This window comes from Dermacentor silvarum, chromosome 3 (assembly GCF_013339745.2).
Source record: "Dermacentor silvarum isolate Dsil-2018 chromosome 3, BIME_Dsil_1.4, whole genome shotgun sequence".
Lineage (NCBI taxonomy): Eukaryota > Metazoa > Arthropoda > Arachnida > Ixodida > Ixodidae > Dermacentor > Dermacentor silvarum.
In genome coordinates this window covers 53,099,517-53,171,134 of record NC_051156.1, presented here as the reverse complement: position 1 = coordinate 53,171,134, position 71,618 = coordinate 53,099,517, and the positions used below count along the sequence as shown (strand labels likewise).

The following is a 71,618-nucleotide window of genomic DNA, read 5'->3' as shown; positions in this document are numbered from 1 at the left end:
TTTCGGCCTATCGCGATGACCGCCATTTCGTGAATGCACGACGTAAGAGGTTTCCCCGCAGGGGCGTCTGCGCAAGCAGGCGTTTGGTGAGTTGCGCCACCACGTACCTGAGCACACGGGGGTTGGACCCTCCCACGTGTATCCGTGCGTTGCTTAGCTGTGTCTGGGGAAAGGGGGATCCTGGAAGTTGAGCTAATGCCGGGTGTTTGGACCTTTAAGGCCCCCCGGCGGAGGCAACACACTCTTTGGCCTCTTCTTCACATAGACGGCACTCCCGGACTGACCCACCCGGAGGAAATCGGTGGTTGCCTTTTCCTGTCCCCCTCTCCGATCTTTTTTTCTTCTCTATTTTTCTGTCTTCGCTGTCCTGTCACCTCCTATCTTCTGTAACTTCCTCACTTTTCATAGGCGGCTTGGGTTAACCTTGTGTAGGTTCCCTCTCTTGGGTTTATATATAAGGTTATAGCGGCAATGTACGGCTGGCGCCTGCAGCCTTACACGTTAAGTGCTGCAGCGTCCCCTTGTTGGACTCCGTGGTGGGTGGCTGCCATTGCTGCCGAAACACACCAAATTGTTATGGGAACGCCCGATTTTCCTCGGCTTCTTGATCGTCTCCCTCAGAAGAGGGGATGCACCGATGAGATTTTGAATTTGCTCACCCGACCTAAAGACATTTTTCCACGATATCAAGTATTACATAGTGAAAGAACTGAAAAACTAGCGAGAACCATATCCCCATTTGTAGTTGCGAAAACCTTGACCAACACGCTAGGCCCTGGCTACAAAGTCACCAAAATGCCAAGCGGGGATCTTCTGCTTGAGCTACGTGATAAGGAGCAACACAACAGACTCGGCAAGCTTGTTACTTTTGGTGATGTCCCAGTTACCGTTTCACCGCATCGCTCCATGAACACAGTACGGGGGGTAGTATCTGAAGCAGACCTCATCGACCTATCTGAAACCGAGTTGTTGGAAGGATGGAAGGGGCAGAACGTCACGAATGTGCAGCGCATCTTTATGAGACGGGACAACAAAGAAATTCCCACGAAACACCTGATACTTACCTTCGAATTGAGCATTTTGCCACAAAGCATTGAAACAGGCTACACAAAGATAGCCATAAGACCGAACATCCCAAATCCCAGGCGATGCTACCAATGCCAAAGATTCGGCCATGGCTTGCAGAGCTGCCGTGGTCGACTCACCTGTGCTAAGTGTGGAATACAAGGTCATGCCTCAGACAATTGTGAGGCCACACCTCATTGCGTTAATTGCGATGGTGACCATCCAGCATATTCCCGGTCCTGTCCAAGCTGGAAAAAAGAAAACGAAATTCTAACACTGAAAGTCCGTGAAAACATATCGTTCAGGGAAGCGCGCAAAAGGTGCTCACCATTTTACACAACCACTTATGCTGGTGCGGCGCGTCAAGGGGCAGCCGCCAGCGTCGCAGCGGCTACTGCCACCTGCCCAGCCCGCGCGCAGCGAGCTGTCGCTTGTGGCTCCTGCCCCCAGAGTGGAAAGAGCTAAGTCTACTCCACCCAACCAGCAAACAGGCCCGGTTGCCCTAGGGTTGCCGGCACCACAACGGTCCTCAGTGGCAGCCTGCGCTACGCGTAGCGAACCCGCAGGCCCGCCAGCAGCTCCCACGGTGGGTGCAGTCAAGGCTGCCACACCCTCACCGGCCCCTGCTGGTGCTGGCAACAGCCGGCGCAGCTCAGGCCCTAAGGCAGCCCCATCGACCCCCGGGCTGGCGGAAGCAAATGTCGCGTCCTTCGCGACAAGACTTTCCCGCGAAACTCCTCGCTCGCAAGAGCGCGTGTCCGACGCCTCACAAGAGGCAATGGACACTACACGCAGCCCGACGGCGCACCAAGCGCCTAAGGAGCGGCGAGGCTCCCTCGACCGCTTCAGAAAGGACAAATATCGAGTTACGGGGCCTGGAAAGGGCTCTGTAATCTAAAGCAATACTTCCTTATTTAGTACACACAGCACCAATTTACTTTCATTATGGATACACAAATCATACAATGGAACGTCAGAGGCCTTCTTAGGAACCTTGATGATGTGCAAGAACTTCTTCACGAACACAATCCAAAGGTGCTGTGTGTACAGGAAACTCGTTTAAAATCGACACATACAAACTTTCTCCGACAGTATGTTACGTTTCGTAAAGATCTCGATGATGCTCTCGCATCATCAGGCGGTGTTGCCATTGTAATTCACAAAAGCATAGCATGTCAACGTTTGCAGCTACAAACGCCCCTCGAAGCAGTGGCAGTTCGACTTGTTCTCCTAAACAGACTCATCACGATTTGCTCGCTTTACATACCCCCATATTACCAATTACACAAACATGAATTTCAGTCATTTATGGACGAATTGCCAGAACCTTATGTTGTTCTTGGCGATTTCAATGCGCACAGCAGTCTGTGGGGTGACTCTCGCATCAATGCGCGAGGCCGTCTAATTCAAGGCTTTCTTTTCTCATCCGGTGTGTGTCTGCAAAACAAAAACAAAAAACCTACATATTATTGTCTTGCAAACAAAACTTTTTCCTCTATAGATCTCAGCATAGCTTCTCCATCCATATTTAATGAACTTGAATGGGAAGTTATAAAAACCCTTACGGGAGCGACCATTTCCCAATACTGCTGAGAGCAACAAGACAATACGAATCTCCACCACACGCTCCCCGGTGGAAGGTTGATGCAGCGGACTGGGAGAAATTCTGAACACTTACCAGTAAGCTCTCGTGGGCTGACATTTCATCGCTCCGAATTGACGGTGCCGTAGAATATTTTACTAATTTCATAATTGATGCTTAGGCAGGGGTGCCCTTAGTCACCTTTGTTGTTTATGCTGTACTTACAAGGATTAGAGAAAAAAATAGACAAGAGCGGACATGACTTTAACCTTTCCTTTTTCAAGCAATCAGGATGGATTATACAGTCATTGCCAGTGGATGACATTGTACTTCTGGCTGACAACAAGGAAGAGTTGCAGGTATAATGGACATCTGTAGTAAAGAGGGAGATAGCTTAGTATTGAAGTTTAGTAAAGAAAAATCGACAGCCATGATTTTTAATGTCAATCAGGGCAGCGAGCATAGGATACAGGAGGTTACGCTGGAGGTAGTGCATAAGTGCAAATATCTTGGAGTGTGGATAAATAATGGGGCTTAGTACCTAACGGAACGTGAAAAATATGTCACGACTAAAGGTAGCTGAAATGCAGCTGTGATGAAAAATAGGGCACTGTGGAATTACAATAGGTACGAAGTGGTGAAAGGGATTTGGAAAGGGATGAAGGTTCCTAGTTTGAGTTTCGGCAATGCGGTCCTGTGCATGAGATCAGAGGTTCGAGCAAGGTTGGAAATTAGGCAGCGATATGTAGGCAGGCTTGCTTTGGGAGCGCACGGAAATACACCAAAACAGGGGGAACATGGTGACATGGGATGGACGTCATTCAAGGGCAGGGAAGCTAGCAGCAAGATAGAAGTTGAGGAGCGATTGAGAGAAATAGCAGAAAGGCGGTGGGCAAGGAGAGTTTTCGCTTATTTGTACATGAAGAATGTTGACACAAAATGGAGGAAGCTGACCATAAAATTGTAAGTCAAATATTTGGACTGCAGGAGAGGTGCAAACCAAGAAACATCGGTTAAGAAAAAGGTTAAAGAAACAGAGCGATCTGTGGAAAACAGGGATGCAGACGAAATCAGCACTGGGAACATACAGAACGGTCAAGCAAGAAATTGCAAAGAAAATATCTATGATAATTCTAGGCGAAGCTCTTTGTTGTTTGAAGGCAAGACGAGAGTATTGCGGACTAAGATGTACCAAATCAAGTACCAAGTTGTGCGGTGCGTGTGGAGAGGGAGAGGAAACGGCTGAACACCTGATACTTTTCTGTACAGAGCTTAACCCTACAGTGCCAAGCAACGGGACTGATTTTTTTCAAAGCATTGGAGTTTAGGGACATTGGAGGCAATATAGACTTTAAGCGGGTAGAAATAACCAAACGTAGGTTATCTGATTGGTGGCTAAAATCAAGGCAAGTGTGAAATTTCATCCTCACAAAGTACAAAATTAATAGTCAGGGCCAGGTGGCGTGTGCCACCGCCCGATTTAAAGGGTTCAGCATTATCCATCCATCCATGAAGCTCATCACTTTACAGGGTGGCATGGGATGGACATCAATTGATGGCAGGGAAGCTAGCAGCAAGATATATAGGCTTTGTTCCAATACTCGCCTAAGACAGCAAAGTAGACGGCTAAACGGACAGCAGCCATGTTAAGTCTCGTTTCATTTCTCACGAAGGCGTCAAAGTAGACAGCTTCGCGAAGACAGCATCGAAGTCAGAAACGATGCATGCTACTTTCCTGTCCAAACAAGATGGTGGCTGAGCAGGATGCTTGGAAAGCCGACAGGAAGGTCGTCTGCGCACAAGAAAACGTAGAAATGCTTTCCTACGCCCCGAATATAAGTCGCATCGTGTTTTTCATAGGTGCGCAGGCGCAAGGACTTAAAATACAGAAATAATGTTGCCGCCGCGAGGTGGCGTATCGTCACATACGCGTCTTCCATACGTCATCCAGACGGTTCGAAACGCGTTTATTACATGGGCTCGAAGCTGTCTCGGCTGTCCCCTTAGCTGTCTACGCAGACAGTCTTTGATGCTGGCCAGAAATGGAACACACCCATTTTAACGCGATAGCGTTAAAGGCCCCGTGTCGCAGAAAATCCGGCGTCGGCGTCCGTGGCGGCAAAAATCATCCCCAACAAACCCGATCACACAGGCCCTCCACGTGATGGAAGACTTTGGTGAACAAAAATTTAATTTCTCACAGTTAAATCCGCCAGAAAAATGCTAAAATACGACTTTACCATTCGGGGTCGTATTCGGCATCGGACTGTTTACCATTCTGCGTCGGATTGTAATTTGAATGTACGAGAAAACATAATTCTGTTACAAGGAACCTCAAACACAAGCCCCTTTTCCAGTATGTTTACCAGACCTACAACCGTGCGCTCGGGTAGTTAACTTGCGAAGATGATATCCAGATGGCGCTTGCATCCTCGGCAGGTCAAATGAAACAGAGCGGTGAAAATTACTGATGAAACCTTGATGAACTTTGAATACCTCGTTCAGAATATAAATTGGCATAACATATATGACATAGGTGACATAAATGAGGCGTATTCAGATTTTATTAGCAAGTTTTTAGACGCTTATAATAATGCTTTCCCCCTAATCCAACTAAAATTAAACAGAAAGAAATTCAGGAAGCCCTGGATAGGCAAATAGTTGCACGAAAAAACCCGCACAAAGAACAAGATGTACTACTCTTTTGTCGATAGTCGGGGCCCTATTGTGTTCAAGGAATATAAAAAGTACAGAAATAAACTGAATAAAGAATTAAAAGCTGCAAAAACTAACTACTTTATCGAGCGCTTTACACGAATCCAAAATGACAGTAGTAAAGTATGGCGGGAAGTTACAAATCTAACCAAACGAAAAGATAACAACACCGTGAACGAGATCGATACGCCAGATGGAAACTTTTCAGGTTTTAAACTTTCCTGTGCTTTTAATAAATACTTCGTCAGTGTTGGTAAACCACTCAGTGATGTACATGAAGCCGACACTGCATTTGATAACCTTATCACTTCTCTATCAAAGTGTGTGTTTTTATCGCCGACATCCGCTCAAGAAATAGCCATTTTAATCAACAACTTAAAAAATGATGTGTCTGCAGAACATGATGACATCAGATCTGTTCCCATCAAACATGCTGCAGCTTATATATCTGAAGTTTTGTCTTACCTTGCTAACCTGATGTTTACAACTGGCGTGTTTCCCGATGACTTAAACATTAGATTAGGTCCACTCACATCCGCCGCTTTTGCACTCCCAAATAGGGGCACACCTCAGGGAGCAGTCATATCACCACTATTATTTAACGTAGCCATGGCCCCACTTGCCAGAGAGCTCACAGGTATACCTAAATTGCACCACGCGTTCTACGCTGATGATATGACCCTATGGGTGTCACAAGGCTCCATTGGGGAGGCCCAAGATGTGCTCCAAACAGCTATCAACGTCATCGAACAGCATATTAGCATAATGGGACTCTTTTGCTCACCAGAAAAGTCGGAATTGCTCATGATTAAACCCTACACGTCCGACCCAGGCATAGACCTGTTCGTACACGGTCAACCAGTACCTAAGGTTGATAAAATCAGGATCCTGGGTCTGCACATCCAATCTAACCTAGACGCACGTTTTACACTGAACCTCCTCGATAAGCAAATAAAGCAAATCTCAGGACTGGTTCGCCGGATTACGTCACGCAATCACGGTCTCTCTGAAAAGGACACCATGCAAATGATTGAAGCTTTGGTGGTCAGTCGCCTCGCCTACCACCTCCCGTATCATCATCTCACTGAAAAACAGCAGGATCAGGCTAATAGACTAATCAGGCGGGCGGTTAAGACCGCACTGAGGCTACCGGTGCGCACTAGCACTACCCGCCTTCTGCAAACTGGTGTCTATAATACCGTCCAAGAAATCATAGAGGCACAGAGAAGTAATCAACTCCTGCGCCTCTCCAGAACACCCACGGGGCGAAACCTACTCCGAACTCTGGGGTGCGAGCCAAGCGGCACGATCCCGAATGAAGAGCCGTGGTGCCCCATTCCTGTAAGACTCGCGGCTCACATGCACCTCAAACCGTTGCCACGAAACATGAATGTTCAACGCTTACCGGGCCGACGCAAGGCGCGGGCCGATTACTACGCCCGGCGTTATCAAAATCGCGAAGACGTCCTCTACGTCGACGCCGCGGTCGGTCCGCTCGAAGGAACGGCCACGGTTGCTGCCATGACGGAGGACGGACGCATTAACATCTCGGCCTCGGTTAAAACAGCGCGCACCGACGTTGCTGAGGGGGTCGCATCAGCCCTAGCAGTGGCGCATGCGGCAGCGGATTCTATCATTACAGAAATCTGCACCGATTCCCAAAGTGCATATCGTTACTTCCTTCAAGGCATAGCGCCTAAGACAGTCACACATATTTTACAAAACATCCCTCCGCTTCCACATCCGGTGACCATCACGTGGGTGCCTGGGCATGAGTGTGTCCCCGGGAACGAGCGCGTTAATGCGCAAGTCCGAGGTCTTTCCCTCCGGACTCTGGACGGCCACTCACCCAAGCCCACGGAAAAACCAGGAGATGGGATCTACACCTACCACCAGATTACCACGTATTACAGGAAAGGTAGACGAGAATTACCTGCCCCTCACCATTTCCTTACCCCCCATGAGTGTTCAATCTGGCGCCAGATCCAGACCAAGGCACTTATTTCCCCATATCTGGCACATTTATTTTACCCTGGTCTCAATAATCCACAGTGTACCAGCTGCCAAGCGCCCTGGGCAGATCTTTTCCACTGTTTGTGGAGCTGCCCCAAGCCCATGGCGGTACAGCCTATTCCCAACCCTTCCTTTTCCACGTGGGAGGCCGCTCTTCGGGACACTTGCTCGGATGACCAGCTCTGGCTGGTGGACCGGGCCTGCCTAGAGATGTCGGCCAGGGGGCTCCCGGACATATAGGGGCCCAACCACATTTAAATAGATGAAATAAAGTTTTTATCCATCCATCCATCCATCCTAAAAATAGCCAGAGTATGTCCAATATACAAAGGTGGTAATCGAAAAGAAATGTCAAACTACCGACCAATTTCCGTGTTGCCAATATTTTCTAAAGTGTTCGAGGGTGTCATTAATTGCAGGCTTGAATGTTTCTTCACTAAAAACAACCTCATATCTGCTTGCCAGTTTGGCTTCCTGAAGAAAATATCTACAGAGCAAGCGCTACTTGTTATTAAGGATCAAATTATTCAAAACATCGAAGACAAGCAATACACTCTTGGATTATTTTTAGATTTTTGGAAGGCGTTCGACTGCGTACAGCATGACACTCTCTTACACAAGTTAAATAATTATGGCATATGTGGTGTTACACGAAACCTACTACAGAATTATTTATGTAATCGGACGCAATATGTGCGGGTGAATGATGTCTCTTCTAACCGACTGCCAATCACTTCTGGAGTTCCTCAGGGATCCATATTGGGACCGATATTGTTTTTAATGCACATTAATGACATTACCAATCTACCCGGTGCTCATGACATGATTATGTATGCTGATGATACAAACATATTTTACTGCCAAATCTCTAAAGCAAGCAGAGGGTATGGTAAATAGGTACTTACATAACTTACAATCCTGGCTACAACGCAATAAGTTTTCCTTAAATTTATCTAAAACATGTTACATTATATTTAGACCAATTAATACTGCTGATTTATATAAAATCAGCATTGAGTTCGGTAACGTAACAATAAATGAGGTTGACTGTATTAAATTTCTTGGCGTGTGGTTCCACCAAAACCTTTCCTGGAACACACATATACCCAAATTGACATCTGAAATAAGTAAAAGTGTTGGCTGTCTCTACAAAGTAGCTAATCTGGTACCTGTGTGGCTAAGACTGCAGATCTATTATGCACTTATATACTCTAAGTTAACCTACTGTGTTCTAGTATGGGGAACCACTACTTCTACTAACTATCAGAAACTACTAATAGTTCAGAAGAGAGCCCTGCGGTACATCCATGGTTACTATGGCAGACCAAAAGATTTGTCCACGTTGCCGTTATTTTGCAGGTATGATCTGCTTAAAGCGAATCAGGTCTACCCTTTTCGTCTGCTGCAATATATCAAAAATAGTAAATTACACATACAAAACTATCCTATGTCTAGTGACGCATACTATTTTCGTACACAAAACCACAAGGTTCCTAAAACACGTACTAACTATGGCAAACAAAAATTAAATTTTCAGGTAATTTCAACCCTTAATAAGGTGTCAACAAATGTTAATTTTGGTGTTTCTTTGAGCGTATTTAAAAAACAAACCAAACAATATTTAATTGATTCTGACTTGTGTTTTGTATAGCGCCACTTTATTGATGTCTGCTTGTTATTTGCTTCTTTTTAATAACTGTATGTTCATCTGAGATTCTGTGTTTACATTGTTACATTTTCAATTATGCGTTATATGAAGTCAAACTGCACAGCGGAGCCGAGGCCTTCGTCAGGCCTTAACAGCCTTTAGCCCCGGCTTCCTCCTTTGTAAGAAGGAAAAATAAACTTCACTTCACAAATTGGTTGCCCCGACATGCACGCGTGTCCAAAGCGCATTAGGTAGGCGAAGTCCCAGGAAGGAGGAAATAAACTATATTTCCTCCTTCCTGGGACTATGCCTACCTAATGCGTTTTGGACGCGGGTGCTCGTCGGGGCAACAGCAAACAATTAATAAAATAATAAAGAAAGGTGCTAGGGCCTTCACATTTTAATCTAAGGCCACTTATGTTGCCCCGGGAGAAACGTCTTCCCAGCAATGCGTTTCTGTGCAAAAGTGAAGCCAACTTTAACGAGATCGGTGTAAGCTGGCTTTCCCATGTTTTGTGTTGCAGTGAAGCCCACTGAAATAAAAATGCGATGCGAACGGGGCCCAATAATGCTATCGCGTTCCACTCTTAAAGGTGACGCTGAAGCGTGCTCCAATTTTTGATGAGCGATTGAGAGAAATGGCGCAAAAGCGGTGGGCTAGGAAAGCTTCCAGGTACTTGTACAGGTGGAATGTTCACACAAAATGGATGAAGCGAACCAGAAAGTTTTTGTCAAGGAAATATTTGGAGTGCAGCGGAGGGGGTGGTGAACCAAGAGTTATCGGGTAAAAAAAAGTTTCGCGAAACAGAGAGGGGTCCGTGGAACATGGGGATGCCAACAACATCAGCATGAAATAGAATAAATATATTGTTCACAGTCATTTGTTGTGTCACCTGTCTGACCTGCTGCACCTGAAGTAAGGAAATGATCATTGAATTTATCCGCTAGACTGGTTTTAGTGAACTCAACGCCGTCAATGGTTAGTGTCGTAGGAAGGCCATCATTTGATTTCCCTATTAGCAGACGGGCCGAGTTCCAGGCTTTCCTGGGATTCCAGAGACCTCAGCAAATCTAGCCTGATAATACCGAATACGGGCTCTCTTCAAATCCGAGTTTAATTTGTTGCGAACATTTTTTTATTCATGTAGTAGAGATATGTCTCTTAGTCTATTCAAGTTATGGTATAGTTTATCTCGTTCTCTAATTCTGTTGTGAAGGTCTCTGTGAATCCAGGGTTTCCTAGCCTTGCTGTGTCTTTTATAATATTGGAGTGGGAAGGCAGCATTATAGGAACTCTTTACATGTTGCAGGAACAATTCATACGATAAACTAGGGTTTTGCTCACTGTACACGTCACTCAAGTCAATACTCTCAACACTAGCATGAAATATGATAGTGTTGAGAGTATTGCATAGCATGAAGCATGAAGGAGTGATATGCAACAGGATCATCGTTATCATTTTTTTTTCTTTCTTTGCCGCAGGGAAAAAACAAAATACTGATAAGTGATCGCTCAGATCAATTGTTAGCACACCAGCGTTTACGTCACTTCTATCATGGTTAGTTATGCATAAGTCCAGTAGTGTTTCACTTGCTGTTGTTATTCTAGTGGGCGACTATTAAGTTTGTGCACGAGAATGACTCGATTACATCTAGAAATTGTCGACTTTGTGGGCTGTGCAATAGCAGATCAATATTAAAATCACCAACAAGGACAATAGGCAAACTCCTTAAGGATGCATATTCAAAAACCGTAGCTATAAATCCAAAAACTTCTTGCGTATCCCCTGATGGGGGGGCGATAAACTGAGACAATCAGAGATGTTACGCATTTAATGGCAATAGACTCATAACGTGCGCAAAACGGAACAAAATTCGGGAAGCACTTCATATAAGACATCTTCTTTGATATATAATGACACTCCACCACCCCTACGATTCGGTGTATATACACCTTCATGTTTATATCCTTCCAAAAATACTAAATCGAATGCACATGAGTACCAAGTCTCAGTGAAGGCCAAGAAATGAAACGAATGATCTAATGAATCAAGCAGCTAGTACATCAGTTTGTTTGTTTCTCAGACTGCGTACATATAAATGAAAAATGGACATTCTGTCCTGCTTCTTAAAAGAAGGGCACTGCACAAAAGATTTAAAAGATTCAGCATCATGATATATGGCTTCATGGAAGATAGCCATGATAGCCATTCCAGTAAATTATGCAAGCAAGTGATCTGGAGCTTTCTGACTGTGTCTTACGAACAAAGCATAATTTATCCCGCTGATTAGGAGGACTGTGAACTCAACTGATATCAAATCTACAGAAATTTGAGGGGGCAGGGGGGGGGGATTATTAAGGAGGTAGTACACCATGATAAACATTATGGCGTAGTAACATGTGTATTAATGAATTAATGGCTCATTAAACATTTCCAAAAAGAAGTGCTCCAAAGCATTACATGCAAGCCAGGTTTCTAACAGAAAAGTCATATACAGGCAACTTCTTAAACAATGTGATATTACAGGAAACTGAAATTTTCATTCGAACTGTTCGACAGAAACAGCTTCGCTGGAAATTTGGTTGTAATTCTGCAAGGCTGCACTTATCTGATGTCTTTTTTTTCTTGCGAATATTGCAATTCATTTATGTTAATTGTACTTCATTGTCTATAACATCGACAATACTTTTGCCTTAACTAGCGATACATTTGGGCTGTAGACCTAAACAGCAAGTACAATTCCTTGTTTAATTAGTAAAATTGTCTGTAACAAATGTGCATTTTCTTAGGTGCCCTGCAGTGCTACTGGGTCGGATCAGGAGCCTCTGGATGGTTGCTGCCTTTTGTTCCTGCATCATCTTGATATTCTATATAGTTGCAAGAAATAAATGTAAATTTAAATAATATTTTTATAGTATTAAATTTAATAATAGTATGATTTATAGATATATTGTTACGGGGAGAAAATATACGTATTTACAATATATACAGAGGGTTGTAGCTCTGTGGCCAGGGTGACACCATCTACCGAGCTCCGAGACACTTCAGCCTCTTCTTCCCCAACCAACGTCATTTTGTCCACAGCGGTACAAACTCGTACGTGACATGAACCCCCCGGCGGCAGAAGCATCGTCTCGATGCTTCTTAGGGTGTCGAATCAGCGTGCGAGTTATAGGGCTTTAGTCGCGAAACGTGCACGATATCAGTTCCTGGGGTGGTAGAAGACTTTGAATTCACAGGTGAGATCTCATATGTGAGGCTGGTGACTTGGCGAAGAACTCGGTATGGCCCGACGTATCGTGGCAGCAGTTTTTCGCAAAGGCCGACGCGACGGGAGGGTACCCAAAGCAGAACAAGGGACCCAGGGCTGAAATGAGCGTCCCGACGATGACTGTCGTAACGGTGCTTCTGGATAGTCTGAGATGCCAGTCGAAGGTAGCAGGGGCATTACACAGTCCAAAAGGCATCACTTTAAATTGGTAGAGACCATCTGGGGTGACGAAGGCGGTCTTTTCGCGATCTCGTTCATCCACTGCGATTTGCCAGTAGCCGGAGCGCAAATCAATCGATGAAAAATAACTGGCACCGTGTAAGCAGTCCAGCGCGTCATCAATACGCGGAAGCAGATACACGTCCTTTTTCGTAATCTTATTCAGGTGACGGTAATCGATACAAAATCTCCAGGTATTGTCCTCCTTTTTAACCAAAACGACAGGTGACGCCCACGGACTGCAGGAAGGCTCGATAATATCTTTGGAGAGCATTTTGTCCACCTCCGTTTGGATCACCTGGCGTTCAGCTGCTGACACACGGTAGGGCCTCCGGTGCATAGGAGGAGCGTCACCAGTGAGGATGGGATGGGTGACGACACGGGTGCGACCTAGCGGGTGTTTTCCAAAATCAAAGATGTCTTCATAGGACATCAGAATACGGCGAAGGGCGTCGGCGTAAGCAGGCCGTAGGTCAGTAGCTATCATGGGCGTAAACTTGTCGTTGCTTGAAGTAGGACGGTCGGAAGCTGCAGCAGTGTCGAATCGTGGTTCGGGCGTAAGAGCAGCTACTCCACACTCTTCCAAAGGGGACAGCAAAGCGAGAGATACACCCTCAGGAAGCACTTGCAGACACGAACCAAAGTTCAGAAGGGGAAGCCACGCTCGATTGTTAACAAGAGTGACAATGGAGCTGGGTAGTGCGATTTGGCGTGCCAGGAGAACGTCGCAAAGTGGGGACACCACGTAAGGACCATCTCGAAGTGGAGGAGAAGGCGACATGAGGACGTAGGTCGCAGCATCAGGTTGCAGGCGAACAAATTCAGCAGAACGAAGTCGGGACTTGTGGTCTTCGGTCGGGTCGGCAAAGTAATGGGGCAGTTCAAGGCGAAGGGTGCCGGTTGCACAGTCAATAAGTGCTGAATGAGCAGTCAGGAAGTCGATTCCAAGAATCACTTCGTGGGGACACTCGGCCAGTACAGTGAACAGGACTAACACAGGACGACCGGCAATGGTAACACGGGCGGCGCACATTCCCATCACGGCTGTTGTACTGCCATTAGCCACTCGGACGGCAGGCGACTCGGCAGGTGTCAGGATTTTACGGAGACGGCTACGAAGATCTGATCGCATAACCGACACCTGAGCGCCAGTATCGATGAGGGCTTGAACGGGTACATCATCAACAAAAATTTCAACAAGGTTCGGTCGAGCAGCAGGGGTCAGCAGAGGTTTTGCAGTCCGAGTCGTCAACGCAGCCTCACCTCCGGGGGCTGCATTGCTTAGTTTCCCGAGAAGCGGCCCGCGTAGGACGGGGACGAGGGGCGTCGAGGTGTAGGCGAGCGGGACTGACGGCGTTGCGGCGAGGGCGAGCGGCTAGTGGTGTTTCCCCGAGAGGGAAGGCCGGCATGGTATGGTTCAGAAAGGGGCGACAGAGACCGAGAGTCTCGGTCGAAGCGGCGATCAGCGTATGGTCGAGGCGAGGAGTACCAGCGGCTACTACGGCAGTGGCGGGAGATGTGACCAACCCGGGAGCGAGCAAAGCAAATCGGCCTGTAATCCGGTGTTCGCCACTCAGATGGGTTCCGATATCGACTCGGGAACGACTGGCGAGGTGCAGCAGAGGCAATGACAGGAGTGGTAGGGGTGGGACGTGGGCGGACGGCAAACTGGATATCCATGTTGGCAATTTCTTGGCGGACAACAGCTTGAATGAGTGAGATGGTCATGTTGTCGTGCGTATGGGGACAGTGAGAACTTGGAGCCATAGCCTCAAGTTCGCGGCGGATGACCTGTGTCAAGCTTGGCGTGGCAGGCGGATGTGATGCCGGAGGGTCGTTGCAGGAGGAAGTGGCAGCCGTATTGGGAAGTCGGTCGAAGCGTTGTACGATGCGTTTGCTCTTCGCTTGCTCAAAATTCCGGCATTCCTTTATGATGGATTCAACCGTTGAGCAGTTCCTGCAAAGCAGGAGGTTGAACGCATCGTCTGCGATGCCCTTCAAGATGTGTCCAACCCTATCGGCCTCTAGCATGTCCGCGTCCGCTTTACGGCAGAGAGCCAGAACGTCTTGAATATACGCGACGTATGATTCGGTTGGTGTCTGGACACGAGACGCTAGCTCTTGCTTGGCCTCCATTTGACGTCCCACAGGCCTTCCGAAAAGATCGCGTAGCTTTTCCTTGCAGGAGTCCCAGCTTGTAATTTCGGTTTCATGCGTCTCGAACCATACCTTCGCGGTTCCTCCCAAGTAAAAGATCAGGTTGGCCAGCAAATGTGTGGCATTCCACTTGTTGTGCTTACCGACGCGCTCATACGACGTCAGCCAGTCTTCGACGTCGACCTTGCCAGTGCCAGTGAAGATTCCTGGGTGACGTAGCTGGGTTAGTACCACTTCCGCCGGTGTCTGAGCGGCGGAGGTAGCGTCAGCGTCGGAGGCAGCGTCAGTAGCCATAACAGCGGAACCGATGTGACGCCCGCTGCGAAGATCCAGGGCCGGCTTGTGGCGAGATTACCCCGCACCTCCACCAAAATGTTACGGGGAGAAAATATATGTATTTACAATATATACAGAGGGTTGTAGCTCTGTGGCCAGGGTGACACCATCTACCGAGCTCCGAGACACTTCAGCCTCTTCTTCCCCAACCAACGTCATTTTGTCCACAGCGGTACAAACTCGTACGTGACAATATCTTTCTGGTGAATCTGGAAATAACTGACAGACGCATTTTCAGGCTTTTTCACTTATTGTAATAGTAATTCCAAATTATATATATATATATATATATATATATATATATATATATATATATATATATATATATATAGTTACGACCTCGGGAGAGGGTTAAGGGATCGTTTAACGATTAAGGCACAAAGATGTAGCTCCTTGGGCTATGCTGGCTGGTGTCACTCGTAGGAGCAACGTCGTCTTCCTCTTTCTCTTCTCTCGCTTCCCTCACTTTTCACTGGCAGTGACACGGCGTAACATTCCTCCTCTCCCAGACGAAGCCCGCCGGGCAAGTCACTCCTGCTTCCTTCGTGTGAACGGTTTCAAGCGGGCAACATGAGTCACCTCAGTCTTGCATGAACGACGGCCATTGGAAGTGAGACGTGCAATGGTGTAGTTCACCTCGCTTAGACGATCGAGGATAACGTACGGTCCGACATAGTCTGCAAGTAGCTTTTGGCTCAAGCCACATCGGCGTATTGGAGTCCACAGCCACACGAGGTCACCGGGAACGTAGGTAACATGCTGGGGTTGACTGTCGTAGCGTGTTTTAGAGTGGTCTTGAGCGGCCAATGTACGTAAGCGAGCAAGTCGACGAGCCTCTTCTGCACGACACAATGTCTGTGCGATAGAGAAATTGTCATGGATCACAAAAGGAAAGATAGTGTCCAGCGTATGACGAGGTTGGCGCGCTTAAAGAAGGAAGAAAGGGCTGAAACCGGTCGTTTCGTGTTTCGCTGAGTTGAAAGCGTACGTCACAAACGGTAATACTTCATCCCAGTTCTTGTGGTCCGAAGCAACGTACATTGATAACATTTTGATCAACGTTCGGTTTGTGCGCTCGGTGAGACCATTAGTTTGTGGATGATAAGCTGTTGAGTGTCGGAACTTGGAGGCACACGAACGCAGCAATTCTTCCACAACATCGACAATAAATTGGCGACCACGGTCACTTATTATCAAGCGAGGTGGCCCGTGTCGGAGTATGATTTAATGCAGCATAAAATCAGAAACCTGCGCAGCAGTGGCGGAGGAAATGGCTGCGGTTTCACAATACCTCGTCAGGTAGTCGGCACACACAATTATCCACCGGTTTCCTCTTGAAGAACGCGGAAACGGCCCGATCAGGTCTATGCCGACTTTTTCAAAAGGGGAACTGGGGGGCTTTACTGGCTGCAGGTGACCGACTGGAGCTGAGTTAGGTCGCTTGTGGCTCTGACACTGTGTACAACTGGCCACATAGGTGTCAATTGTTTTGCGCTAACGCTATAGCGCTGAACGATATAGAATCATTCCTTTGTGCGACTAAGTGCTCGCGCGGTCCCTAAGTGACCAGAGGTCGGGTCATCGTGCGTAACGCACAGAACAGATGTTTGAAGAGACTGCGCAACCACCAATAGAGAACGGGCGCCCGGTCGTTGATAAGTTCCTCTTGTAAAGAAGACCATCTCGGACGCAAAATCGGCCTTCGGATATAGGCCCCTGTGTGGCAGAGAAAAAAGCGTTCAAGCTTGGGTCTTTGCGCTGCTCTGCGGCGAATGTCAAGGCAATGGGAAAGTCAGGCGACAGCGAAGTGATAAGGTGGTCAAAGTTGTCGGCTTCACAGTCCGTCGTACGTTGTGGCATCCTAGAAAGGCAATCCGCGTCAGCATGTCGACGACCACTCTTGTACGAAATAGTGAACACATATTCCTGTAGACGAAGGGCCCATCGCGCGAGGTGACCGGATGGGTCACGAAGATTGACCAGCCAGCACAGAGAATGGTGATCTGTGACGATGGTGAACGGGCGACCATATACGTACGAGCGAAACCGCTGCACGGCAAATACTACCGCTAGGCATTCTTGTTCCGTCAGAGTGTAGTTGCGTTCCGGCTTGCGTACGCGACGACATGTTCTTTGTTTCTAGAGCGCTGAACGAGAACGGCACCGATGCCAACGCCACTTGCGTCTGTGTGAATCTCCGTTGGAGACGAAGGATCGAAGTGTCGTAGTATTGGCTGTGAAGTTAACAAAAACTTCAGCTGGCTAAAAGCGGTTTCACACTCAGGAGTCCACTGAACCGGAGTGTTCTTACGCAGAAGATTCGTCAGGGGTTGAGCGACATCCGCGAAACCGGGTATGAACCGCCGGAAATATGAGCAGAGGCCTACGAAGCTACGAAGCTGTTTGACAGATTGAGGTTGCTCGAATGATGCAACGGCTGCCGTCTTCTGTGGATCTGGTATAATTCCATCTTTATCGACGAGATGTCCTAACACCACTGTTTGGCGCTCGCCAAAATGACATTTCTTTGAATTCAGCTCCAGACCAGCTTTTTCGATACAGTCGAGTACAATATTGAGATTAATGTTGTGCTCATGAAATGTGCGTCCAAAAATTACGACATCATCAAGGTAGCACATACAAATCTGCCATTTTAAACCACGCAGAATAGTGTCCATGAACCTTTCGAATGTAGCCGGTGCATTGCACAATCCGAACGGCATGACGATGAATTCGTACAGCCCGTCCGGCGTAACGAATGCGTTTTTTCCTTGTCATCTGGATGCATCGGAATTTGCCAATAACCGGCTCTCAGATCCACAGAAGAAAAGTAGGAAGCGGAGTGCAGGCAGTCGATGGCGTCATCAATACGGGGCAGCGGATAGACGTCTTTCGTGGTTACGGAATTCAGTCGGCGATAGTCAACGCAGAATCTCCACGTACCATCTTTCTTCTTCACAAGAATAACGGGAGCGGCCCAGGGACTCGCGGATTCTTGAATTACTCCCTTTCCTAGCATCTCTTGCACTTGCTCGTTGATGATGTTGCGCTCAAATGGTGATACCGTGTAAGGCTTCTGCCGTACGGGATGCGCTGAAGCGGTGTTGATCCGATGACGTGTTCGATACGCTGAAATTAAAGGCATTTTGCCGCTTTTTGAAAAGTCGAACACTTTCAAGTGCTTGGAGAGAACGCCCAGAAGTGTGTCACGTTCGCTTTGGCTGAGTGACTTGCTGATCATTTGTAGAAGCTGTAAATCGGCGGAACCTTGAGAACCGAGATGTTCATCCTCGCCTGTACCATCAACAAGTGCAACCAGCGTCGTAGAGGATTCTGGTTTTAAGACAGCGAGTCTCATGCCACGAGGCAACACTGCAGGCTCCATTGAACTGTTGATTGTCCACACACCTGCGCGGCCCAGACACCACGCAATGGGGAACTAAAATGTTCTTTTTCACACAGGTCGCATAAATCGGTTCAAGCGTCGCGTCGAACATGGCAAGGTCGTTACTACAACAGATTACTGGAACGCACACAGCAGAGAAGGCAGGAACGACCGTGTCCTCGGAGACAAAAGAGATGCATTCATCACGGGCTGAATTTTCCAATAGCGCAGCTGGGAAACTACCATGCACGGAAAGGTGCCCACTTCTACAGTCAACAGTTGCCCCACACTCCCGCAAAAAATCGATTCCCAAAATAACGCGTCATGCGTCGATCGTGCAATAACCGCGAATTCTGTGGGAGACACCTTGCCGCCACAGTGCACGTCCACAGACACGTCCACAGTGCAAACTCCCACCGGACACAACTCATCACCTGTGCCACAGGTCACACACAAAATCTCTTTTGAACCTTCCCGTATCCAAACATGTCAACCTTCCCGGTCACTCTTTCAATGACTTAAAGGCGACAATATTGGAATCGGGCTTTCGCTCACACCACGACCGGGAAATTCGCGAGTCCTATCTTATCTATAAGTTTAATACCACCGCCTCGGGTATTAATGAAAGCAAAGGGAAACTCACGTCCTTGCCTTCTGATTAGACAAATGTGGTTATAGCCGAAAGTTAATTCCTTGTAGTCTAACCGCAACGCATATAAGACGGTCTTGCTTCGTGCTGGCACGTCCGCATATCCTCTCTCTTTTTCACTCTGGAGACGTTATTGTGTCGCATGCCCCCTTCGCACGGCGTGTCTGCCGTGGAGTGTCTTCTTATCTTAAACGATGGTGGTCCCTCGGGGCTGGGGAACGCGCTGCCTTAGAGGCGGCTCATCAAAGCCACCCACATATGTTTTCCTCCCTTTTTCCCCCTTCCGCCACCAATTTTTTTTTTTTACCCGCTTCTTTGACGGTGAGGACCACGCGTCCACCTCCGTGACTCATCACAGCCATCCACGTGTGGTGCTCTCTCCATCTGTTAGTGCCTCGTTTTAAAAAAACGGGTATTTTTGCTGTTTATTTTGTTTTTTCCCCTTACACATTGTTTGGAGCCACATGTGCTTTCCACGTGACTTCCCGACACCTGGGAACGAACGTCTTGTGTATTCTCATTCACTCCGATGAAGGCCGGACCACCGGCCGAAACGTCAGTAAAATAATAGTATTTTTGTTGTTGTTAAACGTGTGAGCATTTCTTTCATAATATTTTCACCGGGTTCAGCGCAAACTCCTAATTGACTATATATATATATATATATATATTGCAAGCGCATTTAACGTACTTCATCGTTCTCATTTGTACATAGCCATCATCATCCCTGTTTGTCTTCTTCTTCGTGTTCGAGCCTGGGCCGTGCCTGCGGAATAAACGGGTCTGCCAGTGCTGTCTGTCCTGGTCGTCGTCCGCCTTTCAAAGTGGTGGAGGCGCGTCCAGATCCCGACGTACTCCTGCGTTCCTGCCCTACCTGGAGCTACGTTCCGGTCACCGCCTGCGCCCGGCCACCCCTACAGCTATGGCCATCCCTGCGTCGGCCGCTGGCACTATCACTACCCCTAACGCTGCCACTCCCACGACATCGGCTGCACTGACATCGTGCACCATTACCAGCCCTCACCGTGATCCACCAGTCTTTGTGGGTCTCCGCGGGGATGACGTCGACGACTGGCTCGGCAATTACAACCGCGTGAGTTCGGCCAATGGGTGGACTGTTGACTAACGTCGCGTTCTATCTGACCCACGTTGCGAAGACGTGGTATTTTAACAACGAAACTGACTTCGCCGACTGGTCAGCGTTTACTACCAGCTTGCGGCAAATCTTCGCGTCTTCATCTGGCCGTTCAGAAGTCGCCAAACAGAAGCTTGCTGCGCGTGTTCAGCTTCCACAAAAGTCATATACATCGTACATCGAAGATGTCCTGGCTCTATGCCGCCGCGCCAACAGTGAAATGACGGAAGCCGAACGCATTCGCTATATTCTTAAAGGCATTGGTTCCATCGCATTCAACACCTTAGCTGTTCAAAATCCTACCTCGGTTCAATATATTACATCGACGTGCCAGTGCTTGGTCGAGCTTCAAGCCCTCCGTCTTCACCATGACAGTGACCTTTCAATGCCTCCTCATTCTGATATACGTGCTCTTATCCGCACTATTATTCGTGAAGAACTTCAGGAGCAGCAACAGAGGCGATCTACTGTTGTTTCCGCCCCATCCCCAATGTTCGAACTGCGCAATCTTGTGAAGGAGGAGTTGGCAGCCATGACGACACCGACAACGTCTGTTGCCCCAGCGTTCCCTATGCCCATATACGCGGAAGTCGCTGCAATACCACCTGCCACTGTCCCTTCTTGGCCTCCTGACCTCACCTGCGGCCATTTGGCCTCTATGGGTGCCCGAGCACCTGCTGCACCTTCGTATTCTCAGTGGCGTCCACCTCGTCCGGTCTGCTTTTACTGCGGTATACGGGGCCACATATCGCGTTACTGCCGTCGCCGCCAGCTGGATGTAAGCCGAGGCTATGCCGATTTCGAGCGAGATGAGATCCGACGACACGATGCTTACTACCCCGGTCCGTCCGCTTTCAGGCCGCGTCGTTCTCCATCTCCTCCAGCGTCTCCACATCTGCCTCAGGGTTCCCGTTCAGCCCGACGACGTTCTCCTTCGCCCTACCGCCGTTCTGCATCACCACTTCGCCCCATCGCTGCACTTCCCGCCTTGCTGACCAACACTCGGAAAACTAAGGATTGCGGTTTTGGAGGGAAAACTGCGTCCTGTCGAACATCGGAAATACCTCCTTGTCGCCCGGCCAATATGCTATCTGTAACTCTCAAAGGTGTTCCTGTGCAAGCTCTCGTCGATACTGGTGCCGCTGTTTACGTTCTGCGTAGTGAATTGTACTCACGGCTCCGTAAAGTCCGAACGCCTTATCTTGGACCCGTCTTACGCGGCGCTAGTAACGTACTCATTCACCCCGACGGACAATGTACGGCTCGTGTTTTGATCGACGGACATTCGTCATCACATTGAGATGATTGTGCTACCCGCGTGCATCCATGAACTTATTCTCGGCTGGGACTTCCTGCATTCTGCCTTCGCTGTTATATCATGTAAGGAAAACGTCGTCCACATCACAGATACCACGGATGCACCTATGTTGGAGTCGTCACCCTCCATCTTGAACTTGGCTGTCGCTGCAGACTACGTCCTGCACCCCGGTCACGAACACGTTGTAGCTGTCGCCTCCAGCCAGGTAACCGATGGAGACGCACTGGTTACCCCATCTACACGCTGCACTTCACGAAGAATTCTAGTCGCCCCTTGTCTCGTCCGGTTTTCATGTGGCCAAGCCCTACTGTTCGCCTGCAACACAACCCCAGATCTTGTGCTGTTACCCAAAGGGATGACCGTGGCAACCTTCATCGACCCACCACTGATATCTGTCGCAGCGCTCTCCCCTTCTTCGTCACCAGTACCAACCTGAGATTTCTATTCTTCTTCTCTCCGAGCCCTAATTGGTTCCGACCTAACCGCTGCCCAGTCGGATGCGTTACTCGCCCTTTTGGCTAAGCACAAATCCTGCTTTGATAGCTGTGCCACCGCACTGGGCCAGACTTCCGTGGCTGCACACCGCATCGAAACAGGCGGTTCTGCAATTATACGCCGTCGCCCATATCGTGTTGCGCCGTCGGAACGGAAGGTCATTGAAGAACAAGTTGATGACATGCTAGCACGAAATATTATACGGCCTTCATCCAGTTCCTGGGGCGTCTCCTGTCGCCCATATCGTGTTGCGCCGTCGGAACGGAAGGTCATTGAAGAACAAGTTGATGACATGCTAGCACGAAATATTATACGACCTTCATCCAGTTCCTGGGCCTCTCCTGTCGTTCTCGTGAAGAAAAAGGATGGTTCCGTTCGCTTTTGCGTTGATTATCGAGCGCTCAATAAGATTACAACCAAGGATGTGTATCCCATGCCTCGAATTGACGACGCCTTAGATACACTACAAGGAGCGGAATATTTTTCCAGCCTCGATCTGCGATCGGCATGTTGGCAGATTCCCATGAACGAGGCTGACAAAGAGAAAACCGCTTTCGCCACGCCGGACGGACTTTATGAATTTAATGTAATGCAATTTGGCCTGTGCAACGCTCCAGCCACGTTTGAGCGTGTGATCGACACTGTTCTTCGTGGCCTAAAATGGAAGACCTGCCTCTGTTATCTGGATGACATCGTTGTTTTTTCTTCCAGCTTCAGCCAACACCTGCAGAGATTAGACGAATTCCTCCAATGCCTTTCAAATGCTGGCCTCCAGATTAATACCAAAAAGTGCACATTCGCCAGCAGAACCATCAAAGTGCTGGGTCACGTCGTTTCCAAAGACGGCATCCAACCAGACCCTGAGAAGATTGCTGCTGTGCTTCAATTCCCTTGCCCATCGAATCAAAAAACATTGCGAAGCTTTCTCGGCCTGCCCTCTTACTTTCGCCGTTTTATACGCAATTTTGCTGCAATAGCAGCTCCTCTACATAAGCTACTGGTCACCGGCGCCTCTTTCACATGGTCTGAAGACTGTGAATCGGCATTTCAAGCCCTTAAGAAACGTCTCAATTCCGGACCGGTGCTTCGCCATTTTGATGAGAGGGCGCCCACTATACTCCACACTGACGCAAGTGCACAAGGCATCGGAGCTGTGCTCCTGCAACGGGGTCCCGCGACTAAAGAGCAGGTTGTAGCGTATGTCAGCCGGGCCCTCTCGCCATCTGAACGGAACTACACGATCACAGAGCAGGAATGCCAGGTGATTGTTTGATCCATTCAGAAGTTTCGCCCGTATCTCTACGGTCGCCACTTCACCATCGTCACCGACCATCATGCTCTGTGTTGGCTGTCATCTATGAAGAACATGTCAGGACGCCTGGGACGCTGGATACTGCGCTTACAAGAATATGATTTCACGATAACGTACCGGTCTGGCAAATGTCATCATGATGCTGACGCACTGTCTCGATGCCCGCTTTCGCCTTCTATCTATCGTGTGCAATCACCGTCTCTACCACGTCGCTCTGACGCAACGCCTGCCTCCTACCATCTCACGCTAATGTCACTGGATCGAGCTCTCAGCTTTCTTCACGCTCCGATTTACCTTCCCTTCAGCACGCAGACTCCTACTGTCGAACTCTCATCGATCACCTTCGCGGTCTAACTAAACCACCTAACAGCCGCTCGCGACGCCAGCTTCGACTATTTCGCCTTCAAGATGGGGTGCTTCATCGTTATATTTATCATCCCACGGGTAACAAGTGGGTCCCAGTCATACCTCGCTGCCTTCGTCTTCGACATTTAGAAGCATTTCATGATGACGTTGCCGCCGGCCACTTGGGCTTCCACAAGACCTACGACCGCATCAAGACCCGCTGCTTCTGGCCAGGATTGTCCACAACGGTAGCCAAATACGTTGCCTCGTGTGCGTTGTGTCAGCACCGTAAACGTTCCACAACCCCTCCTGCCGGTTTTCATCAGCCTCTGCCATGTCCGACCGAACCTTTCGAGTTCGTTGGAATTGACTTATACGGTCCCTTGCCGTTGACGCCCTCCGGTCACCGCTGGATCGTCACTGCGGTAGACCACTTAACAAGATACGCCGAGACTGCGCCTCTTCGATCTGGTGCTGCTTCTGAGGTTGCTGACTTTTTCTTGCAATCCATAGGCTTGCGCCATGGTGCTCCTCGCGTTCTTTTGTCCGATCGTGGCAAAGCCTTCAGGAGACTAATACGAAGCATAAAACCACTTCTACATATCACCCGCAAACCAATGGCCTTACTGAACGCTTCCACCGAACGCCCTCTGACATGATTTCTATGTACTTACGTCCTGACCACACAAACTGGGACAACATCCTTCCTTTTGTTACATTCGCCTACAATACTGCGACACAACGAACTACCGGTTACAGCCCTTTCTTCCTCGTGTATGGACGATCTGCCGCCTCCGTCTTCGACTCCGAATTCTTTTTCTCTCCTGCTTCGCCTAACACCTCCCTCCCAGAAGAGTTTGCAGCTCGAGTCGCGCATTGCCGTGAAATTGCTCGTCTCAACACCGACGCTACCCAAGAAGAAAGAAAACGTCGCTGCGACAGTAAACGCCGCGACATCGCCTTCCATCCTGGAGACCAAGTCCTCCTATGGACGCCGGTTCGAACCTCTGGACTTAGCGATAAATTTCTTCACCGGTACATTGGGCCCTACACAGTCCTACAACAAACTTCTGCAGTGAACTATCTAGTCACTCCACTTCACTCCGTCGCGGATCGCCGTCGTCGTAGTGCAGAAATTGTTCACGTCTCCCGCATGAAGCACTTTATTCCCCGTTCAGTTGAGCTTTAGAATGCGGCCAGGTTGGCCGCTTCCACGGGGGGGGGGGGGGGGGAATTAGTGTAAGCACATTTAACGTACTTCATCGTTCTCATTTGTACATAGCCATCATCATCCCTGTTTGTCTTCGTGTTCGAGCCTGGGCCGTGCCTGCGGAATAAACGGGTCTGCCAGTACTGTCTGCCCTGGTCGTCGTCCGTCTTTCAATATATAATGTGAGCGCTAACTGTGCAGTTAATCATCGTCTTCATGTGTATATACCCATCCTCATAATCATCATCATTTTATCGGGTTGGTGTTCGTGGGCTGTCTCGCGCTGTGTGACAATAGAAGAGCTCTGCCTTCGTCCCGGGCGTCGTCTCACAATATATATATATATATATATATATATATATATATATATATATATATATATATATATATATATATATATATATATTGTGAGACGTCGACCGATGCGATGCCTTTTATTTCCGAGCAGTCGCCCGAGTCAGAGACGAAGCACCGCACGAGACAAAAGATGATGATGATGATGTGTCGTATGTACAGATGACGACGACGATATGCACAAATAGCGCTCACACAAGATTATGAGTCGTTTGTACAGATGACGACGACGATATGCGCAAACTGCGCTCACACTAACTTCCCCCCCTTCAAGAAAGCGGTCAGCAAGACCGCAAGCTAGAAAGGGTAGGTACGGCGCATGTAGGGTTTCAGGCGAGATACGTGAACGATTTCCGTAGTGCGGCGGCAGCGGTCAGTAGCTGAGCTGACAGGAGTGACGCGGTAGTTAACGGCCGAAGTTCGTTGCAAAACGGTGTAGGGGCCGAGATATCTGTGGCGAAATTTTTCACAGAGCACCGGTGCGCGAACAGGTGTCCACAAAAGAACTTCGTCGCCTGGGCGGAACGAAGCAACGCGACGCGTCGCATCATAGCGAATTTTCGTTTTGTCCTGAATGGTAGCGGTGTTGGTGCGGGCAATTTCACGGCAGCGGGAGATGCGAGCGGCAAATTCTTCAGGAAGAGACGCGGATGGAGCAGCAGGTGCTGAAAGGAGTGTAGTGTCCAAGACAAAAGACGGCGCACGACCGTACACAAGGAAAAAGGGATTGTAATTGGTTGTACGTTGGACGGCAGTATTATACGCAAACGTCACGAAAGGTAGGATGGTGTTCCAGTTGGTGTGATCGGGTCGAACATACATTGACATCATGTCAGACAAAGTTCGATGAAAACGCTCCGTAAGACCAATTGTTTGCGGGTGGTACGATGATGTGGTCTTATGGGTGGTGTCAGAGGACTGGATGACTTCACGTAGGACATGCGATAGGAACGTCTTGCCACGGTCACTCAGGAGGACACGAGGTGCGCCGTGGCGCAAAACGATACTGTGCACGAAAAACTCGGCGACTTCGGAGGCAGTACCAGAGCGAAGAGCAGCTGTCTCAGCGTGCCGCGTTAGATGATCCACTGCGGTAACGATCCAGCGGTGACCAGCGGGCGTGAGTGGGAGGGGTCCGTACAAGTCTATGCCCACAATTTCGAAGGGGTGGACGGGCATGGTAGAGGCTGCAGAGGACCGGCTGGAAGGGATGTCGAGCGTTTTCTGTGTTGGCATGACGCACAGGATCCAACGTATTTGGTGACAGAGGTGGAAAGGCCCGGCCAGAAACAATGCGTTTTGATGCGGTCGTAGGTCTTATGAAAGCCCAAGTGCCCAGCAGGTCGCGTCGTCGTGAAATGCTTCTAATACTTGGAGTCGAAGTGAGCGAGGTATGACTGGTACCCATCGGTTACCGGAAGGATGGTAGACTGATCGAAATAACGCTCCACCTTGAAGCTTAAAACGCGAAAGTTGTCGTCTTAAGCGACGGTTGGGGGGTCGTGCCAAGCGAGTAAGTCGGTCGTTCAGCGTACGGCAGTATGGGTCAGTACGTTGGAGTGAGACGAGGTCAGTAGACCGAAGAAAGTCAACTGAGGCAACTGACTGTCCCGGGCTACTGGGCGTGTGCTCAGACGAGTGGCTAGATGGTGACGTGCAGACCGAAAGTGAAGCATGGGCGTTTGGGGACAGCGGGCAGCGCGACAAAGCGTCGGCATCTTGACGTTGCTTGCCGGACCTATACGTGACAGTGAAGTCATATTCCTGTAAGCGCAGTACCCAACGGCCGAGGCGTCCAGAGAAGTTTTTCAGGGACGACAACCAACAGAGAGCATGGTGGTCGGTCACTACTGTGAAATGGCGGCCGTAGAGATAGGGTCGAAATTTTTGTATTGACCACACGATGGCGAGACATTCCTGTTCTGTAATTGTGTAGTTGCGCTCAGCAGAAGAAACAGCACGACTTGCATAAGCCACGACTTGCTCTTAGGACTTGATTCCGCTGCAGCAGGACAGCGCCGATTCCATGCCCACTGGCATCAGTGCGTAGAATAGTAGGGGCCGTTGCATCGAAATGACGTAGCACGGGCCCTGACGTGAGAACTCGTTTGAGAGTCTGGAAGGCGGCTTCACAGTCGTCCGACCACACAAATGACGCGCTCGAAGTCAGAAGTGTGTGTAGAGTAGCGGCGATGGTGGCGAAGTCACGGACAAAGCGGCGGAAGTAGGACACCAGTCCTAGAAAGCTGCGGAGTTCTTTAAGTGCTGTTGGTGGCGGAAATTGCAGTACTGCAGCGATTTTATCGGGATCAGGGTGGATACCATGCTTACTGACGACGTGGCCCAATACTTTAATGCTTCGGCTTGCAAAGCGACACCTTCTATAAAGTATTGAGTTGGAGACCAGCTTTGCTAGACACGCGAGAACTTGGTCTAGACGTTGTAGGTGCTGGTAGAAACTCGACGAAAAGATGACAATGTCGTCCAAGTAACAAAGGCAGGTCTTCCATTTTAAGCCACGGAGTAGTGTATCTATCATACGTTCAAACGTAGCTAGCTGGTGCATTGCACAGTCCAAAATTAGGCATCACGTTAAATTCGAAAAGGCCATCAGGTGTAGCAAACGCAGTCTTTTCTTTATCTGGCTCATGCATGGGAATCTGCCAATATCCGGAGCGCAAGTAGAGGCTCGAGAAATACTCGGCACCTTGTAATGTATCCAAAGCATCGTCAATACGAGGCATTGGATAAACATCCTTACGGGTAATTTTGTTTAGCGCCCTATAATCGATGCAAAAGCGCACAGAACCATCCTTTTTTTTAACAAGCACAACAGGAGAAGACCAAGGGCTTGCTGAAGACCTTATAATGTTGCGTGTCAGCATGTCGTTCACTTGTTCTTCTATAACTTTTCGCTCCGAAGGTGACACACAGTACGGGAGACGGTACATGATGCGAGAGCCGTCTGTTTCAATTCGATAAGTAGTTACAGTGGTCTGACCCAGGCCTCGCGAAGAAACGGCAAAACAAGCTTCATGCTTCATTAAAATGGTGAGGAGTGCATTGGTCTGGGCCGGATTGAGATGTGCACTCAAGGTGGCCTTAATAGCACTAGTGTGGCCTTCTGTGGGCATACAATGCGCGGAAGACATGGCAGGCGAAACACTGACGACACATACCGGCGCAGCGTCGGAGAGCTTGGCGACAGTAGACCCTTTCGGGAGTAGTAGTGGCTCAGGAGTCGTATTAAAGGCTGTGAGGCTGGCATAGCCACTCGAGAACCGGACCAAGCAAGAAGGGATCGCGAGTCCTCGAGAAATGCAACGCTGAGAAGATACAACCAATGCGTCTCCGTCGACAATGTCTGTTGACCCAACGGTAAGAATACGTTCTTCGTCTGGTGGGATAAGAAAATCCGCGGCTCCAATAAGGTTGGGACACGGGGAATCAAAAACTAGATAAGTCTCGGTGTCGCTGATGTGAATCCTTGGGTCGCCGCACGAAATTAGTGCAGAAGCAGCGGACAGGAAGTCCCATCCTAATATAATCTGATGAACGCACGTAAAAAGCACCGCAAGTTGCACATGATGACGAATACCGTCGATCAGAACGCGACCCCGCAGGGGCGTCTGCGTCAGCAGGCGTTCGCTGTGTTGCGACACCACGGACCCGAGCACACGAGGGTCGGACCCTCCCGCGTCTAACCGTGCGCGGCTTAGCCGTGTCCGGAGAAAAGAGGATCCTGGGGGTTGAGCCAATGCTGAGTGCTTGGACCTTTATGGCCCCTTGGCGGAGGCAACACACCCCTTTGGCCTCGGCTTCACGTAGACGGCACCCCCGGACTGACCCACCCGGGGGAAATCGGTGGTCGCCTTTTCCTATCCCCCTCTCCAACCTTTTGCTTTCCTATCTCCTTTCTTTTACTCTCCTATCATCTCTTCTCTTCCGTCACTTCCTAATTTTCACAGGCGGCTTGGGTTAGCCTTGTGTATGTGCCCTCTCTTGGGCATCTTACATTGGGTTATAGCAGCAATGCACGGCTGGCGCCTGCAGCCTTACACGTTAAGTGCTGCAGCGTCCCCTAGTTGGTCTCCGTGGTGGGTGGCCGCCATTGCCGCCGAAATAAACGAAAATAATATGGGAACGCCTGCATTTCCCCGTTTACTTGATCGTCACCCTCACAAGAGGGGACGCACCGAAGAACTAATAAGCCTATTCAAACCGAGAGAAATCTTTCCCCGTTTCCAAGTTGTTCACAGCGAAAAAACAGAAAAACCAGCTAGAACCGTATCACCTTTTCTAGTCGCAAAAGGCCTGACTGAAGGCCTTAGCCCTGGTTATAAGGTTACCAAAATGGCAAGTGGGGACCTCCTCCTTGAGATCCGTGATAAAGAACAGCACAGTAAAATAAACAAGCTTGTGGCATTTGGCGACATACCTGTTACCGTTTCACCGCATCGGTCTATGAACACAGCACGTGGAGTAGTGTCTGATGCAGATCTCATCGACTTGTCCGAAACCGAACTATTGGAAGGCTGGAAAGAACAAAACGTAACAAACGTACAGCGCATCGTTATCAGAAGAGACAATAAAGAAATTCCCACAAAACACCTCATCCTGACCTTTGCCACTTGCGATCTGCCACAAACCATAGAAACCGGATATACGAAGATAGCTGTCAGGCCATACATTCCTAATCCCAGAAGATGCTTCCAATGTCAAAGATTTGGCCACGGCTGGCAGAGCTGCCGTGGCAGATTGACATGTGCGAAATGTGGAACCCAAGGTCATGCCTCAGACAACTGTGAAGCGACACCTCACTGTGTAAACTGTGATGGTGAGCATCCAGCTTGCTCCCGGTCTTGTCCGAACTGGAAGAAAGAAAAAGAAATTATCACTCTCAAAGTCCGTGAAAACATATCGTTTAAGGAAGCACGCAAAAGGTGCTCACCATTCCACACGACCACTTACGCTGATGCGGCGCGTCAAGGGGCAGCGTCGCAGCGGCTATTGCCACCTGCCCAGCCCGCGCGCAGCGAGCTGTCGCTTGTGGCTCCTGCCCCTAGGGTGGAAGTAGCGAAGTCTACTCCACCCAACCAGCAAACAGGCCCGGTTACCCTAGGGTTGCCGGCACCACAACAGCCCTCGGTAGCAGCCTGCGCTACGCGTAACGAACCTGCAGGCCCGCCAGCAGCTCCCACGGTGGGTGCAGTCAAGGCTGCCTCACCCTCACGGGCCCCTGCTGGCGCTGGCAACAGCCGGCGCAGCTCAGGCCCAAAGGCAACCCCATCGACCTCCGGGATGATGGGCGCAAATGTCTCGTCCTTCGCGGCGAGACTTTCTCGTGAAACTTCTCGCTCGCAAGAGCGCGTGTCCGGCGCCTCACAAGAGGCAATCGACACCACACCCATCCTGACGGCGCACCAAGCGCCTAAGGAGCGGCGAGGTTCGCTCGACCGCTTCAGAAAGGACAAATCCCGCGTTACAGGGCCTGGAAAGGGCTCTGTAATCTAAGGCAACACTTCCTTTTTTAGTACACACAGCACCCATTTACATTCAGTATTGATACACAAATCATACAATGGAACATCAGAGGCTTTCTTAGGAACCTCGATGATGTACAAGAACTTCTCCACGAACATAATCCAAAAGTGCTGTGTGTACAGGAAACTCACTTAAAATGGGAACATGCGAACTTTCTCCGACAGTATGTTACGTTTCGTAAAGACCGCGATGATGCTCGTGCATCCTCAGGCGGTGTTGCCGTTATAATTCACAAAAGCATAGCGTGTCAACGTTTGAAGCTGCAAACGCCACTTGAAGCAGTGGCAGTCCGACTTGTTCTCCTAAACAAACTCGTCACAATTTGCTCGCTTTACATACCCCCACATTACCGCTTACACAAACACGAATTTCAGTCCTTGATAGACGAATTGCCAGAGCCCTATCTTGTTCTGGGCGATCTCAATGCACACAACAATCTGTGGGGCGACGCTCGCATCGATGCGCGAGGCCGTCTAATTCAAGATTTTCTGTTCTCATCCGGTGCTTGTCTGCTTAACAAAAAAGAACCTACATATTATTGTCTTGCAAACAAAACATTTTCCTCTATAGACCTCAGCATAGCTTCTCCATCCATATTGCCTGAACTTGAATGGGAAGTTATAAAAAACCCTTACGGGAGCGACCATTTCCCAATACTGCTGAGAGCACCAAGACAATACGAATCTCCACCACATGCTCCTCGGTGGAAGGTCAATGCAGCGGACTGGGATAAATTCCAAGCACTTACCAGTAAGCTCTCGTGGGCTGACATTTCATCGCTCGGAATTGACGGTGCCATCGAGTATTTGACTAATTTCATAATTGACGCAGCTTCTAAGTGTATTCCCCAAACAAGTGGACTTTCTAGCAAACGCCGTGTTCCTTGGTGGAATGAACAATGCCGGAACGCACGTAGGCAGCAGAACAAAGCATGGAGGCAGCTTCGCGATTATCCTACTGCTGAAAACCTTGTCAGTTTCAAGAAAATCAAGTCCCAAGGTAGGAGAACACGCAGACAAGCCAGGAGAGACAGCTGGCAAACATTTTTATCAAGTATCAACTCGTACACGGATGAGGCCAAGGTTTGGAACAGGGTGAATAGAGTGAGAGGACGACAAACACATCCGCCTCCCCTGGTACACACGCAGGGAGACAGCCTGGAGGACCAGGCGAACCATGGGTGCACATTTTGAACATGTGTCCAGTTCATCACACTATTCTCCAGCGTTTAAAAGATACAAATCAGTAATAGAAAAACAAAAACTGGACCGAAAGAGCACTGGAAACGAGCCATATAACCTACCTTTCTACCTAGCAGAGCTGCATGCATCACTCACCTGTTGCAACCAATCTGCCCCAGGCCCTGACCGTATACTATATGACATGTTGAAAAACCTACCCTCTGAAACGAAGAAAACCCTTCTCTGTCTCTATAACTCTATATGGACCTCCGGCGAGATCCCCTCTGCCTGGAAAGAGGCCATAGTGATCCCTATCCTGAAGCAGGGCAAGGATCCATCGTCCGTATCGAGTTACCGGCCCATAGCTCTAACAAGCTGCCTCTGCAAAGCTTTCGAGAAAATGATAAACCGTCGTCTGATACATTTCTTAGAATCAAACAAGCTGCTTGACCCATACCAGTGCGGTTTTCGCGAGGGTCGATCCACCATTGACCATTTGATACGTATTGAGGCACAGATACGTGAAGCTTTTGTTCACAAACAATTCTTTTTATCTGTATTCCTAGACATGGAAAAGGCCTACGACACCACATGGCGGTGTGGAATACTGAGAGACCTCTCCCACTTTGGTCTACGTGGTAATATGTTAAATGTCATTGAAAGTTATCTGCAGAATCGCACATTCCGTGTTCGAGTTGGCAATGCATTATCACGACCTTTTGTGCAGGAAACCGGAGTGCCACAGGGTGGGGTGCTCAGTTGCACTCTCTTCATTATAAAAATGAATTCCTTGCGTCTATACATCCCACGCAACATGTTTTATTCTACGTATGTCGGTGATGTACAAATTGGATTTAAATCATGCAACCTTGCAATCTGTGAGCGGCAGGTTCAGCTTGGTCTGAACAGGGTGGCTAAATGGGCAGACGAGAATGGGTTCTGCCTAAATCCACAAAAGAGCACCTGCGTCCTTTTTTCTCGAAAGAGAGGACTGTACCCTGACCCCGACATTGACCTGCAAGGACAGAGTCTACCTGTAAAAACGGAACACAAATTCTTAGGCATAATTCTTGACACAAAGCTAACATTCATACCACACCTAAAACATCTAAAAAACAAATGCATGAAAACAATGAATATTTTAAAAGTGTTGTCACGCACTACATGGGGTAGTGACAAAAAGTGTCTGTTAAACTTGTATAAAAGCCTCATACGAACACGCCTAGACTACGGGGTCATAATTTATCAGTCAGCCACCCCAACCGCGTTGAAGATGCTGGACCCCGTCCACCATCTAGGTATTCGCTTGTCTACAGGTGCCTTTAGGACAAGCCCTGTAGAAAGCCTTTACGTGGAATCCAATGAGTGGTCACTCCACTTGCAGAGGACCTACACAGCTTTTATGTATTTCCTTAGAGTGAATGCAAACAGTGAACATCCCTCATATTCCACCGTAAATGATTTGTCCAGCTCCCACCTCTTTCATAACCGACCTGCAGTAAGAGAGCCCTTCTCGTTGCGTGTGAGAAGTCTGGCTGAGGAAATGGATGTCCCACTCTTTGAACATCGTCTAATGCCACCAACTATAGAGGTCTCACCGTGGCAGTAGCTGATTGTAGACTGTGATTTGTCTTTTTTACATGTTACGAAGCACGCCCCGGTTACACACATTCGAATGCACTTCCTTGAACTGCAGCATAAATACTCCTGTCCGGAATTCTACACCGATGCATCAAAGTCTCATGCTGGCGTCTCTTATGCAGCGGTTGGTCCATCATTTTCAGATGCCGACGCCCTGCACCCCCTAACGAGCATTTTCACAGCAGAGGCTTATGCAATACTGTCGGCTCTTAAATACATCAAAGAATCGAAAATACCAAAAGCAATCATCTACACAGACTCGCTGAGCGTAGTAAAAGCCTTAAAATCTCTTAAGAGGCACAAAAATCCTGTAATAGTATCGCTTTATTCATTCATATGTAGTATTTATGCGTCTGGGCAGCATGTTGTGGTGTGCTGGGTGCCAGGACACCGAGACATCGAGGGAAATGTACTGGCAGACCAGCTTGCCACATCCATCAAGGCAAAAGCTGGCAACACATCTATGCTCGTCCCTGTTCTCGATATGAAGCCATATCTACGCAAGAGACTTCGAGTCCACTGGCAACGTTTGTGGGACGGCCAGACTCATAACAAGCTTCATTTAATTAAGCCCCGTTTAGGGAACTGGCCATCGACCACGAAATCTAGAAGAAATGATGTCCTATTCTGTAGGCTCAGAATAGGACACACTTATGGCACGCACAATTACTTGTTGTCTGGAGGCGAACCCCCGACCTGTACTAGATGTGGGGAGGTACTTACTGTACTTCACATCCTAGTACAGTGTCCACTAATAGAACCTGAAAGAAAGAAACACTTCGTTCAAGCCTATAGAGAGAATATACCCCTTCACCCAGCGATGTTTTTACATACTGACCCGCTATTTCAGCACGAATCAGTTATAGCCTTTTTAAACAACATCGACATTTTGCAAGTTCTTCGCCCGAGAGATTCGTAGCAGGGTCCTCTTTCAGAGGACGCTGCTGCGACAGCATTTTTGAAATGCACTCTCCTCCAGGCTCTTGCTTCTAAGGGTCTCTGTGAGGAAGTAGTGCCTTGTATCGCTCACAGCATTTTTATACCATATTCATTGCGCCCTATCACATCATTGTCATGATCTTATTAATTTTGTATTTTACGCACCTTTAGTGCGCAGATTTTAGGCCCCTTTACAGCCACCCTACACGTACCCACTGTCATTGATCATACCATTGCTCACTCAGTACACCACGTCTTGGCGCTCTTTGGCCATAGCTGGCCCTTGCGCCACAAAACAACATATATCATCATCATCAGCAGCACGGGGAATAAATATTTTAGTTTTAATAACGCTTCGACAGGGGCAAAAAATTAAGGTTTAATAATTGTCATTTATCCGTTAATTACCCAGCACACTTCAAAACATTTCTGTGCATTGCTGCTAACATTTTCCTTATTGCTTTTAAATATAACTTAGTCATAAGCAGCATACCTGAAAAAACTCGGGCACAAAAAAAAAGCACTGAAAAGAGAGCGCTTCGTGTGTGTCCTTAATTTTGCTGTGCTTTTTTTCGATTGCTGTGCTAAGAACTAAGTTATAAATCATCTGCTGGCCCATTAGTGCCTCATAAAGGGACACCAAAGACAAACACCTAAGAATTCTACCTTAATAACGTCTGCGAATAACTCGTTTCGTTTATTCCGCAGTAATACATGAATTATTAGAAGTGTGCTGGTATGGTGTATATTCGCTTGTTTGCACTGAACAAATTTAGGCTTCCCTCTTGAAGGACAAGATCTTCTTTGGCGACTTCAGATCGTATGGGGCTCGTGGGATCTGAGTATCTCGCACCAGAATCGGCCCACTTGTCTTTTGTCAACATCTGGGACACATTCTTTGACAGACCCTAGACCTATACCTTCACTGTAAAAATATAAACACGGGCCACCCACCTACAGTATTTTAGGTGTTCCAAACGAGGTTGTTCATACTTTCAAAAAGTTTGTACAGGTCCCCAAGCCAGTGTACACGAGAGACTGTTGAAGCAGAAAAAATGTACAGGTCGCGTCAGTGCATCTTTTGCCAAGAGAAATTACTTTCCTGACTATAGTTGCTGCACAGTCGTGAGTTGTGAGTTGCTGAACTTCTCATTATTTCTTGGTTTTCATGTTTTTCTGAGCTTTTTTTTTTTCATGGAACCCCAGTATATATACACACGTGTTAATTATTTTTTGTTTATTTATTTATTACATACTGCAGTCCGAAGACCAAGCAGGATGGGAAAAAAGGGAACATAGTGAAAGAAATGAACAAGTTATACAACAGGTTATAATAAACATTCCGACTGCCCCGCAGGGGCGTCTGCGTCAGCAGGCGTTTGGTGTGTTGCGACACCACGGACCCGAGCACATGAGACCCTCCCGCGTTTATCCGTACGAGTCTTAGCCGTGTCCGGGGAAAAGGGGATCCTGGGGGTTGAGCCTATGCCGTGTGTTTGGACCTTTACGGCCCCTCGGCGGAGGCAACACACCTCTTTTTCTGCTTCACGTAGACGGCACCCCCGGACTGACTTGGCCGGGGGAAATCGGTAGTTGCCTTTTCATCTCTCTCTCTCTCTCCCTCCAACCTTCGTCTTTCTCTCTCACTTTAATTCTGTCCTGGCTTCTCTTCATTTCTTTTTACTTCCGATCTTCCTGGGCCGGTATTTTGTAGCGATGCCTTTCCGGTAATAATGCGTTTTCGTGCTTATCGCGCTTTGTCAGTGGTCAGAGCGACGGTCCGCTCTCGTTATCAACGGGATCAGCCGGCCGTGAGCGGCGGATGATAAGACTAGAGTAGAAATAAGTCATAAGTCATCGCTAAGAAATCGCGGCCCTGGCAGCAAGAGTTAACCTTGTGTGGTACAACCAACCTTGGCCGTACATATTTGGTTATAGCGGCAACGTACTGTTGGCATCCGCAGGACTTGTTTTTTATAAGACCTGTGGCGTCCCCTTCTTGGGCTCCACGGTGGGGGGCTGGCGTTACTGCCGAAATTTAGATACACTAATGGATAGTGCTTTCCCTAAACTTCCTGATCGCCCTGAGAAACGAGGGCGCACCGAAGAAATATTTATTTTTTTTTTTGGCAACCGAACACAGAACTTTCCACGTTTTCACGTCATCCACTCTGATAAACTTGAAAAGACGGTGAGAGTGATCTCACCCTTCCTCGTCTCGAAATCTCTAACCGAAGTTTTCGGTCCGGGTTACAAAGCATCGAAAATGGCCAGTGGTGATCTGCTACTCAAGCTCCGCGATCAGAAACAACATGAAAAACTGCCCAATCTAGGGTCGTTTGGGGATGTTCCAGTAACAGCAACTCCGCACCGAACCAGGAATACTACCCGCGGCGTCGTATCCGATGCTGATTTGTTGGAGTTATCTGAAGCTGAAGCTACTAAGCTGTTGGAGCTATCTGAGGGCTGGAGTGATCAGAACGTCATCAGTGTCAAACGAATTAAGATGAGGCGAGACGGAAAAGAAATTCAGACCAAACACCTAGTATTTTCGACTCATGTGTTCTGCCCGAGTCCATCGAGACCGAGTACCTCAATATTTGAGTTGGACCATACGTCCCAAATCCTATCAGGTGCTTTAAGTGCCAAAGTTTCGGTCACAGTTCGCTGAACTGTCGAGGCCGGCTGACTTGTTCCAAGTGTAGTGACAACGAACGTACATTCCTCTGAAACATGCCAGAACACTGCACACTGTGTCAACTGTGATGGCGAGCATGCCGCATACTCGCGGTCCTGCCCTTCACGATGTATAACAGAAATAGCGGCTCCACTATCTACAAAGGCGTCGACAGAAACACTTTCCAGATAAACCGAGAGCAAATTGACGGAGCGAGCAGGAGGAATTGGGACAGTCCGACACGATGCAGTTTCTCCTCCAAAAACTGCAGCCTCTAGTTTTCCGAACGGGTGTCCACAACATGGGAAGCAGCGCGCAAGGGCGATGAGGAACGGTGGTAAGGTGAAGGAGAGCGACGCCGGGGCGAGCGGGATGCTCGAGCCATGTCCTGGGAAGGTGAAGCCGGGAACGTAGGACTCTGGCCCTGGTGTTCTGTCTCGTTCAAAGTTGGCGTAGCCTCGCCTTTCACCTGGGTGACGCCCGGGAACGTAGGAGTCAAACCTAGGTGCGCTGTCTCGCTGAAAGGTAGCATAGCCCCTCCTTTCATCCTGCTGACGTCGACGGCAGTAGCGAGAAATGTGGCCGCGAATACCGCAGTAGAAACAAACCGGGCGCGACGACCGCCACGGAGAGTAGTGCGGCTTTGCAGGAGTATTCGCTGCCAGCGAAGCTAGGGGGTCGCGGTAAACTTCGGTAGGTGGAGACTGAACGGTCGAAGGAGGCCGGGAGGCAATTTCGGCATAACTTGGCGGACGAAATGGTCCAGTAGACTTTTCCATTTGGGCGTTTGTCATCCACGCCAGTTCGTCCTTGATGATGTCACGCAGTCCAGTCCGTAGGAGCGGGGCGAACGGTCGCAAGCGTCGTAGGTCCAGAAAGGTGTCCATGAAGTTCCTCCCTGATGAGAGTGCGTATCAGGGCTCGCAACTCAGCATCACTGTTGAGACGAGGGTCGCAAGAGGCGCCTGGCAGACGAATAGACTGGAGCGTGTCTAGACGTTGGCATGCTGTGATAATATCACCAACGCAGTTTGGGCTCTGCATGACGAGAGCATTAAAGACGACTGTGTTGATGCCCTTCAGTATGCGGCGAACGCGGTCAGCTTCCGCCATGTCACTCTGTGCGCGGCGGCAGAGAGTGAGGACGTCCTCAATGTAGGATGTATAGGACTCGTCCTGTTCTTGTACGCGCGTTGCCAGCCTCTGTTTCGCGATTTCGGACCGTCCAGACGACATGCCGAATATCTGGCGAAATTGCTGGGTGAATGATGGCCAGTCCGAAAAGTCACTTCCGTGGTTAAAAAACCACGTCTTCGCAACTTCGGTTAGGTAAAAGGAGACATACAGCAATTTGTGCGTGTCGTCCCAATGGTTGACGTCACTGGCTCTGTTGTAGTGATCGAGCCAATCTTCCACGTCGTCGCCGCGGAGGCCGGCAAAGACGGGAGGATCGCGGTGTTTGGTGTTCACCGTCCAGGTAGGCCCAGCTGGCTGAGCAGAGGTGGTAGCAGCACTGGTGGATGGGTTGGTTTCTGCCATCACCCTGGTAGGCGAGAGCAAACGACGACCGGACCGGAGCTCCAGGGGAATCGGGAAAGTAAGAGGATGTGGGAATTGAAGCACGCTCCACCACTTGTGAGACGTTGACCGATGCAATGCCTTTTATTTCCGAGCAGTCGCCCGAGTCAGAGACGAAGCACCGCACGAGGCAAAAGATCATGATGTGTCGTATGTACAGATGACGACGACGATATGCACAAATAGCGCTCACACAAGATGAGTCGTTGGTACAGATGATGACGACGATATGCGCAAAGTGCACTCACAATATATATATATATATATATAGAGAGAGATAGAGATAGAGTCACGAGATCGTCTGCAGTTTCCCCCCCCCCCCCTCGAGAAATAGTTGGTACGCCACTGTCCAAGAGTGGCTGTGGCATGAGAGAAGTACGCGTGCAATTGTGGATTAATGGTTAGAACAGTGGGCCACTGTGCTGGGAGACAGATTCAATCCCACCAACAGTCACACACTGCTTTATAGAATTATGGGCAGACTTCACCCACTTTGGAACTAGGTTGAGTGAACACGAGTGCATCACAGTTTGCACGAAACCGCAACCTTGTGAGAGGTACGAGGTATAGGAACGTCACTTTAATAATCGAGAGTGTGCAAGGTTGCACGTGCACGCAGGTGTCGAGATGTCACAATCATCACAACCTATTGCATACTTAGACAGTTAGCAGTGCTATGTTCTAGCCTAGTTTTCTTAATTTACTTACATTGAATATGTGGAGAAACATTAGCACATGCAAAGAATTCTCAAAACAGAATTCTGTGACACTCTGCAGATGACCTATTTATTCATGTGAGCTTCTTGCGGTTAGGCACAGGGGAAAAGGGATGGGTCAACTGCATAGCTTCACCACAGCATGGTGGGATGTTAAGTCAGAGGATAACTTCTTGCTCTATGTGTATGTTTAGTGTGCTCTACCAATTCTGAAACCCTAAAGAAAGAAGTGTTTAGTAACTTTTGCATGAATATTTATGAGCCTGTTTGCATTTCTTTCTTGGTGCAGAGAAAAAGCACTTCAAGCCACTTTTCACTTTTTGGTGGAAGCATTAAAGTACCTAGAGCAGCTATTTGTAGCCTGAAGCATCAACAGGGTGATATGATTTTCAATGTGGCAAAGTATACTGTAGAAATCTTAGTTTAATTGGTTACCTTAGCCTGCAGCGAAATGATAATAAAAAGTCATAAATTCCTAGTAGCTGAATCATGAAATCCTTAAGTTGTGCATGCTTACATGTTTTCTCCACACCACATCTAATTTGTAGCTTTTCCTCTAGATGTCTAATAAAACGAATTAGCTTTTACGTTACTGCTTATTTAATTGAAATTTGTTGCATGCTCAACAGTGTTTATAGTGATAGTCAATATGTAAACAAGGCATGGAAAAGTTTATTTAGGTGCCTTGGGTGAGTCCTCAACAGCAAGTTTTAATTGTAGTGAAATTAACTTGGTATTATTTTTATCCCTCAAATATGTCCCACCTTTTCATACCCATTTCATGCATCGAAGCAGGCTACCTTTACATAGCTGGTTTAATGAGCAAACAAATTCCTCTGCTACATTAAAGTAACAATTAGGTGGGATACACTGTCATACACCATAAAAATGTGCTGTATTCTTTCACTCAAACAAAATATGAATAAGTTTGAATTGATATCGAGGCCATTTTCAGGTAACATTCAAATGCCCTTTTCTAGATGTTCACTGAACATCCACATAATATGCACAAGTCTTGCAACACAATGTCTGAGAGATACCCAGAAGCTGTTCTAGAAAAATAAAGAAACGTGTAGTGCATACAAAAATGTGATCTGGGTTTATTGAAACGTGTTAACATTCTTTAATGTATGCTCAGTGTAGGTACTGGAGCCCAATGCTTGATCACCCATGCAACAGTAAAAGCATACGTGAAAGACAATCCAACAATAAATGTGTGTTGTGCATTTAACGCGAGTTCATTGCAAAAGAGCATAATCTGGACTTGAGCATTGGATTGTTATAGAGTGCTGCCCTTTAACATGAATTTTCTTATGCTGTTGTCTCTGTCCACTTGTACTCATGGCCAATAAAAATTGTAGGCAAAGCTATACCGTGCTTAAAATTTGACAGTTTTAAGCACCCGATCAAACAGAAGTAGTATATAAGACTCACCGAGGGCATAGTTGGCACATACTTAGCGTAGTTAGTGCAAAAAACAAACGATTGTGTGGAGGCTAGTTGGTTCTTGAACATGGAAGCCAAGTTGTGCTGCATAGCTGATATGAAATACTCCTAAGTAAAAATGCTAAGGCACACAAGACGGTGCACAATCGTCTTGTGTGTTTCGTATGAACTATGCAGTGCAACTTGGCTTCCATACAAAAGACACACAGTACAAATAACAAAAGACAAGTCCAGTGTATATCTCTTTTTTTTGTTGTTGTGCTGTGTGTGTGTGCTTTTCTTGTATTTTTTGCACGCACTATGTCAATTTCATAGCAGGTGAATATTGTGCACCTGCAAAAAAATGTAGAAAAAAGCTATTTATAGGTAATATGCTGTGTTGGCCTGTTACATATACAATGTTAGCTTTGCAAGAAAATAAATATTTATAACCAAACATTTATTGGCAGAACCATTACAGCAAACTATACGTCTGATTTTCCATCTTAGACAATAGTGTACAATTTATATAGAGGTACACACGCTCCTGATGGTAGTGAATGCACGCAGCTGGTACATCTAGTGGACCTGTACAAAAGAGGAAGAAAGCACAAGTGAAGTACAAAGGATTAAAAAGAATCTGCAACTTGCACTCAAATATGAACATGTCACTGTGACAACCTGAGTGCTGCTGTGTAGCAGTTTCTTATCCTGTTGGTCTGCAGGCACAAGTGCCTGTCTTGTCATGAAGCTGCTTAGCACAGCTTCATGACAAGACTTCTCTATCCGCCATCCGAGAATTCACTCTGTAGCGGTCAGGCTCCACTGAGAGACTTGCGGCAACAGGAAGGTAATGTGGGCAATTTAAGTACAGATTTTGGTTGCTAAAGCTGTACCAGATCGATAGAAAGCAAATTTTGTAACATACTTTAATATACAAAATACTTGCGACTACTTAGAAGCAGCATGATCAGGTTTTCAAATTGAATAATACAAAGTAAACATACCCCCAATAATAAAGCCCACAAGAAACAAGTTCCCGAGGGATTGTCGATGCCAGCTGGCGGTGTCAAGAACAATAAACGCTGGAGGTGACGCTCTTTGGATGCTGAAGTGTGCCCATGCCAAATCAAATAATCGGCCAAAAATATGTTGAGAACTTGTTCCTTGCAGCTGAGTCTTAATAATTATGATGCCGCAGGCAACATTAATGCAGTTAAACAACTACCAATAGAACTATGTTAGTGCATTGCTAATGAACAAATAAACCTCTTAACAGCATTGAAGTGTACAAATAAATTGTAAATTGCCACCGGGGTTACGTTATATTAGGTTAGTTTGGGTGAGTTGACTAGAACTAGTTCTGCTGCCTTCTCGATGAAATGGTGTCCTACTTTGAAAGTAGAGTAGAAGAGAACTCGCTCTGCTTCCTTCACGATTAATGTGGCAATTCTTGGCCAGTAACGAGTTGACTAGAACTAGTTCCGTTTCCTTCACAATAAAATGTTGCCCTTCTTTGTCAGTAGAGTTGACTAGAACTTAAAACTGACTAGAACAATAAAAAAAAGTTTCATATCACCGGGTTGTGCCAGTGTTTACTGTAGCTTGTGGATACACTGAAACCTGATTAGAGCAAGCGGGCCTATGCACTAAAATACTTCACTAAATTAGGAAACTCTTTAAATCCAAACTCACCTATAACGAAATGAAACAAACTTTTGCATTGTGTTTGTTCTACACGAATTATTTGTTTTCAGTGGAAAAATTAGGCCAGAGGAATCTGCTTTTTCGTAAACAGAACTACGCATAGTAGACAGCACTTTTTACTTATGCCTTGAACAGCTTGCCTGTCGCTAAATATAGTGACTCGATTGGATCTTACTTGTAGTACACTGCTAGCATGTTTCCGAGCATTCTCGCAATTTAGGCTAAAAAAAAGCCTCTGTTATGAGCAAGTGTTTGACACGAGTATTAGTCAGCAAGTTTTGTGTGTGCGATATAGAGGATAATTCAGTTTGTGCTGGTCTGGTTTGTTATATTCAGGTTTCACTGTAGAACTGTACAAAGAGAAGAATGCTATGTACTATGAGTATCGGTATTTTCCTTGGCAGTAGCCAAACATGACGTAGAGCACACAAATACTTTGTTATCTAATTTATCTGCTAAAGGGCCAAGGCACGCTCTGTGAAATCCTCTTGAACAATATGCACAAGAAATGTCCAGTGATATATAAAACCGATATATGGCTCTCCACCATATATCGGTTGCCTGCACACACAATGCAACTCATAAATGCAATCTTTTGGCCGCACACAAACAGTGAGAGAGCTTGCGAGTGGAAAATCGTCCATGTTGCTTTTTTGTATGCATTTCAGCAAATGGCTGCACAGCATACTCTGATTAGGGTTTAAATTTTCTGGACTCCTATCTGATGCTACATAATACATATTTGCTATTACAAACAAGCCACAGTCAAGTGTGTTGAACTAGTTTTGTGCCCCATTAGTGCGAATGGTCAGCTTTGGCGATTGTAACTTTAGCATATGACAGATTTGCCTGATGGCATCAGAAGGAGTATCTTAGTCAATTGAGTCATATACAAAGACTGTGTTTTCATCAGCATCAACATTGCTTACTGTAAGCCAGTGATCGGGGTTTCGGACATGCAATATTTGAATAATAGGGCTTTTTACTTGAGTATATAGTAAACACTGGCCAAGAAGCACATCTTGAAAGCCATCCCAATGAGGAAATTTTTAATGAATTAAGTATTGTGCTGACATCGAGGTACCCTGCACTAAAGCATTTAAATCGGCATCTGAAAGAAAGTAGCGTTTGCAGACATTTAACATGTCTACTGTCACCGTTGCAAGGCCTACTAGTATATTCTTTTGCGATGACAAAATCTTGCGCTTAACAGCTTTGACTTTGTTTGGCCGTCCTCTTGCTTTCACCAAAGGTACAAGCTTTGTACTATTCGAATGCCCGCAACTGCTTGTAGCAGTAATTTGGGGTAATGGAGCTGGTGTACCTTGTAAGCTAACTGTAATTTGATTACTAGGAAAGGTGGTTAAGTTCCTGAAGAATGCCTCGCATGATGGTCCATTAGCTCCTCACCACAATTAGCTAATACATTAGCAACAGCCTTGGACATTTCACAAAGTGTCTTGTAGGTGTAGAAATACTTTTCTTGTGCAGTGTCCAGCTTCGCAGATAGCGGCAGCTCAATGCTGCTTGTCACTACTGGTGTGACACTAGAGGCCATGCAGCTGTCGCTCAGGAAATGATCTTTGCACCACCTGTCCAGTATGCATGCTTTGTCGAAAAGGTCTTGCTGGGCAAAATGGCGAGCTGCTAAAATGTGGGCACAAGGCAAACTATACTGATTATAAAAAGCACACATGCAACGCGTCAGGCATAATGAAACACTGTGCTTGGAACTTGCTGAAGCCACTATTTAGGAATTAGCAGTGGAAGTGACCAGATAATCTACTCCTTTAAACCATTCATACTGCTCAAGTACTTTATCTGTGGCCTCAGAAGTACAATTACGGGACAAGGCTAGCGGAAATAGCTCACTGGCATCATTTGCATTTAGGTTCAGCTTCATTTCCTTAAACTTGGAAAATTTTAAAGATAAGAAATCTGTGTTAATATAACTTACTAATGCTTCTATGGCTTGAACCAAATCCATGCTTGAAGTGAGATAACATTTAATCTTTTGATTGTGACACTCAATGCAATTATTCGTGTTCGTGCCAAATGTAGGAAGTTCTTGCCGATATGCATGTACCCACATTTCTTCACAGGAGTGCCAGTTCTGCATATAAGAAATAAAATATTTAGAATCAATAGCTTCGAGCTCAGCAAGCCTGTCTAAGTAGTCCTGCATAGTGAAGGAATAAACAATTTTCTTTAAGAGAGGAAGTAACTGATCACGCTGGAGTCTAGCTTTCTCATTTACCTTTTGCTGAAAGCAGTTCTGCACATGCCATGTACACACAAAAATTTCAGAATTAGGAAGAATCTTGGTCAAAATGTGTAACTCATTCATATCTTTTTCTGTCATGACTAGTCTGCAAGCTGACACAACAAACAGGTTAAAATCTGTGAACTTGGCAAATATAGCTTCCACAATTTCCGTCGTTTCATTACGTAAAAAAGCAAAACACAAAGGTCTCCCGTGACCTCCACCGTCTTCAATCAAAATAGAGTACAAAATATAGCTTTCAATATTTACTTTATAGGTTCCGTCAATAAATAAAATCTCTGGATACTTTTCTAAAATCTCACGCATGTGCATTGTCTGAAGCAGCACAAATTGCAGGTTATTACTTTGATTCTTTTCATAGTGAATGACCAAGTTTGGATTAATTGCTAACAAGGTGTCTATTTTTTCTAAAACCATTTCTCCGTGAGCCTGCTCGTTGCGAATAGGAATAAAAAACCTTTGCTTGTAATTGTTAACATCTTTCGTAGTTCACTTCTTGCCTATTTTCTGTTCGACCAAATTTTTAAAATGCTTTGGGCCAATATTACATTTGGCAAAACCAAAGAATTCTGCCTACTCTGCACCATTAAGAAGCCTGCTTTGAGGATACAAGTAATAATTGCGTGATTACGCTTAGTTTGCAGCTTGGTTACTTTATAGTGCAGAGTAGGCAATTTGCACAGGCTTACAGATACTGACATTTCACAACCAGTACCATTGTATGCTTGCTTGGATCGCTTTCCTGTGCCTCTTGGTTTTATGGCACGACCGTGAACACAACAGTATGAAATCGTAATATACTCAAACTCTTTAGATTCTGTTGCAAATGGACTTCTGTGAGACTTATTAATTGTGATGATGTGCTTGCCCTCCCTGCACCACTCATCAAAGCTTTACCTAAAAGAAATAAAATTATAAAATGTTGCATTTAAATAAACTTTGCTGCCTCCATCATGCAATACATTCACAAGGTTAAGAACTCTAGTTGTGTTGGCACCAGCTCCTTCACAAACAGCCTAGGCATCAGAGCTGGCAGGCCTGCAGCTGGATGTCAAAGCAGCCTCACAACACCTATGTCATGTGGAAGCAGTGCACCCAGCTTTGTTAAGGTCACCAGCCTCTGTGCCAGGATTACTCATGATCTGCCCTCCATCTTGTATTGTTCCTGGCCTACAGCATTTGCAGACAGTGACGTCATTTGGAACACCATTTATGACAGGTCTGCACTCAGCCGTAGCAACTACCAAGCAGTCTTTATTCTGCCTGCTAGCCACATGCTGCACCTTGCCAAAACTATCACAAATGGCATCCTGAAAGGCACGGGCTTGTCCTTCAAGCTTGCTACCAGAGAGAGTAGAGTGAGTGAGTGAGTGATAACTTTATTATTATGAGGGGTGAGGGAGGCTAAGCCATGTAGGCTGCCAGGCTGTGCTTCACGATGGCGTCTTCAGCTCGTGCCAGGACCTGTGTCTAGATGTCTCGGTCGGTGCTGGAGGGAAGGGCCTCCCATTGTTCGTCGGTGGGGAGTGGCGAGAGGAGGTCGGCGGGTGGGGGATCTTCCTGGCAGCCCCAGAGGATGTGGTTCAACGAGGCAACGTCGTCGCACAGGCAGCAGCGTGGATGGAGAAGAAGCAGATTTTCCACTGTCAATGCGTGTCTGTTTCTGGCGTACAACTGCTGTCAAAGGTGAAGCGAACTTCAAGAACTTGGCAGCTGTCGCAGCAAGAACTTTGCCTTCCCTGTCTGCAGCCAGGTCGCAGCTCCATTCTTGCTTGCGCAGTGCCACAGCCTTCCGCCGTCGCCTCTTCGATACTACCAGTTTCCACTCACTGTCACCACAGTGGGAGGCAGCCTCTGGCACACCTGCTTCTCGAGCACTGGCCTCTCCTTCTCCAATGGAAGAGAGAAGAGCACACAACGTGAGCACTCTCATGCTTCTGTGTGGCTCTCCTAGTTCTCCTGACACAAGTGGTGCATGCACTTCGACCAGGGATCATTGGCTCACCAGACCTCCCCTCGGCTTTCCCCTGCTTGGTACACTTGTGCCATGGAAAATGGGGGAAGGCAGGCTGTCCCAGGTCCACCCAGCCTTGCTACCCTTGCAACGGACACCGCCAGAAAGTGAAAAGCAAGCACATTGAAGGGTTTTGGTCACCTAGCTGGTTGGTGTCGTGCCTCTGCAAGGGAGCAGTGCTGGCTTTCCAGACAGGAGCTGGTGCTGTGGAAGGTCCACTTGCTGCATGAGAAGAAATGAAAATATGCAAACCAAGTGGGGGGAAACTCAGCCTCGGAGATGGCAGGGATGCTGTCCTGCCGAGTCCAGCTGGTCCATGAAGAAGGTGCCTGGGTCTCCTTGTAGCACTGCTGGATGCAGCTTCTCTCCAGATTGACGGACAGGGTGCAGGCCACCTGGTACAGGTAGTCTGTCAGCACCTTGTTATCAAAGCGGCTCGGGTGGACACCACCTCTGCTCAGGTAGCTGGGCCAGTCATCCACGAGACTACACAGGACAGTGAAGCCACCCTCGTGGCAGTACTGCATCAGGGCAGCATTAACCTCTATGTAGTTGTCATTCAATCAAGAGGACTGAGCTTCCCATGGGCAGTACTGATTCTGCCCCCGAGGAAGAATGGCAGAAAAAGCTACCATGGGATTCCTTTCAATGATCCCCTGAGCGAGCTGGCGATACTTCTCGATGCACACACTGACACTGTCAACAGTGTTGTTAGTGCCAACGTGCACGATGACAACAAAACCAGCTAGCTTGCTAGCAATCATTGACAGCAAATACTCAATCCTTATTCCTCTATGCGCGGCAACACTGACTGACAAACTACGAAGCGCAGTGTTGTTAGTGCCAACGTGCACGATGACAACATCAAAACCAGCTAGCTTGTCAGCAATCATTGACAGCGAGTACTCAATCCTTATTCCTCTATGCGCGGCAACACTGACTGACAAACTACGAAGCGATGGGAAATACTAGTCCACGTATTTCACCATCGAGTCGCCGCCAACCAACACACTTATTTTGCAAGCAGTACAATATAAAATGACACCGAGAAGAAGAAAAGAAATAAAACTTGGAGAAAATAAATCTGAGCTTTTTCACAAACGAAAGAAGGCACCTTCTAGTCAGCAGTATATATGCTGACAAATCCGAGAAATACGCGCTAGGGATGAACGAAGCACGCGGTCGCGAACAAGAGCAGCAAGATCAGCAGATACGCAGCAAATACATTTAAAATACTTATGAGAAAAGATTATATAACGCTAGCAAATATAAAGTAACGCTGCAATGCAGCTTTTGCGCATATAAAACAAAGCAAGCGGTCGCGAACAAGAGCAGCAAGATCGGCAGCGACAATTACAATCAGAATACAATCAAAATACCTTATTAGAAAATATTAAGGTAGCGCTAGGGGCCAGTGGCGCACCGACGGGGGGGGGGATTCGGGGGTTGTAACCCCCCCCCCCCCCTGAGGCCGACTTGACCCCCCCTCCCTTTGTTTAACCCCTTTGCTTTCCTTACGCATTTGAGACGAGTACTGCAACTAAAATGTAAGACGCGCAATCGTCTGCACACTCGCAAAAAAGGGCATTGTTTTGACAATTTCCCGTGAAGAAATCGAAATTAGTGCTGTTTAGATGGTATAGGTGGTATTCACGTGACGTCACGGAAGAGCAGTCTGGCGGGCGCTGTAGCGGAAAGGGCACAAGCTGCGTTGGCCACTATGAAACCGCCATATTTTTGGGGAGTCGGTGTCAACAAAGCCTATCTCCGCTGTTGAAGCGCTGACGATGTGTGTGTTTTTTTTACTTTAGGAGGAGTCACTAAAGTGCCTATCTCTTGCAACTTTGCAAGCATGAATGCCAGCCCCTCATTAATGCACTTAAGCACGTACGCGCAGAATTTAGAGTCCGGTGCGAAGGTGCGCTACGTCGAGAAAGTGGAGCTTTGCGGTGGCGTCGATCCACTTATGCTTACTGGCAAAGAGGCGTCATTTGATCTCGCGCTCGTACCCAAGGTAGAACTTTCTGATATTAAGGACTACCTTGTGCACGCTACAAGCTTCATAACTCACGAACAGCTGAAAGCAAGAAAATCCCTGGAGTCGCACAACTATTTGACCAGCGGCTTTGTTCAAGAACCCCAGCTGAGAAGACACGGCGAGCACGTCATTGTGCGCACGAAGGTAAGACAATCTAAAACGCTACATCAGCTAGTTGGTCTTTGTATTACCGGGTCGAATTGTAACGCTAACGGGTAATACTTGCCAATGTGTGTGACAGTAGTGTGATTCGTGTTCGGAATGTTTCGCTGCGCAGCGAAACATCGTAGCACTTTCTCAAGTTACTGCCAGCGAGCGGCACTTTTTTCATCGTTTATGTACCGTTGCTCCTTGATAGTAGATGAAAATTTCAGGAGTAGGCTTTCGCGCAGCGCAGCGTCCAGCAACGCAGTGCCTTCCGGAGTTAAGGGAGCGAAAACGATACCAAAGAAAATCGTTTGTACGCAACAAGTCAGCTACCACCATGCTGCACCTTTAGAAACACTTGCTGTTTAGCGGCTACTTCCAGCGGTTCACCTTGCTCCAGCCCCTCTCCCCCCCCCCCCTTCCTTTTTTTTTTTTTTTTTGCAAATTCCCGTCACCTGCCCAAGCGTTTACTACGTTCTACAAATTATCGCTACCGACGAGGCCGCGAGCTTCGCATACGTATGCGCAGTTGCGATTCGATTGTGCAAGCATAAAAACCACTCGCTGGTGTTTTGCTTATTTACACTCATGGATACACCTACATTAGTTTCACTCACTGCTGATTTAGTAACTCGCCTTGCTTTTTGTGCAGTGGGGCAACCTGTGTTCTCAGCATGCATAGAACCAGCAGCTAAATAGATCACTTCCTCCATTTGCAGGTAAATCACTCCCAGGCAATTTCCACTCAGCCACTCGAGCCATGGCTTCTTGTCAAGCAGGATGGAATGGTCAAAGCTGCACACTGCACGTGTATGGCGGGTCTCGGCGAAGCCTGCTCACACATTGGTGCACTGCTCTTCTATTTAGAAGCAGCTTCAAACTTTCGTGATGGTCAGGCTTGCACTGATAAGGAAAATGCATGGCTGCCTCCATACTCAAGTACTGTGCCTTGTGCGCCACTTGCACACATCGACTTTGCGTCAGCTACCACCAAGAAAAGGCGGCTAGATGGACATCGATCATCATCCTCAAAGAAACCAGCCACCACTATTGAGAGGCCTTCACAGTGCGAATGGAAGGGCTTTCTCGACAGAATTAAGAAGGCTGGCAAATATTCTGCAGTGTTGGCACTGAAAAAGGACTATTGCGAGGAGTTCATTCCTGTGCAAGTGAAGCACTCCACTGCTCTTCTCGGACACTTGGCAAGAGACAAGCCATTGTCAAGGGATGCGATGCTGGAGGAGTGCGAAATGTTTGCCCAGGCGTATGTTGTAGAGCCAAAGGTATTTATATTTCCATTGAAGGATAGCTTTATTGATATAAAGTAACTACATGTTGCATGACAGACAAGGCACTGCTAAAAGCTTGAAACTACCAGTGTTTACATTGCCCAACCTGCATGGTTGCTGCTAGCTAAATGCAGTTTTGTGATCATGTACATTGAATTAGTGTGAAAAGTCATTGTATTGAAAATGCAGGTCTGTAAAGATGCGGAAGCGGCAACGAGAGGTCAGTCGGCCTCACCAACATGGTTCGCCTTCAGAGCAGGCCGGGTCACAGCATCGACAGCCCACGCAGCTTGCCGAACGACCTTGACTCAGCCATCTGTGAGCCTGGTTAAGAAGATCTGCTACCCGGAGGAGAGCAAGTTTTCTTCTCCTGCAACTAATTGGGGTCTGCGCAAGGAGGACATTGCCAGGAACCAATACGTTGCTGAAGCATCCAGCCAGCACAAAGAGTTTGTTTGCAACAAGTCTGGATTGCATATTAGTTCACATGAGCCCCACATGGCAGCAAGCCCAGATGGCCTGATTTCTTGTGCCTGCTGCCAAGATGGCGTTTTAGAAATTAAGTGCCCATATTCAGCTGCTTGTGTAAAGGACGTTGTGACCCAGAAAAGTGGCTGCTTAGAAGTTGCTGCTAGTGATAATACACTAAAGCTGAAACGACAACATGCTTACTACACGCAAATACAAATGCAGCTTTTTGTTTGCCAGCGCAGCTATTGCGACTTTTTTGTGTGGACACCAGCAGATAGCCATCTTGAAAGAATCTTCCTGGATGCCGAATTTTGTCAAGGGGTCGTGAACAGGAGTAGGGATTTTTTCAAGATAGTCCTGTTGCCAGAGTTGTTATTTAAGACCTGGACAACATCTTCAGAGAACAAAAATGGGCCTGAAGACTCTTCTGATGACGGAGCACTGCATTTCTGTTATTGCGGTGGTCCAGAGTCTGGAGACATGGTAGAATGCAGTGGCCCAGACTGTGAGGGTAAATGGTTTCACTTTCAGTGTGCCAACTTGAAGCGCCCTCCGAAAGCGAAGGCTTGGTTCTGCAAGGGTTGCAAACCCCGAAAGTGATAAATATGCATATTTGTAGTCCTGTTATAGGTAATGTAAGTGCACACATGAAAGGACCTAGTGAACTTGTTCTGTGAAATTAGCCTTACAAAATATTGCTGCATACAAGGGGAAACTGAACAGAGTCATCAAACTGTTCACCTTATCACTGAATTTTACATAGCAAAGTACATTATGAAGGAGCAGTCTAATAAATGTGGAATCTTTGGATGACAGCAGGTATTTTTCATTCACAGCAGTTTTGTTTCTATTGCAGTGTTTTCTCTAGCATGAGTGCTGCACACGTTGGGTCGCTGGGGTTCTTTGACATAATGGGCTCGGCATGTAATGCACATGGCAAAACATGGTGGATTAGGGTAGGAGCGGATTTCAAGGAACGAAAAGTGAACTTGTGCAAGACAAATTTAGGTGGAAAGATTAACTTTATTCGTCTTCCTCTTCAGTTGGCACATACACAGGGGCGGCCTCTGCTTCATTACACCAGCAGTTGTTTCCGTTGCAGTACATGGCAGATCCTTAGGTGTGGCAGGGCCCCTTCATTTAAAGTGGTTGAGACATCAAATTTGTGGCTTGCGCGTTGTTTGTTTCAAACGTTTCTTATTGCTCCATAAAGCATGATACACGCTGGAAGGATCATATATTCTCGGTAAATAATTTAATATCGCATTATTTATGTGCACCAATTTCGGTTTCTCGGCGCCGAGTTGGACAGTGACGTCACTGGCTAGGAAGCTTGGTCACGTGGGCCCACAAGGCTGTGACGCACGCACTGCTGCATCGTCTGCTCTCGCACACACGTTTTGTACCAGCGCAAGCAAACAAACCCACGCCGACAGTTGCCATCGCTAGCTGCGGCAGCTCCGATTCCGACTGCGTCTTCGTCCGATGCAGCTTATACTGTACTCTAGACTCGAGGCTTGCCCCGTGCTGTGGGTCACCGCTCATCGTACGTCGCTCTAATGTGGTATGACATCACTAAAACACGTTACGCTTCCAACACAGTGACGTCGGTGTTAATCGCGCTAGCTATGGGTCTCGATCGCGAGAACGAGCATTTAGGCACTCTTTGGAAGCAAATTAAAATATATTTAACACGTTTGCTGTGTCGAACACTTCATGTTGAGTGTCCTTTCATACAGAGGAAGCCTGCAGCAGGCCTTTTATACCCTCAAAATTTGGTGTCTCAACCCCTTTAAGTAAAATTTAGATTTGGCGCATCCAGATCAGTCAACAGGCACAACCGATTTGCTCAGATTTGTCAGCGCAGCACACACCGCAACAATTTTGTCAAGTTGTGTTAGAGTGTCCTCGCTTTGCACTGCTAGCAGATCAATAGGGATGGTGCTTGAAAGAATTTTGTACTTTCGCCTCAGCAAACCTATCACACGTTCCACGTGGATGCGCACATTCGCAATTTTCCTAGTTTTTTCAACCTCCCAGGCTGATAGCTGAGGTTTGCCCCTTGTGAATGCAGGAACCTCAAGGCGTGCACGATGAATGCCTACGGCATCACCAATCGTGAATCCTCTGTCGGCGAGCACCGTGTCACCTGGGAGAAGGTGGTTCAACATTCCACTCGACTCTGTTATAAGCTTGTCGCTTGTCCTGCCTCCCCACCCTTTGGAAATGAAAGTGATTGCTCCCTGAGGTGCTATTCCTATCAGATATTTTGCCGTGTTGTGGTGCTTATACCGCGACCACGTCTGTGACCTAGGGAGCATTGACGAAGGGCGCTCAATGAATATCTCGAAGCAGTCTATAATGACTGCCACACTCGTGCCAAATGCTTTTCTGAAGGCCATTGGCATGGTCTGCTGCAATTGTTCACGACTGGGCCAGTCCACCAGCTGTTTTAGTCGTACATGCATGGCCGCGATCCACCGGTTGACTACTCGTGTTGCTGTGGCTTGGCTGACCTGAAAGATAAAGCCAGTCACTATTATAAAGCAAACAGGGCCATCTTGCCACCAAATGTTAGCCCACGAGAGTATTATAACATATACGTGATGCCAACTGTAAATAAGTGCTCGCAACAATACAAATTCCACCAGTCCACTTACCTCAAATCTATACGCCAGGTCCTGCAAGGGCACTCCTAGTCGCAGCCTCACAAGTGTGAGCACAAGCTCTTCGAACTTAGTAAGCACATTGTTTGCGCTGTGCGACACACCACTCTCGAGAAGCGCGAACAGCGCTATCAAAACTGTGTAGCTTGGTAGGCCAGTGTAAAATTTTACACGGTTGTCGTCTTGCTCCAATGAAGCTTTAGACAACTGAAGTCTACGCAAAGAGCCCTTCACTTCGTTTAGCTCTGCACGTAGGGCCTGGTTGTCGCCTTCGAAGCTGTTTAATGCACTGCTTGTGATATCTGTTTGGGTTTCAGCGTCCTTTAGCACTGAAAGAAACATACAGACAATACATTACTACGCGTGTCATATTCAGGTGCAGGCTGCTATGAGATATGTGCCACTGTACTTACATGACGTGGTGTTCACTGAAGCTTCAGCCGTCGAAGTGGTGGCTTGAACACCAGCCTCAGAGAACTTCACATCTGATAAATAAATAAATAATGCAAGAATGTAACACTTGTACTCAGCATGGTGCTGAAAACCTCTGGTTTGCTGCAATTGCATGAATGCAGTACTCACAGGATGCGCCATCCACTGCAGCTCCAGCAGTAGAACCAGTTTCAGCTGAGACTGGGGCCCTGCCTACCTCAGGTGATGGCATGGATGGTGGGTCTGCGGTGAGGCATTAACAGTCATTTAAATTGTGTTCTTAAGGTGCTCAGGCCCTTTGCAACTGTGCAAACAAAGTTCACTCACGAAATATGTCAGCTGCAGTATCAGCATCTTGTGGTACAGTTGCAGCTGGTACTTGTTGCAGCATTGTTGGGCCTGCATTAAAGTGTTATCATTGGCATTTCACAACCATCAACCTTGTTTCTGCAACAACTCGGGCGCATCAAAACTGCACATATCCTGTATACACACAATAAGGCGCCTACAGCTCCAGAAAGAGAAGCACCCAATAGGTCATGCTGGGCGACCGTCGGATATGCGACACTGCTTACTGCAAGAAATGGGGTAGATGATGGGCCACCTGCAGTGAGGTTGTTCTTGACAGAAAGACTAATCATGCAACCATTAACTGCATGCAAACTCAAAGAAATGCAAGAAATGGGGTAGATGATGGGCCACCTGCAGTGAGGTTGTTCTTGACAGAAAGACTAATCATGCAACAATTAACTGCATGCAAACTCAAAGAACATAGGGAACAATAATAATTCCATTACAAGCACGCTGTAATGTTATGTCCAGTCTAAATGAACAGCTTACACAGGGCACTGACCTGAATCATTTATTGTGCAATGAGACATATGTGACTCATTGCCTTGGTCATTTTGTACTGCAATGGGACTTGCAAGTGGTGTGCCTGCATAAAAACAAAGATGTTAAGACGCTGAATGTCATTAAAGGAAATATTCCCCTTGTATGAATCAGCCATTTTACTTGTGACAGTACTGTTCACAGCACTCTGCTGTGCATTCAACATTGTAGTCAAGGGTCGCAGCACTCTGCTATCGGCCTTTTGGACCACCTTTGGAGTCGCAGCCCTCTTGCAACGTCGCTGGTGCCTGAAATAAAATGTACCTCTCTGTAAAAATGTCTACGTTGTACTCATTACCACTACTTGCATTGATGATTCTACCTCTACAACTGCTTGCTATTTGTCACAGTGCTGGCACCAGTTCTCACAAATTTGTATTCTCTTGGAAACTGAAACCCGCCTACTCTCTGCAGACACAACTATTCTCAAAATAATGCTAACTTGGAAGTAACTGATTGGAATGCATTACTTGATGACTATGTAACTTATACTACGTAACTGCAGTCGGGAGTGCAATATAAAACATAGCTGCTGTATCAACACAGTGTCCGCCAGCACCTCTTAGGTCTCAGCTATTTTTAAAGTCTGGGTTTGCTGTGCGCTACCAGAAAGAGCACATACATACATACCTTTCTTCAGATCGAGTTGTTGACTTTGTGTCATACCCTAGGTGCAAGCTTGGCGCCCAGTCCGGGTTCGTCAGATCCATTAAGTAGGATGGCCTGCCTGCAAGTATGAACGAGACTGCGTTTGCACAACAAAACAAGTTCCTTGAAAACTGACGCATTTCTAACAAGAATAGCCACTGGTTGCAGTAGCAAGAAGTCTAGCCATTACTTGAGGCCACAACTGCACGACAACCAGCTTTTACACAAAAATCACGCAGTGTGCTAAGGGCTCTCGGGCAAAATAACTTCAAACAGCAGAATCAGCAGTACGACAGGCTTCGCTCGTTTCCGGAACAATTACGCCAGCATCATAAACACGAACAGGCATGATGTCATAGCATTAGTTAATTTCTGGGGTTTTACATGCCAAGACCACTTCGAGTTCTTGCTTTAGCGCAACTCAGTTTGAGTATGAAGGAAAAAAGGGAACAGGTGACAGAATACGATGCACCAACTTGCCCAATCTACAGTACTTCTGAACCACTTCGAGGCACGTCGCAGCGGGGGACTCCGGAATGATTCTGACCACCTGGGGTTCTTTAACGTGCACCCAATACACGGTACACGGGCGTTTTTTGCGGTTCACCCCATCCCATCAAAATGCGGCTGGCGTGGCCGGGATTTCGTACCGCGAAATCGCGCTTAGCTGCGCAACGCTCTAGCCGCTAAGCCACCACGGCGGGTGTCTTGGCATTTAGTGCAACTCAGTTTGAGTGAAAGGGAACAGGAGAAGGCGGCAGAGTAGCAACCACCGTGTTGTCTTTTACTACAGTTCACTACCTAAAGCAAGCCTTCAAACGTTATGCTAACCACATACGCTACAGCATTACTAGCATCGATCACGTGCAAGCCCTACCCTTCAAATTCGCGCTGCGTAATTTGTAGCAGAACGACAAATATGCACTCACCAGAAACGAAGTGCTCGCTGCAGACTTTGTAGTGGGTAGCGTCTGTATTAATGTCACCCCGGTAGAGGCGACGAAACCATTCCGCTCGACGCTTCGTTGAGATCTCTAAGGTCTGGCTGCATTGCCAACGAACAACATTCGGCACAGAAAAAAAACTAAGCTTCTTCGTGTTCTCACCAGAGTCAGTTTTCCGCCGCGACTCGTTGTTGCATCCGAACACAGCGCAATTAACCATGATTAAAATGATTGCCGAGGTCCTTGAGATTGCAATGCCTGCTGCTGCACTTCAAAGCACCACGAAACGAAAGCATTCCCCCAAGGATATGGCGGCCGGAAGCGCAAAGCTCGCCGCGCCGGCCTCAGCCCTTCCGGTCATGCTGCACGGGATCACAGTGTTGCTTACGCGTGAATACCACCTATTGGCAATCTGGAGTGCCGCGCGCATGAAGGAAGGAAAGTATTTTTTACCTCCGTGGCCGCGCGGCACAGCAGCCATTGCCAACAATGTACTGCACAGAAGTTCTGCGAGAAAAACTGGGCGACCGCCAGCATCCGTGTTACATCCGCGTAGCGAACGCCAACTCGCTAGCAGACGACGCGCTTGACAATGACAGAAAAATTGAAGACATCGCGTTGTAAAATCCATACCTCAAATATATATGTTTCGCAAAATGCTGTAAATATAATACATTTTAAATTGAAATAAAGCACTATTTTAACAGTGTACGATGCGCAATCGGCCTCGCCGCCCGCAGCGCTAGACGGCGCGCTAAAACACACCAGCATACTGTTGGGGCAATGGTTGGGGTCTCAATTATCGATCTAGTTACAACGCGTCAACGCAGAGCAACGCGCAGAGTCAACACTTCCGTTGGTGGAATCCGCATGCATAGTCCGCATGGATCTTTCCGGACGCGGAAACGCGGCTTGCGTTGTGAATCCCGCGGATTTCGTACCGGGGCCTGTCGTGAACGTTTGTGTTTCGGGTGCATTTTTTTTCTTGACAGTTCATGCCAGACTCGTTGGCAATGCACCAGCAAGAGCAATTTCGACCAGCGGCCACGACACAATCGATCGCTGCCATGAGGACTATGTGATACTTGCAGCTTGTAAAGTGGTTCACCGACTCAAGTGTCGCAGAGGTAGGCTGCGTCGGCTTAAAATATTCTCGGCTTCGTTAGCAGCGAGACATGCATGTCAAAGTTATTTGTTTTATGCATGATATACGCATGAGTATTGCTGAGTGTAGTGTCAATCATGAGGTTTTGTCCGCCAGAGTTAATGTTGCAGAAGTGCCAGGCCGGTTTTTTTTTTTTTTTTTTTTTTCTTTCATGTCGTCGCCGACGTTAAGTTCCGCGCCCCGCGACTTATGCAACACAGTCAGAATTATGCCAGATTCATAGGGTAGCTGTGGTGTCCTCTCAGCAGCTGTGTGTAACCACACCAATGTAGTGCGGACGCACCATGTTACCGCGTGGCGTCCGCTTTCTTGAATTCGGATTGATTCTGTTAAGGTTTGACGACAAAGGTACAGAGTCTCCGAGAGGTGAAGTGGAAGGTAGGGGGTTAAGGACCTCCTAGGCTTATTACTTTTTTCCCCCTTTGTACTCGATGCTCTTTTGTATTGCCTCTCTATCGGAATGTCGCGGCAGGGAATTGAACCTGCAACCTCGTGCTCAGTAACAGAATGCCATATGCTCCTGACATTGATGTTTGTAATAGGCAGCCTACATGCAACGCTGTTTTAGGATGGTGACATTCTTTGTAACGGTACTTGCCGCCGCCAGCTAAATTGGCAGGTTATATGTGGGGCACGAAATGGAAAACGACCAACCGGCAGACCACGTTCGCATGGAGCAGCAGTGTCTGGCTAACCGGAGTGATTTGCAACTCGAAATGAGTAAATTCCATTCATATCTTTCAATAACCTCTGGTTAGCGTGATGCCTGTCACCGACTTGCGTTAGCGCTGCAATGCATAATAATAATGCGCCAGGAGTCCACTGTCGGTCGGTCTGCATAACAAATATCCGGATTTACATTCACTTTAACGTGCCCCTAAATCTTAGTTTTCCATTTCGCTTTCTTCAATGTGTTGCTGCTGTAATAGTGATCTAGCGAAATGCATTGACATTTCAATGGTGTGAATATTATGGGCACACTTCATCATTACATCTGTGCATTAGCGGCTAATCATTTTAAGCTCGCTGAAGTAAGCTAAAATTAAGGGCTCGCAAAAGCGTAGGAGTGCCATGAAAAGAGCGAGCTACTTGAATATCAAGCCAAGTCTTGCTTGCAGACTACTGAATTGCTATGTCAAAGCATAATTTTATATACACTGTAGTGGCATCCGAAGAAACACTTTGTGTGTTTCCATCGCTTCGAGGGTCGCTACTCCAACCCAATAAAAGAAGGCAAGTGGCCGAGAACGTGACCAGCGGCATAGAACATTTCTTGTAGGTGGAAGCGAATAATTTTGCTCTTGGCTTGAAGTCATGAAGCAATATTTGCACCATTATTGTTGCTCTATGCAGGAACGCGCATGCAGTTTTGATGTTAGCACAGCACAGGCAAACCGATTCCTCTGTGCCAGTGTTGATTCGACTTGCCGCGCAAGGTGCTGATAGTTCTTGCGCCGACTTGCCGCTTAGGCAGTGTCAGGAGCCAGTAGCCACAGTGCCATGGCAGTGGGGCGTTTCATGCATTCGACAATCATAAAAACCACATTTCATGCATCTTGACAATCATAAAAAGCGTATAGCTGAAGAAAGGAATAGGAATTCTAAAATGAGTTTTGTCAAGATAAACAGAATGTGCACTATGTGTAGCGCTTATTGAGCCACTGTGCATGATGTAAAACATTGTGATAGACATTCAAAAAAGTAAACCGGCTAATAGTGAGACTGATACCGAGCGCGAACACCCAAACCTCTGCCTTCCAACTCATTTTGCTAAAACACTTTACACGTGTTATTCACACTTGCACCACAGGTCTAGTAAGTGTTTCAAGATGTTAGCAACATGTTTCAAAGATCAGTATTTTCATCAGTGCCTTTGATTTTTATGTATTATCTTAGCATGCACAGTTGTGCACACTGCCCAACTGCAACAAAATTTTTGACACTGTAACAAGCGTAGTTTAAGATAGTGTAAATATAAGGGAGTCTTCATGCAAAATTTAGTTTGACAGACGAGTGGAAGTGTCACGAAAAGCTTGCAAAAATACACGTTTTTGATACTAAAACTGCAAAAAAATGACAGTATTACTACTTGCCGGAAGTGACACATGACCTAGAGCACATGGCTCTTCCGCATGACTTCAGAGATAAAGGCAGCACCCCCAACGACACGCGGGGCACCAAAAAATGTTGGAGGCGGCATGCTGGAACTTGCGTCTTAGCAACAACCACCATGTGCATGCGTCATCTGCTTAGGTGCTCTTTAAAGGCTGCTAAGAAGAAAACTATGCAATTACCACCCCTGCTGCTTTGCCGAGGTCACTTTAACAGTATTACTTCTCATTTATAACAAATTTAGTCGTAAGTTCAATGGCCCCTTAAAAAAATCACAGGCCCACATTACAAGCTTTCTTGTAACAGCTGCCCAGCAGCATATGATATACATACATTTGTATGTATTTATATCCCTCGTGATGATGTACACAACATAAAGTTGACCTCTTCCATCTGTAAAGCTAATGCATTGCAATACCCAGAGCACTGTGAAGCATTTGTTTATTTTGATTACTAGATACATAAGAACAGCCTCGAGTGCTGTGTGTTCAGGTTACTGCCAGGACGATGAACTGCACGTAGGGAACTTTACCACCCACTTATATGCATGGTCTTTGCAAAGTTGCCTGCTATGGAAAACTTGTCACGTTTGCAAAGGGGATGAATAAGAAAGTTTCTGCAGTTTCCTGAAGTCAACCCTAATAAAGAAGTCCGAAGGATGTGTTCGTTAGTGTTATAGTTAAATTTCGTAAACTTACTTGGTTGGTGTTTGCTAGTTAAATACACTGATTTCAGCACGTTAGCCCTTAGTGTATGGAAGACGAACTGAGCTTAGTAAGTCTGTACTTGCAAAAATGACGAAAGACGAGCTTAACTCCTTCAGTGCTGTTTCATTTTTCATGCAGCCCTCAATGTGATTTGAGCTCTTTCATTGCTCTGCGCGTGTTGTAAACAACGCCATGTGGTGCTAGGAGCCTATGGAAGAATGAAGTTGTGAGCATAGAGTTTATTGTTTTGTTCTTAAGTCGCCAGCCATCTATTTAAAAATGGCATCCTCCGTAGGACAACTCAGTGCGCCGAGTCATGTTGAAAACAAATAAATGCAGGGTGATTTGGAGAGCTTGGTTTCCAGTGAGAGTGATGTTGCGATACAGTGCATTGTGTTGAAACGTGTGAATAAAAAAATCCAGATCATACGGTAAAACCCGCCTGTGTACAGTGAAGCCCACCTTTCATTAGTGTAAAATTTTTTCAAGCTCAGCTTTGCCTCTCTGACAAACTTTTTACTGGGTCTTGTTTTATATGAACAGAATCATTTGCATCAAAAATCAATTCTGTCTTTTTGGCAAGTTTTCATTTCTTTACTATTGTTCAAGGGTTAAAGCGTGTGTTCCGCGACCATGTTAGGACCATGATGACAATAATACCTGCTGCTTTCCCACTGTTCTTGGGTTCATGGCAGTATTTAGAGGAATGCCGAGGAGTACGCCAATGTGAATTTTTTCAGTGAATTATAACGCCAAGTCTGGGTTTGTGTATGATCAATTTCATTTCTATTTTACGGTGTTTATGTTCACTCCTTCCTGCGTTTTAATCTTGAGAGATAAGCAGGTCTGTCACTGTTCAAACATGGCACACTTCAGCCCGTTAAGGACTACTACTACCATCATGTTTTTCAGCAGCGGTGGCGAAGTGAAACTTGTGAAATTGAGTCCATTTCATGATATCTGTAGCATTTGAGCCTGATGCTGTTCTCAGTCTTATTTAGAAGCTGACTGAAGCCACCAGTGCAAAATTGTTATTGTGGTCGTGCATTGGAGGTGCATTACTAACCAGCAGTTCGATGAATATACGCAGAGTGCCTGTGTACAACTTCGCTGGATTGCTAAAGAATAGCTCCTGGAAAAGTTAGAACCCAAGGCTTGTTGGATAGCATGCATATGCACTATGCTTATAAGTCTGCTTCTGGAAAACCAAATCTGGCATCAGTCCTCCTCACTGGGGGCGGCAGTGGTTTTGCCGCCCACCACTCCGGCCGACTGCCCACCTCTATAACCACCTGCCCACCATTGCCCACTCGGGCTTCAAGTTTGCTGTACTTGGGGACAACTTTCTGTGCCTATGCAGTGGTAGCTAAAAGCACGAGGGGCCAGCTTCCACAAGCGCGCTGTTACAGGCAAGCATGGACCCCGGCGGGAAGCAGCCGCACGCGATTACGAGCCAGAAACACAGGCCGGGAAGCTGGCATCAATCGCGGACGATCACGGTACTAGACCTTGAGAACACGGTAGCGGTATGGTTGGTGCTATTCTGAACACTTGTTCAAATGTCCGGCTGTGGCAGAGCTGCTTGTGAAAGAGCTGCTTCCTCTTATGGCTCCACATAGCTGGGTCATCAGTGCTCCCACTCCTGCGCCAATTGCGTTAGATTGCGCCATACGAGATTTCCTGCGCCATCCTGATAAATATACAAGATTTTGCACCGAAGTGCGCCAAAATTAATACCTGCGCATTACGTGCGTGGCCACAGTGGCCCGCAGACGTGCGTGGTGCGCATGACTAAAGCGGCTTAATAAATCGAACGGCGACCAATAATTGAGGCGCGATGGGGACCGCCTAAATGTACAAATAATTGGCCGTCGGAAATATCTAAGTTTGCCAGAAATTAACTGAATTTATTCCGCCAGTGCCTAAAAAAGACATTATTCTCGATTGACCACTTTCGGGGATACGTTCACTGTTGCGGGATTTGGCGTCACTAGCGTCAACGTCGGTATACTTGGTAGTGTGCCAGGAACGTTATCATCTGTTGATGTGTCCAGTGCTAGTCGCGCGAAATGTAGTGAAAGTGAAAGTGTCTCGGAAAGGGATCGTCCAAAAATAAAGCCGAAGTTTGTCAACGCGGTCCTGCGCGTCACGTACGCTTGGCTACGATCTGGTCAGTCCGTGTCTCTACCATTGTTATGCTGTCGCTACAAAAAGATGAAAGTACAAATAATGCATGCAACTAATGTTCAACCTTTGGCAACAGGACCGTGATTTTGCAGCGATGCCTTTTCCGCTGCCACTCCTTGCGATTCGTCAGTGGTATAAGAGCGGCGCTCCGCCTGCCTTATATGCTATCAGCCGGCAGAGATCGGTGGATCAGGGCGGCATATAGAATCGAGCGAAATGTATCGCTACTAAATTGCTGCGTAGGAATCGACCGCGCTATCATAGCCAAATGGCGGCGTTTTTTTTTTTTTCGTTTTTTTTTAACAGTCGCTGTCCTCGTCGGCGGAGACATCGAGGGTGTAGTCGGCGCCGCTTAAACAACTTAAGTCGCCGCGACCATGTCGCTAGGTAACACGTCAATGAATAAACGACCTGAATGCACTCCCGACTAGCTTGCCGGGGTTCGCTTGCCCGACGGTTTGGGCGCGGTCGTTGCTGGATTAATTAATTAGGCTTTGCTAGTTTCGGTTTCCAGGAAGTGTCGGCAACATGGCCGACCCCCATGCTACGGCGATGCCAGCGACCTAGCAACGCCAAAAGATTGCTATTTCCGTTCAAGTCGGCGATCAAATTAGCACGCAGTTGGGCAGGCGGAGTCCGAATTATATAGAATGGCGTACCTTAAGGTGTCCGAAATTTCGGTCGTACTTATACTTTAAATTTCTGTACCAGTGATGGCGCCTCAAAGTAGTCCAAATAATCGAGCTTGTTTGAATTGCTACAGTCGAAATAATCAGGCGGACGCCAATTGTGAATTGGCCAGTTGCTGAACAGAGGCTTCAGCTTTACGAGGAAAAGCGACCCTTAAAACCGTTGAAAAGTACCTTGAGACCGTTGAAAAGTACCTGATGTCGTCTGAAGCAATGACTGAGCATTACGAGGGGCTTATCAAGGCTGGCCTGGCTCAGAATAGCATTGATGAGATTGTCTGGCCAGGTGTTTCTGACTGATGCTAGAGCCTTGCTGAAAACATAACAAAGTGTCAGCTGTAAATGAAAAAATCATACAATGTAAAAGGCAACATCTGAGCAGCTTCACTAAACTTGGAATAAACTAATTACAACCCACTGTGTGAACAGGTTTGTTGTCTTCATTTGAATTAAAGGGAAACTCATGTATTTAGAGGCAGAGCAACATTGTTTTACAGCGAGCAAATACTTTCTGGAATAACGCTTGTCAGTTTTAAGTGCGTAAAATAGCTGCTGGACTCGTCCAGCAGCTGGCATTTGTTAGCTCCAAAGTGCTCCGAAATCTGTATCTGGATGCTCCAAACTGCTCCAAATTTCACTTCGTCAGTGGCACCACTGGGTCATACTTTGCTCCCACCGCACACTGTAAACTGTGAGAGAAACTTCTCAGCTCTGAAACTTGTCAAGACACAACTGAGAAATCGTCTAAAGAGAAGTCAATAGACTGCCTCATTCGTATTGCGTGTGAAGGGCTGATGTCGACAGCTGCCCGTATGATACGGTAGTGGAAAAATGGGCCAAGCAGAAGAATCGGAGGCTGAAAGTTTAGTATGTCTGAAATGCAGAAATCGGGGGCAGTATTCTGTAAGAGTCTACCTAGTGGACTGTCCATTTCGGCTGTCTCTGATTGGCCGCTGCTTGACGTGCAGGAAGGTGCCAGCCAGTCTCCTTCCTGCACGTCAAGCAGTAGCCAATCAGCGACAGCCGAAATGGACAGTCCACTAGGTAGAGAATACCGCCCCGGGTCTCATGCATTGTTGTTGCATTGTGTGATTGCACTAGATTTTCTGCTGTGTTGTCATTATTCAGTATGTGCCTGTGCCTCCGCTTTCATGTCAGCTTTCACATGTCCCATGGCATGTATGTATCATTACACGAGGGATCGTACTACATTAGATGAAATCTGTGGAATTCTTTACTATAACTTCAGTTTAGTTACGTGTGTCTTAGAGCGTGGTCTTGTTGACATGCTCTGGCTTGGTACCTTGTTTTTGCTTGTTTGAAACACGCCGTGCATGTGATGCCTGTCATAGAAGCAGCTTTTTAGCCCAAATGCCTCATTGATGCGCATAAATTCCACTCTGCTATATTTATTGATCATTTAAGTTAGCATTGTGACCATACTAGAATCTAGATGTGTTGGATACTGTGCCATGAGTGCTTGTCGCTGCACCACATCGGATTATTTTCTGCGCCAAAACCTGCACCAGATGGTCAAGTAGCTGTTCCACCACTGACAAAGGCAGAAAAAGACCAATGCTACAACCAAAATTACAAACGTGCATATGTAGCTACGTGTAGTTTGTAAATAAAATTTTAACCTATGGGGATCGGGCATGAGCAATAATGAAAAAGAAAGGGGTAAAATACTTATGTTTCAACTAGAGGGTCTCTCTCTTAAACAAGAAAGTGCTTTAAAGTTTTTGTGACGCTCAGTGTCTTTTTAGACAATAGTGCGCTCCCTCTGCCAACCAGCAGAGGGAGCGCACTGCGGCTACTGAGCGCATGTAGCAGCAGGTTTATACAGCAAACTGCTATTTGCCGCGTTTTGGTCTGACCATTAGTTGGCGAGGTATAGCCACTGAAGTGAGCCCATGAACAAGCTGTTCTGTGGATTGGTGCCAAAGTGACAATGAAGGCATTGGAAGAACAGCGTGTGTGTGTGTGTGAAGTTCAGCTAAAATTTGGGAAAACTTTCACAGAGACATTTGAGTTGCTTAGCCAAGCATACGGGGAAGACTATGAGTCGCACACAGTGCTATGATTGGTTCAAGCATTTTGAAGATAGGAGAATGTCGGTCAGTGACGATCCCAAGCCTGGACGACCTTCCGCATTCACAGGTGATGACCACGTCGAGAGAGTTCAAACTGTGATTTGCGGAAATTGTCGTTTGACTGTTTGAGAAGTCGCTGATGAAGGGGGTATCAGCGTAGGATCATGTAATGAAATTTTGAGTGACAAACTTGGGATGCGTTAAGTCAGTGCAAAATTCGTGCCGCGTTTGTTGACTGACGAACAGAAGCAGACCCATGTTGAAATCAGCCAGGAACTGCTCGCCGCTGCCAATGACAATGAAAACTTTTTAAGAACATCATAACAGGCGATGGACATGGGTGTATGGCTATAATGTGGAAACGAAAGTGCAGTCATTGCAGTGCGTGGCCAAAGGGTCTCCTTGTCCAAAAAAAAGCACGCATGAGTCAGTCAAAAATGAAGGCATTGTCGACAGCTGCCCGACTGCAAGGGCATTGTCCATCAGAAATTTGTTCCACATGGTCAGACGCTAAACAAAGAAGTTTACCAGGGAATCCTGGCACGTTTGAGAGATTCTGTGCACAGTAAGAGGCCTGAATTGTGGGAAAATCAGGCTTGGATGTTGCATCATGGCAATGCCCCGGCTTGCGCGTCACTCCTTCTCCGCAGCTACTTAGCGAAACACCACACTCTTGTTGTGCCCCACCCTCAATATTCTCCGGACCTAGCCCCAGCAGACTTTTTTTCTATTCCCCAAGCTGAAAACCACCTTGAAAGGACGTCGTTTCCAAACCGTAGAGGAGATCTAGGACAATGCGAGAAGAGACCTGCGCACCATTGCAGAAAGTGCGTTCTAGGAGTCTTTCCAAAAATGGAAGAAAAGATGGGAAGAGTGCATTACCAGTAGAGGGGACTACTTTGAAGGGGACAGCACTTAAAATGTTGTACCATAAGCAGTAAAGGTGTTATAGCAAAAGTTCGGTTTCTTTTTGAACACACCTCGTATATATGCCCTGACTTTGTGATGAAATCGTGCCTGTGATTGCACCATGATTATGTATTTTCTGTCCTGTCTTTCTCTTTTGGTGAATTTATCATAATTCCAGTTTTGACCTTTATCAACTAACCCAGCTTGAAGTTTTACTTTATCTCGGCAATACACTTCAGGAAATTCACCATCACAAGCAGTGAGGTTACAAAGACAAAATTCCTTTGCAGAGAGCAGTTTGCAAAAAGTAGTTTCTTTTTTAACAATAATAATAATAATAATAATAATAATAATAATAATAATAATAATAATAATAATAATAATAATAATAATAATAATAATAATAATAATAATAATATTATTATTATTATTATTATTCCTACTTTTCTTTGTTCCCAAGCAAAAATGTAATGTATTAACTGGTGGCTTGGTTAAAATGCTTTGAAGCCGAGCATCCTTGTCCATTTATTTGCTTTCTTATGCATCTTCTATTTGTCAGTGCATTTTTATTGCGTAGATAGCCACCACACTCGTTACCTGACCAGTGCTTTTGTGTTTTAGGTGAAGACCAGGCTCTACACGTGCCTTCTGCCTGGGACATGCTGGACCCTCTTGTGACACCAATTGGTGAGCTCCATTCTTCATTTACTGTATTACTCTAGTACAACATGCTCCCGATTCAAAAATGCACTTGATTTCTGTACAAGCCTTGATTCTAATGTGCATGCAATTTTCACATAAAAAAAGTACATTCATTTTCATATTTTCCACTGAGAACAACTCGTTTATTTATCCCTCAAGTTCATTTGCTATCACTCTCAGATAGCTACTTTTGCTTTCAGACCACAACATTCCAATTGAAGCTTCCGCCACTTAGCTTGTCATTTCTGCGATCGAAGCATACTTCAGCCTATTGCTGGCTGCGAATGTGTGACACCATTCATCAGCCAGTCACTATAAAGTGCCCAAATGCGGTCCTTCACTGGCCCATTGATGCACATGTAGTGGCTGTAGCTGAGAAGCCATGCTGCCCAGTATTACCACCAGGTCTGTGTGGCAAGCTGCAAGCTTGTCCTTGAAATGCTGGTTCAGGTGGCACTTAAATGCATCAAGCACAGTCAAACTAACGAATGTGATCTTCGCTATTGTTCAAAAAGTGCAGAGAAACTTGGGTCTTTCCTTCAAATAGTCATGTGATATATGGTACAGATACTATGTTTAGTGGACCTAGCATTTGCTGTAGTAGAGGAAACGGTAATTGCTGCTACAAAAATGCTGTTTAACAGCTGAACCTGTTCTTTAGTGCTTTATCAACACTTGCAATTCTCAGAATACTGAACTTGTTCTACACTTTACGGGTGTTGTGCAAGGTTTGCTAAGAAATTCTGTTAGAGATAAAGAAATACATGCAATGAGGGTCATTTCAGGTGTTCTTGTCCTGTATTTGTGTGCACTATCTATCGACATATGGATTACAGTTACCAACTCATCTAAACCAGTACCCTTCACAGTTATTGAGTAGGAAGTATATTGTGAAGCATCCGCTTTGTTGTGCTCTTCTGTTTTGGATTTTACCGAAGCTCTGGTGAACGACATACTGTTCAGGCAGACAATTCTGGGTGGTAATCCGTGCTTTCATGGGTCAAAGGTGCGTAGCGTGAAGCGTGGACAAAAAAGATTGACAAGACCTTAACACGAGCAGCACTTATGTTGGTCTGTTGTAGTCCTTTAGTTCTGTTTTGTGTTACATATGTACTTATGCAACAGCGCTGTCAAGGTTTATGAAACTTCAATACTATTTATATAATCGCAACCAAGAGCTATTACCCTTGAGTTTTTCATAATCATTTCAGCTTAGCTGCTACACTTTGAGCTTGTTCCCACTTTAACAAAGTCGGATAGTTTTTTTTTTTTACAAGCTCTCCTCTGCCACCATAAAGATTTCGTTATTGCTCTCAAGAACGTTTTGCTCCATTATTACTGTTCCGAAATTTTCCAACTGGGTACATACTTGTTAAGTAGAACTTTGTGCTCTTCTTTTCAAAAAAAATATGCAAGGTTTCTCGTTTGATCAGGTTCAAACGAGTGTGAACTGCTGCTCTGGCTTAACTAGTGCTCTTAATTAGACCTATTTCTTTAATGAGCATCCTCTGTAAACTTCTGAAACAAGTCATCTATGCTCATCTGGTGTCACTTTTGGAATGCAACCTTTTTTTTTTCAGTGAATCTCAGCACGGTTTTTGTAAGTGCTATTTCTGTGGTAAGCAACGTTTATCCTTTACTGATTACATAGCATCAGTTTTAGACAAAGGCTCAGTTATTGACTGCATCTTTATAGACTTTGCCAAAGCATTTGATAAAGTAACCCATCAATTACTTCGTTACAAAATGAGCATCCTAAGTATTGGCCCTATTATTGTAAAATGGGTTTAGTGTTTATGACTATTTGCGCACAATACGTAATAACTGACACCTTTGACTTGAATTTTTGCGAAGTAAATTATGGCATTCCACGAGGGTCTGTTTTGGGCTTTCTACTTTTTGTAATATATATTAACGACCTTCCAAAAACACAGTAACATCAAATATAAAGTTATTTGCTGACAACTGGGTTGTTCACCATGACATAACTATCAAATCTTGCCACTTGGTCGTCCGGTCTTTCTTAGCCATATTTGTAACTGGCATAACAAATGGTTTTTGACTCTCAATACTAATAAATGTAAGAGCATAACATTCTCTTGCCAATCCAATAAACTTCCCTTGAGCTCAAAAATTTTGCCAACCACGCAATAATATATTTTGGGAAATTGTTACTTAGTAAGATTGAATGTTCAACGCTGTCATACGCTTTAGCTATATCTAATGTCACTAAAGCTGAATATTGTCTCCTTTTTCGGGCAAGTTGTATTTGGCGTTCTAAATCAGCATGGGCACACCATATTGAGCAACCAATTCTGAAGCCGATTTGATTGGGATTTAATATTAAATTATCCGTCATCCAGATAGTAATTCTACAATGTAATACCCTTTCTATGAGTTTGCTCCTTGCTTTTTAGGTATCGGGATTACTTTAGCTACTTTCCAATCATATGGTATCCAGGCGTTGTTTAATGAATAGTTTATAGTGTTTAGAAGAGCACAAGGAGATAGATAGAATAAAATTTTTATCATATGAACAGTAATTCCATCAGGACCAGGAGCTGAAAAGGGTAAGTTTCTAATCACTTGAGCTAGTTCAGGTAATTTAACTTTAGTAAAGTCTGACGTGGCTGGGTTTTGCAAATTAGCTAACATAGATAAAGTGAATATAATCTCCAAGCCTTTAGCAATAAGTTCTAGAGATCTTGTCATTTCGTCAGACGACAGATTTGCATAGTCAATATTAATTCGTGACGGCAGAATTTTGCGATATCTCATGTATCTAAACAGCGCTTTTTTGTTTTTAGGATTTGACAGGAAATCGTAGTGATTCCTCTCATATTCTTCTTTAGCCTGAGCAACTGTGCATTTTAATACAGCAGCGTGAAATTTGTAATCAGACCAATTTTTCGGGCACTGATTATAAAGAAGCTGCTTCCAAGCTGCCTTTCGTCGTCGGTAGTCTCGTGCAGTCTGAATTCCACCAAGGGCTATGAGATGCTCTCTTCGCAGATTCAGTGCTAAATTCAGCGTTTTTGTATGTCCTTTTGATTACAGCACAAAGTTTAATAGCTTTGGTGTCTTTGCGCTCTTCAGAATGGGAAGCCAAATGTATCTTTAGATCGGTTTTAAATTTATTATAATTACCAATACTCGGACCTTAGTGCATGATGGAATGAATTATTGGGGAAGCAATTTCGAACATTATTGGAATGTGGTCACTGTTTGTGGGTGGCACAGTCCAAGGCTGTCCAGGATGAACTAGTGACAGCCGAACTTACGAAGCCTAAAACTAAGGCTAAACGGGACCGATCACAAATAAATGTAGGGGTTCTAGTATTAAGACAGGAGAGATTGTTGTCTATCAACCCATCCCACAATCTTTTGCCGAATCAGTCAGTTCGAAAACCCCAAGACGTATGATGAGAGTTGAAATCTCCGACAAGAATTTTGTCTTTACACCATGAGGTCATAGCATAATCCAAACACCGAGTGTTTTGAATGCCCACAGGAAAGTATAAATTTACTAAAGTGAAAGGTTGGCACCCTGATAGGATTATATCTAAGGCAAAAATTTCACATTCAGGAGACGAATGTTTATATGAAATCTTTGCCCTGAGACTAATTTTGTTAGTGACAAAGAATGCTAAACCTCTACCTTTCGATGGTTGGTCCAGTCGGAAAGATCTGTAGTTATGCAACTGAAAAGGCTGATGCGCAGAAAGCCAGGTTTCTTGCAATGCTATTATATCTGGGGAGAATTTTGATGACAAGTATAATAAATCTGTTACTGCAGAGTGAATGGATCGGCAATTCCATTGAAGAAGTTTAAGGAATCCTATTGCCAAAGAATTGACTCAGAAACTGCCTTACTTAAGATGTTGTCTTTTAAGAAGTCTTCCTTTTTAAGACTATCAAATATTATTTCGTCTTTGAGTGAATAAGAGAATTAGCTTTCTTTGTCAAAGGGGATCGAGATAGTTTTAGCGATCGTGAATCTATGTCCATTTCACCTGATCCCTGTGCGTCATCACTGATGCCTTCACTGAGACTCTTATTGGCATCGATAGAAGGACCTGCAACTTGAACCTCCTGAGAGGTGAGATTAGGAGCTGTAGGTACTTCTTCACTTGACGGCCGTGGGCACTCAGTAGTCGGAGAAGATATTCTGGTAGCAGTCATGGAACCAAATATCTGTGCCATCTGATTATTCAGGATTTGTGTCAAGAACTCGCAAAGGCTTGAAGCTAGGTGCTCCATGGCCTTTTTCATTGCCCTTTCGACCACATCAGCAATAGAAAGTGAAAGAGATGCGTCCGTTGCCATCATCTTACGAGCTGTGACCTTGCCTGAATTTCATCTATGGCTTCTCTACGGGAACGTCTGCTTTCAACAATTTCTAGAATTTGCGTTTCCCGAGCCTTTGCAGAGCAATTTGAATAATCAGCTGAGTGCGCGCCATTGCAGAGGCATAACTTTTCTTCCCTACTTTTACAGTCGCTGGAATTGTGGTCCTCACCACAAACTCGGCACCTGGGGGCAGACCTACATCCCTTCATAGTGTGACCGTAACGCCAACACTTTACACATTGGATGTGACGAGGGGTTAGC

The 71,618-nt window shown here is 46.6% G+C and overlaps 3 protein-coding genes and 1 long non-coding RNA gene across 7 annotated transcripts; 2 read left to right on the top strand and 2 right to left on the bottom strand.

Annotated features, from left to right (window-relative positions):
• Positions 1 to 47,054: 47,054 nt before the first annotated feature.
• On the bottom strand, positions 47,055 to 47,544 carry LOC119444341 (uncharacterized). Its single transcript, XM_037708752.2, has one exon. The coding sequence runs from the start codon at positions 47,442 to 47,444 to the stop codon at positions 47,055 to 47,057; it is 390 nt and encodes a 129-aa protein (XP_037564680.1). The 5' UTR covers positions 47,445 to 47,544.
• Positions 47,545 to 48,563: 1,019 nt separating this feature from the next.
• LOC119443815 (uncharacterized) lies at positions 48,564 to 50,797 on the top strand. 2 transcript variants are annotated; one of them, XM_049663292.1, is made up of 3 exons: positions 48,564 to 49,099; positions 49,822 to 49,948; positions 50,581 to 50,797. In XM_049663292.1, exons 1-3 carry the CDS (start codon positions 48,770 to 48,772, stop codon positions 50,586 to 50,588), a joined length of 465 nt encoding a protein of 154 aa, XP_049519249.1. In that variant the 5' UTR covers positions 48,564 to 48,769; the 3' UTR covers positions 50,589 to 50,797. The 2 variants fall into 2 exon arrangements, with proteins under 2 accessions (XP_049519249.1, XP_037564399.1); XM_037708471.2 differs by lacking the exon at positions 50,581 to 50,797 and having other exon boundaries at positions 48,571 to 49,099; positions 49,822 to 50,506.
• Positions 50,798 to 51,888: 1,091 nt separating this feature from the next.
• On the bottom strand, positions 51,889 to 56,765 carry LOC119445434 (uncharacterized). 3 transcript variants are annotated; one of them, XM_037709720.2, is made up of 9 exons: positions 56,429 to 56,765; positions 55,482 to 55,578; positions 54,975 to 55,099; positions 54,814 to 54,897; positions 54,288 to 54,359; positions 54,111 to 54,203; positions 53,942 to 54,013; positions 53,523 to 53,857; positions 51,889 to 53,378 (listed from the first exon to the last, which is right to left on the bottom strand). In XM_037709720.2, exons 1-9 carry the CDS (start codon positions 56,661 to 56,663, stop codon positions 52,686 to 52,688), a joined length of 1,806 nt encoding a protein of 601 aa, XP_037565648.1. In that variant the 5' UTR covers positions 56,664 to 56,765; the 3' UTR covers positions 51,889 to 52,685. The 3 variants fall into 3 exon arrangements, with proteins under 3 accessions (XP_037565648.1, XP_037565649.1, XP_037565647.1); XM_037709721.2 differs by having other exon boundaries at positions 51,889 to 53,857; positions 56,429 to 56,544; positions 56,606 to 56,744; XM_037709719.2 differs by having other exon boundaries at positions 51,889 to 53,857.
• Positions 54,356 to 55,128, top strand: LOC125943784 (uncharacterized). The gene is made up of 2 exons (XR_007465891.1): positions 54,356 to 54,574; positions 54,673 to 55,128. It is a non-coding gene; the product is annotated as an uncharacterized LOC125943784 (long non-coding RNA).
• Positions 56,766 to 71,618: the final 14,853 nt, after the last annotated feature.

Coding starts and splice junctions, on each gene's coding strand:
- LOC119444341 (XM_037708752.2), bottom strand. CDS start 47,444: ATGCAGTACTGCCACGAGGGTGGCTTCACTGTCCTGTGTAGTCTCGTG.
- LOC119443815 (XM_037708471.2), top strand. CDS start 48,770: ATGAATGCCAGCCCCTCATTAATGCACTTAAGCACGTACGCGCAGAAT. Junction 49,100..49,821: donor ACGTCATTGTGCGCACGAAG/GTAAGACAATCT, acceptor CTCCATTTGCAG/GTAAATCACTCCCAGGCAAT.
- LOC119445434 (XM_037709719.2), bottom strand. CDS start 56,663: ATGGTTAATTGCGCTGTGTTCGGATGCAACAACGAGTCGCGGCGGAAA. Junction 54,898..54,974: donor TGTGAACAGTACTGTCACAA/GTAAAATGGCTG, acceptor GTTTTTATGCAG/GCACACCACTTGCAAGTCCC. Junction 54,204..54,287: donor TACTGCAGCTGACATATTTC/GTGAGTGAACTT, acceptor GCCTCACCGCAG/ACCCACCATCCATGCCATCA.